The sequence below is a fragment of the Prenolepis imparis genome, unplaced genomic scaffold (genome assembly GCF_030444845.1).
Source record: "Prenolepis imparis isolate NDT839.2.m4 unplaced genomic scaffold, iyPreImpa1.0 SCAF_9, whole genome shotgun sequence".
NCBI classification, from domain to species: domain Eukaryota; kingdom Metazoa; phylum Arthropoda; class Insecta; order Hymenoptera; family Formicidae; genus Prenolepis; species Prenolepis imparis.
Genome location: NW_028141167.1, coordinates 17,882,432 through 17,954,520, shown reverse-complemented (window position 1 = coordinate 17,954,520; position 72,089 = coordinate 17,882,432). Strand labels below are relative to the sequence as shown.

The 72,089-nt window shown below is 42.3% G+C and overlaps 2 protein-coding genes and 1 pseudogene across 2 annotated transcripts; all 3 read right to left on the bottom strand.

Annotated features, from left to right (window-relative positions):
* Window positions 1–31,645: 31,645 nt before the first annotated feature.
* LOC145940244 (uncharacterized) lies at window positions 31,646–39,660 on the bottom strand (annotated as a pseudogene).
* Window positions 39,661–44,228: 4,568 nt separating this feature from the next.
* LOC145940243 (uncharacterized) lies at window positions 44,229–48,806 on the bottom strand. The gene is made up of 5 exons (XM_083045156.1): window positions 48,543–48,806; window positions 47,402–48,187; window positions 47,073–47,243; window positions 45,824–46,732; window positions 44,229–44,273 (listed from the first exon to the last, which is right to left on the bottom strand). Exons 1-5 carry the CDS (start codon window positions 48,804–48,806, stop codon window positions 44,229–44,231), a joined length of 2,175 nt encoding a protein of 724 aa, XP_082901282.1.
* A 19,243-nt stretch (window positions 48,807–68,049) lies between these two features.
* LOC145940242 (uncharacterized) lies at window positions 68,050–69,036 on the bottom strand. Its single transcript, XM_083045155.1, has 3 exons — window positions 68,834–69,036; window positions 68,547–68,722; window positions 68,050–68,441 (listed from the first exon to the last, which is right to left on the bottom strand). The coding sequence occupies exons 1-3, from the start codon at window positions 69,034–69,036 to the stop codon at window positions 68,050–68,052; spliced, it is 771 nt and encodes a 256-aa protein (XP_082901281.1).
* Between the last annotated feature and the right edge of the window lie 3,053 nt (window positions 69,037–72,089).

The following is a 72,089-nucleotide window of genomic DNA, read 5'->3' as shown; positions in this document are numbered from 1 at the left end:
GAACGTGTTTTTCTACGCGGTACGAGGGTGTGAGCGGAAGCCCCCATCGCCGAGCGATCCTTACGCGCCGGGATTTGGTGAGACTAAAGCTCTCGAGTCTTCGGATCGCCGCTTCTTATACTATGTCTCCCCACTACTGGGTCACCGGCCAATCCGTGTCCTCCGCGCTGGCAGTCGTTCAGCGCCAATCGCGCGTCAGGCGTCTCGTTATGGTCCGCGCTCGCCGCTTGGTAGTTACCTAGTTATCCCCACCACGCTCGCGCTAGCCAATCATATCATTTCCCTTTTCGCGTTCTTAGCGGACGCTTCGCGTATATTATAATGCTTAAAACTAACTGTACATATATATTTACATATATACACACTTCAATCATTTATTCCTTGAACATAATGCTGATAAATTAATATTATTAATTGACTACAAACCGTGATTATTTTTCACAACTAAAAATAACGTCAATTAATAATTCTAATAAAACTAAAAATAAATAGCATCTGTCTGCTTGCTTTAAATTATAAAATAATTTCCAATCAGTGTCTTTATTCTTCAACACCTGTTTATGATTGGTTTTGCATTACGTTAACTCAAAATAATTTCCTAACTGAATTAATGATTGGAATGTGTCTCAAATATTTATAGGGTTACGTAATTAGAGTTTTATAACGATTCGTCAACTTTCGTTTATTGACCTCGCACTGATCATACGGATCGTTCTCTAATTCTTTTCTTTTTATTTTGTTTTCATATTTTCCAATCTCTTCCAACGTTACAAACTTATTCTAATTATTAAAAGATTATTATTAATTATATTACGAACCTCTGTTCGTACGCTCTATCGTGCGTATATTATAATTAATGTTTCAACTCAAAATAACTCTAGGATTTATCTTTCCTTTTAATTCTAAATCAAAATTAATTATTCCTTTTGCGCTCTTATTATTTAAATCAACTTTTACTCTTGCGCATTCTATGATTAGAATCTTATCAAACCTAAAGTTTGCTAAACAAAATAAAAACAACTTATTCTTTTATTCAAAACTCTATCTTTAAATATTTATATTATTTTACATTTTAACTTTATTTAACTTTTTATTCCTTTTCCAATTATAATTTTAATTATAATTCTTTTTTCCTTTTAAACTTTATAATTATTATTTTAAATAAACTTATAACTAACTATATACATTTCTCTCTTTTTATTTACAGGTACCTTGGCTTCACTCCTTGGAAGATCCAGGTCTCGGCTCTGCTGCTGAAACGGGAATATTCGAGCTGTGAGCGCCTGTCGGTCGCATACCCCCTTCTTCGGATTCGTCAGATGCCTTGGAAGTTGACGCAGCCGATTTGGATAGCTCGGGTAAGTCCGTTTCATCGTCGTTTTTGTTAAACTTTTCGCCGATTTTACCGCCTTTACCTCTTCTCCAATGTTTTCTGCGTTTTTGGCTTTTAAATTTGCAGATGATGTCGTCTTCTTCATCGGATGGTTCCTCAATGTACGAAGTTCTTTTTGCGTGTTCGCTTCGTCTCCTCTTTCTTCTTTCGGTCAATCTCAAGAGATTCAAGTACTATTTTTAATTCTCTCGGAACTTCTTTGACCATTTGCATGTCTTTGAAAATTAGTTTGGATTTTAATGCGAATTTTTTCTTTTCGTCGCTTTTTCCGGTAATCGTTGTCTGTCTCGATGTATTCGAAACAGAGTCGCTGTCAGATCTGACTGTTTCCGAATTTGCGTCGATTTCGATCTCTGGTTCAGCTGTTGAAGTGGATGGAATTTCATTCTGCTGACTCACATTGATTTGATTTTCATCTTGTGATAATGTTCTCAGATCGATTATTCTTCTACCGCCTTCGACTTCCGTATTCGAGTTTTTCATCTCGCATACGATTAGCTTAGTCGCCCACGGTGCTTCGCATCTTGATGTTATTGTCGAATCTACGATATCTTTAGTGATTCGAATGTTCTTGTCTTTAATTTTTTCTTGATTTGCACTCGATCTTACCGTGGTGCTGGTCGTCACGGAGATTGTTGTGCCGTCATCCTCCTTTACAAAGATGAATTTGTCAATTGTAGTTTCGGTGCGATGTGAACTTCTATCGATCTTGTGTATTAGATCGGTTAAAGCCTCATCCCCGTCACTATCTTCAGGTACTACAGGTGCGTTTTCGAGCATCTCGACTAATTTTTCGAGTCTCTTTATTCGCTCCTTTTTTCGCGATTCGCTGTGAAACGCGTTCATTCGTGTTTCAGATAACTGATTTACACGATTTCGCAATTCTTTTTCGCGTTGATCAAGAATTTTTAGTCGTTCGTCCATTTCGGCAAGTTGTTTGGCCGCTTGACGAATGTATACTATGTCTGCCGCTCGGTCGTCCTCTTCGCCTCGATCGCTACCCCCACTCTCGCTTCCTGCGTGAGCAGTAGTGCTTTCGTCTTCGCTTGAACTTCCTGCGTTGACAATTCTTGTGTTTTTCGTTCTTGTATTAACAATTAGTGGAATTTTATTTATTATTGTTAATTTTTCTTCATTCTTTGTCAATTCGTAATCTTTTATTGTACGCTCGTTATTGACTAGAATTTTCTTTTTTCTTTCAGGTTCTCGATCGGAATTGATCTTCGCTGTTGCTGAAAGCTGTTTTACGCCCTCCTTCTTGGACAAATGTTCTTCTAAATTGAAAATTAGACTCGTCAAATTTTTGTTAAGTTTGACTCTTGAATTACGTTTATTATCCGTAGATGTTTGAAATTCTATTTGATTTATATCCCCTTTCTTTTTATTTTCAGGTATTGGGTTCTTCGTCGCCGCTCAGGATGGATTTTCGACTCAGGTAAGTATCTCTTGGATCTTGATTTTCCCAATTGTTTCTCTTGTTTTTCAGATGTGTCTCTGATAAGAAAGGATAGTTTCTTCGTTTCATTTAATTCCGGTAAGTTTTCAGGTTTCTCGGCGTTGTTATTTTTCTTGTTTACGACGCCCCCTTCTAAACTGGAATTTCTTCTTTTGTTTTGCAGTATTCCAGGTGTCTCCATTAACCTTTCGATCGGTATGACTGTGATGACATTTATCGCTGGTACATCCTCTTCGTCGATCGTTTTTAGTGTCGGATCCCTGTGTGGTCTCAACTGCCTTGTGTTGTACGTGCCTATGACGTTTCCGTCTAACGTTTCTATTAAATAGGCGTTGGTTCTGATTACTTGTCGTACTTTATACGGACCTTGATAAACCAGATGTATCTTCTTAGTGGTTTTTCGGCTTGCATCAGATCTGCGGTGAAGTTTCACCCAGACTTTGTCTTCCGGTTGGAATTCTTTTGCCGCCTCATGTTTATCGGTTTGTTTTTTTCTGTCACTTGCCTTTTTTTCGAGATATCGCTTGACTTTCTCGATTTGTTCGGCTGGATTTACGTTTTCACGTTCTTCAGGTTGTAACCTTGGATCGATTGTCAGACTGGGTTGCAGCTGTGGATATAGATCCGTCGGTACTTCTCCTGTGCTGAAGTGACTTGTGTTGTTGATCGTATCTTGGAACCTTTGAATTATCTCGTCCCAACGTGTATGTCGATCATGATAATACGCTCTAATCACGCGTCCTAGTTCACGCATTACGCGCTCTACTGGATTTGACTGCGGGTTGTATGGCGATGTGCGTCTTACCTGGAAACCGGCTTGTTCCGCGTATCGCGTCCACCGTTCGGTAAGAAATTGACCGCCGTTGTCTGTTACCACAGTCTCGGGTGTGTTCATTTCGCGTAAATAATTGTTCTCTATGTTCGCGATTATCGTTTCAATTTTTTGATTTGTCATCGGATAACATTTAACGAACTTCGAGAATTGGTCCATAGTAACCAATATATATCTATTTTGCGATTGTGTTCTCGGTAACGGTCCAAATATATCCATTGATATAATTTTATTTTTATCTCCCGGTAACTCGTAGTATTCCGGTCCTCGAGTAGGTCTGGTATAATACTTGGTCGCTAAACACGTCTCGCATGACGCTACTACGTCACGTACTAATCTGTCTAGATTTCCGATTTTAAAATATTTCTTTGTAAAAGCTAGCGTTTTGTCAGTTCCGAAGTGCAATAGGAACTTGTGGACTGAATCTATTAGATTCCACGCTATTTTGTCCGGTATTGCTATTCGCTCTTCCGGTCCATTTTCGATTCTAATTAAACCGTTTCTAATTTTGTATCTATCGTGTTGAGATACTAATTTTTGTTGCAATTCAATGTCATTTTGCTGTGCTTTTTTGATCATTTCGATCCATGCAATTGAATCGTGTCGCTGTTCGCGTGCTAACACCGGGTATATCTTGAATTCATTGTCATTAATCGCTGCGCTGCTATTTTCCGCGAATTGTCTCGATAACGTGTCTGCCGTTATATTTTCTTTTCCGGGAATGTGATTTATTTGCAAGTCGAACTCCATTAAGAACGACATCCATCTAGCTATCCGCTCGCTTGCGTTCGCGCACGAGCTCACAAACTGAATAGCTTTGTGGTCTGTATTAATTCTCACGCGTCTTCCCATTAATAAAACGTGCCATTTCTTAAGAGCGAATACTAATGTTAAGCATTCTAACTCTGTTATCGTGTAGTTTTTCTCTGCGGGTTTTAAGCTACGGCTCGCATATGCGATTGTTAACTTTTTTTCCGGTTCTAACTCATTGAATTGATAAAGTCTCGCGCCTAAACCAGTCTTTGACGCGTCTACGTTTACCCCGAAATTCATTTTGGATTTGATTAGGTATAGCGTCGGTGCTTCATCAAATGCTACCTTTATATTGTTAAACGCTTCCTGTTCCGTTTCGGTCCACGTAAACTTCGTGTCTTTTTTAAGAAGGTTTTCTAGCGGTTTCGTGAGTCTTGCGAGATTTTTTATAAATCGTCTAATCAATTAACTAGCCCTAGAAAAGCTTGAATTGCTTTTTTGTTTTTAGGTTTTGGGAAATTCTTAACGGAACTTCTCGTGTCCTCGTTAATACTCGCGGATATTTCGTCGAACGTGTGTCCGAGAAATTTAATCTCTTTATGTAGGAATTCGCATTTGTTTTTATTAATTTTGAATCCTACCTTGTTTAGTCTTTCTAACACGGTATCTATGTGTTGTAAATGTTCCTCGAGTGAGTTTGACGCGATAAGAATATCGTCTAAATATACGATTACAAAATCTAACGCATCGTCTTCTAATGCTCGATTCATCGCTCTCGTGAACGATGCCCCTGCCGTTTTCAGACCAAATGGTAATCTTTTAAAAACGTAGGTTTGGTTTTGAAACATAAAACCTGTGTATTTTCGACTTTCCTTCTCTAGCGGTATTTGCCAGAAGGCTTGTGTTATATCTAGCGTTGTGAAGAATTTTCGGTTCCCCATTTTACTAAACACTTCATCTATCGTTGGAGGTTGTGCGTGGTCTCCGATCATTTTACGATTTATTTCGCGCGCGTCTAGGCATACACGAATATCGCCTGATTTTTTTACCACTGTAACGAGAGGACTTATGTAAGGTGTTGCCGCTTTCGCGATTATCCCTTGTTTCTCCCACTCGTCTATTAACTCTTTCACTTTATCGCGATGCACTTCCGGTATCGGATAGGTCCTACGCTTCGGAGGTTTGTCATCTGACATTTCTATCCTGTGCTTGTAGTGATTGACTCTACCGATTTTTTGTTGGAATGCTTGCTTGTGCTTTTCGAGTATTTGCTTTAAAGTTATGTCCCCTTCTAAATTAGATTTTTCGATAGAAGCTATTTTAAATTTCTTCGCGTTTTTTGTATTGAATTTCAACGAGAATTCTCCCTCGATCCAAATTAGATTCGCGTCATATTTCCTTAGCATATCTCTGCCTATTACCATCGGGTAAGCTAGTTTTTCAATCACAAAGAATTCGCTAGTTAAAATATTTCCATTTATATTCACGAGTATTTGTATTTTACTCGCGATTGTAGATTCTTGTTCCCCGAACGCTCCTCTGAGTTTACATTTTCGTATCGGGATTTGATCTATTTTTGATTTTGACTCTTTCAAACGATCTAGAGTTTTGCGCGTCATAACCGAAACTTCAGCCCCCGTATCTATCAACGTATCGATTTTTATCTCGTTCACCGTGACTTTAATGATCGGTTCGTATGTCGGTTTTTTTCTTTCGCTTTCCTCTTCGTCTTCGAGGTCTTTAATGATTTCTCGCGTTCGCATTATCGTGATTTGCTTCTCTTCGATTTCCGAATCGCTATCATTATTATTTTCTTTCGCGCTTTCTCCCCCTTCGGGTGATTTTACTGTAGAATTTTTTACCCCTATCGCGTTGACTCCCTTCCTACCGGGTCCTTTCGATTCGCCTACATTTTTATTCGCGTTGTATTTCGCGTTTGCTTTGGCTTTAATCGAATTTTTATTACGGTTATCGGTTTCGCTTTCGCTATCTGGAAGTTCTAACTCGGATTTATTCTTTTTCGCGCTTTTACGACTTTCGTCTATATTATCGTGCCATGGTAATGCTTTCGGTTTGCTACCATCGTATTTCTGGAATTTATTCGCTTTCCAATAATTAGGTTTCGCGTATTCCGTTTTTTGCACTTTTTTATTAGTCACATTTGACTTCGCGTTTTGTTTTTCACGCGTTTTCATCTCGGTTTCATTCTCGCGTTCATCGTTTATTTCCTCTAGTAGGAACGTGAAATCTGCGATATTTTTTACCGATGCTAATTTGATTTCTCTCGCGATTTCTTTTTCAAAGTGTCGTTTAAGGCAACGAATTATTTCCGCGTCCCCCATTGGCGGTTCTAGCGTTTTTGCTTTCCGCGCTAGGTCTAATGCGTAATCGGCCATACGGAGATTTTTACTGGGCTTGTACCTACCGGTATATAGCCTCTCTCTGAATTTAGCCTGTTGATTTTCGCCCCAATAATAATTAACGAACTCTGTTTTCGCGTCATTTATGTTATCGAATTCATGGATCTCGAACCAAATTGACGCCTGATCGCGCATACATCTCCCAAAGAAATGAAGTTGATCTATTTCGTCGACGTTTTCGAATCTTGCCACATTATCGAATTTTTTCAAAAATCTCATTGGATTGAGATCATCCGTTTTTCCCGTAAACTTTAGATCATCAAAGGGATTTTTAATCCAGCCACCGCGTGGTAGTCTAATATTCTGATTTCTAACTACGTTACGTTTTGTTGGATACGGATTATACGACTCATCGCTCATCACAGTTTCGGGTGATGGATTTTTCGATCTCGCGTATGTTATTGCGCTTAACGCTTTCATTATTTCATCCATTTTATTTTCGATTTGATCGAGTCTATGGATGTTTTCGCCGTGTTCGCTTTGCGTTCCGATCGCTTCGTCCGTTCGCTTATTCGCTTTATCCGCCATATCGCGTATTTTTCCGGATCTTAACGGTAGATTTGGTGTGTGCTCTACTTTTCCGAAATTTGTCGGTCTTTGCTCGTCGTCGCTCATCTTGCTAAACGGTTTTGCAAAACTGAGGTTTATTCGCGTTCCACGTTCTATCCTACCTTACGAGATTTATTCGCTTTTTGCTATTCTTTTTCGAACCGTTTTCCTGCTTTTCGAGATTTATTTTATGCTATTCCCTTTCACCTTTTTTCGACAATATTTGTTTAAACTACTTATATTTCGTTTCTATTGCACTTAGGGTACTTGAAACGCTTTTTTCACTCTTTTCGCAGTACTTGATTGCTTTTAAGAATTTTTGTTAGCTTTTTTCGCGTCTCTTATCGCGTAGATGTACTAGTATTATGCTTTGCTTCCTCGTATTATTTCAGACCTTTTATTTTACTATTCGAAATTTCAAATCGAATGTAAATTTGTATATTGCGATTTTGTTTTGACGTGCTCGCTTTGATTTCGCTTCCGCGCTTTGGTAATGTTTATCCGATTACTTTCGCTGTGCCGCTACTTTGTCGGTTACCTATGTCGCGTACTTCGCTTTCACAAAGACTTTAACGGGCAATCGTTTTGATTTTTCGCGAATTTACGGTCTTATTTATTCGAAAATTATATTACTAATTCCGAATATAACGGTCATTAAAGCCGTTTTGACAGCTGTTACGATATTAATCATGCTGTATTTTGTATAACTTTTCACGGTTGTTACTAGGTTAATTATTCGAGAACATCTTTGTATCGACTGTTTCGAATTTTACGGTTTTTCCATCAAATTTTGATGTTGTAATTTACCGCGTGACTCTATTTAACACTTTTTACGGCTGTTAAGAGTTTACATTATTTTTAATCTTTCTGAAGATTACTAAGTCCGAATGTCACGGTTACCACTGAATTGTGGGATTGTGAGAGTGCATCTTTTCCGAAGATTTTTTAAGTCACGGTTGTCACGTAGTCACGGTTGTCAAGGAATTGACTGTGGCTACGGTTACCAATGTTGGTAATCTCTTTTGTCCAGCTTTTTTCAAAAGCTGGCTGTCACGGTCGCCACTGAATTTACTGCTATCCGCGATTAATGTCTCACGACTACATAAATTTCGTCTGACTCAAGACTCGCAAATGCAGAAGGCCGCGACAAAGACATACTAACGTCACCATTTTACTGTGACCGGTCTTTAGAGAGTAACGCGTGGTACGTATCACTCACCAGTCCCCAGGTTGCAACGCTTTCGCCAAGTTTCATCGGTCGCCAGGTATTTTAACCAATGGAAATACCAAGGTTTGGTTGTTTGGTAAGTAACGATGGACAACTTTGGCCAAAGATCCTTCTTCGAGCCAATTTCCCTATTTCCTCGATTTAGACTTCCTTCTTTTTCTGTTTCAGGTCGCCGTTGGACATCGATGCACCGCCCGTAGGATCCAGAATCATCGACAGGACAACCATTCACAAGGATGGTCAATTCAACCGATTAGGATTGGGTAAGTATCACAGGTAAGTAACACTTGATTTTTATTGTCACTAATACGTTATATATATTTAATGAAATTATGATTTGTTACAGGAAATCTCAATTAAATTAACTCGCGCTGTTTTACTATGGCAGGTAATAACGCGGTTACAATTCTCGCACTTATATCACGTCACGTTTCGTTACAAGTTATTTCGCGTTCGCGTCAACGAGCTTGAACGTGTTTTTCTACGCGGTACGAGAGTGTGAGCGGAAGCCCCCATCGCCGAGCGATCCTTACGCGTCGGGAGTTGTTGAGACTAAAGCTCGCATCGCCGAGCGATCTTTACGCGCCGGGATTTGGTGAGACTAAAGCTCTCGAGTCTTCGGATCGCCGCTTCTTATACTATGTCTCCCCACTACTGGGTCACCGGCCAATCCGTGTCCTCCGCGCTGGCAGTCGTTCAGCGCCAATCGCGCGTCAGGCGTCTCGTTATGGTCCGCGCTCGCCGCTTGGTAGTTACCTAGTTATCCCCACCACGCTCGCGCTAGCCAATCATATCATTTCCCTTTTCGCGTTCTTAGCGGACGCTTCGCGTATATTATAATGCTTAAAACTAACTGTACATATATATTTACATATATACACACTTCAATCATTTATTCCTTGAACATAATGCTGATAAATTAATATTATTAATTGACTACAAACCGTGATTATTTTTCACAACTAAAAATAACGTCAATTAATAATTCTAATAAAACTAAAAATAAATAGCATCTGTCTGCTTGCTTTAAATTATAAAATAATTTCCAATCAGTGTCTTTATTCTTCAACACCTGTTTATGATTGGTTTTGCATTACGTTAACTCAAAATAATTTCCTAACTGAATTAATGATTGGAATGTGTCTCAAATATTTATAGGGTTACGTAATTAGAGTTTTATAACGATTCGTCAACTTTCGTTTATTGACCTCGCACTGATCATACGGATCGTTCTCTAATTCTTTTCTTTTTATTTTGTTTTCATATTTTCCAATCTCTTCCAACGTTACAAACTTATTCTAATTATTAAAAGATTATTATTAATTATATTACGAACCTCTGTTCGTACGCTCTATCGTGCGTATATTATAATTAATGTTTCAACTCAAAATAACTCTAGGATTTATCTTTCCTTTTAATTCTAAATCAAAATTAATTATTCCTTTTGCGCTCTTATTATTTAAATCAACTTTTACTCTTGCGCATTCTATGATTAGAATCTTATCAAACCTAAAGTTTGCTAAACAAAATAAAAACAACTTATTCTTTTATTCAAAACTCTATCTTTAAATATTTATATTATTTTACATTTTAACTTTATTTAACTTTTTATTCCTTTTCCAATTATAATTTTAATTATAATTCTTTTTTCCTTTTAAACTTTATAATTATTATTTTAAATAAACTTATAACTAACTATATACATTTCTCTCTTTTTATTTACAGGTACCTTGGCTTCACTCCTTGGAAGATCCAGGTCTCGGCTCTGCTGCTGAAACGGGAATATTCGAGCTGTGAGCGCCTGTCGGTCGCAAGGTGAGAGAAAGGCACGAGGCGTGGAAAGTGCAGAGAGAGTAGAGGGTGTAGACGGGGTGGTGCGGAAGGTGAGAAGGCATAGAGTATAGGCAGTGGAGAAGGAAGAGTCGAGTGGGTGGGACGGAACGGTAGAGCACGGACAAAGAGTAGAGAAGATAGCCCGGGGAAAGAGAGAGTAGGACGCGGAGAAAAGAAGGGTGACGAGAAGAAAGAAAAGGCGGCAATGGAAGTAGAGGAATTGGTGAAGGTAGGAGACGGGGGAGAGGCCGTGGAGGCGGGAAAGAAAAAGGTGGGGAGCCCAAGGAGGATAGAGGAGTTAGGGAAGGAAAGGAGAGGGAGTACGGGGAGCACGGGGTGTATGGAGGATTTTTTCAAAAGGAAAAGGGATGTGTTAGGAGAGGAAGGAAAGGATAGTGAAGAGGGGGAATTGAGGAGATACAAAAAAAAACGGAGAAATTACAGGAGGAGGGGAAGGAAGATATAGGCAACTTGATTAGAGGAATGGAAGAAAGAATAACGAATAAGATTAGTGAAATGATCAGAGAGGAGATAGGGAAGTTGAGACTGGAAATATGGTAAAGGGAAAAAGAGTGGAAAAAGGAAAAAGAGGAGATGGGAAAAAGGATTCAAAACTTAGAAAAGAGGAGATGGAAAATGAAAAAGGCAAGGGGGTGGAAGGGGGAGGAGGAGTAATGAGTGAAAGGGGGATGGAGGGGGGTAGGGGATTGGAGGAGACAATGGTAGTTAAGATGATAGGATGGGATAGGAAGATGGAAATGAAGGAGAGGGAGGAAAGGAGGAATAATATTGTTATTCGTAGATTAGAAGGGGGAACGGGGGAGACGAGGGAAAAGGTGGAAAAAGTGTTAGAGGAGATCGGAGTGAAACCTGAGATAGAGTGGACTAGAAAGGTGGGAGGAAAGGATAGGGGGGAAATGGAAACGGTGGTGGTAAAGTTAGGAAGTATTGAGCAGAGGAGACAGGTAATGGAGAGGAAGAAAGGATTAAGAGGGAAGGCGGTAAGGATTGAGGACGATTTAACTTGGGAGGAGAGGAAAATAAAATGGAAGCTGGGGGAATTGCAGACGAGGAAAGGAAGAAGGGGAATAGAGTGTGGACAGGATGTGGGAAAATTAGAATAAATGAATGTTGGTGGAGATGGGATGAAGGGGAAGGTAGGCTTAGGAACTGGAAGGGTGAGGTAAGAGAGGGGAGTGAAGAGAAGGGGGAGGAAGAGGACCGGAAGAGAGAAAAGGAATAAGGAAGTGTAGAGAGGAGAGGAAGGGAATAAGATGGGAGGAAGGAGCAAGGGAGAGAAGAGAGGGGAGGGAGAGGTGGAGGGAAGGGAAAGCTGGAGGAAAAAGGAGATGAAGGTGGATGGAAGGTAGGATTTTGGAATGTGGCAGGGATAAAGAATAAGGGGAAGCAATTTTGGAGAGAAGTGGAAAAATTGGATGTGGTGGTGATGATTGAAACATGGGTAGATAGGAAGAGTTGGGAAGGGGTAAAAAGCAGGATGCCGAGAGGATATAGATGGGAGAAGCAGTGGGCGAAAAGAAGGAATAGAAAAGGGAGACCGATGGGAGGAATAATTATTGGGATAAGGAAGGAGAAGGGGGTAACAAAGATAATTGGGGTAGAGGAGAAGGAAGAAGGGGTGATGGCAGTAGAAGTAAGGATGGGGGAGGAAAGATGGAGGATAATTGGAGTATATGTGAACGGAGACATGGAGAAAAAGTTGGAAACAATGAGGGAATGGTTTGAAGAGCAGAGGGAGGACAGATGGACAATGATAGGAGGGGATTTCAATGCGAGGACAGGTAGCTTAGGGGGAAGAAAAGAGGGCGGAGAAGGGGAGGAGGATGAAAGAAAGTCGAAGGATAAAAAGAGGAATGCGGATGGAAGGAAATTAATAGAAGAGTTAGAGAAAGTAGGATGGGTGATACTAAATGGAAACACAAAGGGGGATGAGGAAGGAGAGTTTACTTATACGGGGGGGAAAGGAGAATCGGTGATCGATTATGTGATAGGGGAAGAGAAAATGAGAGATAGAGTGGTAAGGATGGAAGTAGGAGATAGCGTGGAGTCAGACCATCATCCGCTAATAGTGAAGATAGAGAGGAAAGGGGAAAGGACGGTGAGGGGAGAGCGGAGAAGGGAGGGAGAGAGAGGGGAAGATGGACATGAAGGGGAGGAGAGAGGATTAGGGACATGATAGAATGGAATGATAGGGAGGATAAAGAGATAAATGAGAAGATAAAGATAAAGGTGGAGAGAATTGACGAAGAGCTAAAGGAAGGGGCAAAGGAAAGAGAGGGAGGAAAAGGAGAGGCTGGTGGGATGAAGAGTGTGAGGGGAAAAGGAAAGAGGTGAGGAAAGTTCTAAGGGATTGGAGAAGGATAGGAGGGGGGGTAGAGAGGTATAGGAAAGAAAGAGCGGAATATAAATTGATATGTAGAAGGAAAAAGGAAGAGGAAAATGAAGAATGGATAAAGGAAGCGAAAGGAGCAAAGACAGAAAGGGAGGTGTGGAGAATAGTGAACAGGGAAAGGAAAAAGTGGAAGGGAATAAATGAGGAGATAGAGGAGAAGGAATGGAGGGAATATTTTATGAGTTTGTTGGGAGGTGTGGAAGATAGGGTATTAAAGGGGCGGAAGGGAGGGAGAAAGGAGGACGAAGAGGAGGAAATAGGGAGGGGTGAGATAAAGAAGGCGGTGGAGAAGCTGAAGAAGGGAAAAGCGGCAGGGGCAGATGGAGTGCCGAATGAGGTATGGAGGTTTGGTGGGGAAAGGATAGAGGAATGGATAGGGAGACTGGAATAGAATATGGAGGGGAGAAGGATGGCCGGACCAATGGAAGGAGGGAATTATAGTGCCATTGGTGAAAAAGGGAACGGGGGATAAGGTAGAGGAGTATAGGGGAGTGACGTTGATGCCGACACTGTATAAGGTGTATGTAGGAATTTTAACAGAAAGACTAAAAGAGGAGGTGGAGCAGAAGGGAATGATCCCACCGAGTCAAACGGGCTTTAGAAAGGGGATGGGGATTGTAGATAATATATATGTCTTGAACTATCTGATGAATAAGCAAATAGAGAGGAAAGGGGGATTAGTGGTGGCTACGTTTATAGACTTAAAGGCGGCGTTTGACCCCGGTGGATAGGGAGGTACTAATGGAGGCTATGAGGGAAAGAGGGGTTAGGGAAGGAGTGAGGAATAGGATTGAGGAGGTGTATAAAGAAACAAGGAGCAGAGTGAGGGTAGGGGAGACGATGGGAGAGCGTTTTTGGACGGCTAGAGGGGTGAGACAAGGGTGCCCTATGAGCCCTCATCTTTTTAATATGGTATTGGTGGACCTGGAGGAAGTGTTAAGGAAGGGGGGATGGGGGAGTGAAATTGGGGGAAGAAAAAGTGTATTGTCTGGCGTACGCGGATGATATGGTTCTGCTAGCGGAGAATGAGGAGGGAATGAGTCATATGTTAGGGAAGCTAGAGGGATATTTGGATAGGAAGAAGCTGGAAATAAATGTAGGAAAAACGAAGGTAATGAGGTTTAGAAAGGGAGGGGAGAGGATGAAAAGTGTGAAATGGAGATGGAAGGGGAAAAAGATGGAGGAGGTGAAAGAGTTTACGTATTTGGGATATATAATAAGTTAATGAGGAACGGAGGACAAAAGGCTCACGTAAGAGAAAGAGTTAGGAAGGCAGGGGCGGTGATAAGGCAGGTTTGGGGGATAGGGAAAAGGAGGTTTGCAGGAGATTGGGAAAGAAGAATTTGGTTGTGTGAAAGGCTGGTAGGGACGGTAATGGAGTTCGGGGCAGAAATATGGGGTTGGAAAGAAAGGAGGGAAGTGGAAGCGATGCAAGAAAGATGGATAAGGTGGACGTTAGGAGTGGATTGGTGTACGCCGGGATACATGGTGAGGGAGGAGATAGGGAAGAATAAGTTTAGAATAGGAGCAGGAAAGAGAGCAGTAGGGTACGAAAGGAAACTGGAAGAGGGGATGGGAGGAATTTTGGCGAAAAAATGCTTCGAAGAAATGAAAAAAAGGATATGCGAAGGAAGGGATTTATCAAAGTGGGAAGAAGAAAAGAAAGAGTTTTTTGAAAGCAGGGGAAAAGGAGTGAGGGAGATGGAGGAAAGGAGAGGGAGAGAAGAGGAGGTGTATGAAGGGTGGGAGCAAAGAGATAAGGAATTGCAAAGGGAGGAGAGATGGGAAAAGATTAGGGAGTCGAGTTATAATAGATGGTATAAGGAGATAAAGGAAGAGGGAGTGCCAGGGTACTTAAGGAAAGGATGGGGGGAAAGTAGATGGAGAAGGGTGACCAGGTTTAGGCTGAACAATGAGATGAGAGGAGCGAGATACTGGGAAGAAGAGGAAAAGAAGGTGTGTAGGATATGTGGGGGAGGAGAAGAGAAGTGGGAGTATGTGTTGGGGGAATGTATGGGGGGATGGGATAGGAAACTGGTGGGAGAAAATGTGGGAGATTTTAGAACAAGGGGGGAAAGGGGAATGGTGGATGAGGGAGCTTGTGGAGAAAAGGGAAGGAAGAGGGGAAGGGGAGGAAGAAGGGTAGAGGAGGAGGATGGAAGGATGGAAGGATGATTGGTGAATGAAGAGAATGTGTGTTGGAACTGGAAGTCGAAGCGAGGCGGTAGTCAGGAGGCAGAGCTCTCTTTCTCGATGGTTTAGTTAGGGTAGTTTATAAGTTAGGAAGATAAGTTAGTTAAGTTGATAAGTTAAGTATAGAATTAAGGACAATGTGAAAAGCGTTGCGACCGGCGATTGTAAATTTGTGTGAGAGGTTCGGGCACGCTCCTCGAAAAAGCGCCTTCAATCCCCAAGGGGAAGAATAAATATATACATAGATACATACAGTAAATGAAAATTTACTAGTAAATAAAAATTTATTTTTGTTTTCTATTTTATAAATCAACTATAATAAAAATAGACATTTAAATAGAATGAAAATATTATATAATATATTAATGTAATAGATATTTACGGAATACATATTTTAAATATGGAAAAATATATGTTTGTGTTTGCAGAATAAAAAAATATGTAATAATGGAATTTAAATAAACAGAACGGAATCTAAATAAACAGAACAGAATCTAAATAAAAGAATTTAATAAAAAAAATTGTGGAAAAGAAGAAAGAAGTTATTACTATTTTATTCAAATTGTTTATTGTTAAATGTTATTAAAAAAGTTAACTTTAATGTTATAAGTTTAATGTTATAACTTTAATGTTATTAGATTTGTTGTTTATTGTTTACTGTTTAATTTTTTTGTTTAATTTAAAATAATGTTAAATATTTATTTTATTTAATTTATATGTAGAATCTTAAGGCTCCTTGTTCCTCGCCGCGACCATGTTGAATTATGACATTAGAAGCGAGAAAATACACGCTGAAAATTTTTGCGTGCCATTTTTAGATAAAAAGATATTTTGATGAAATACAACTTTAGATGGTTTCAGCATACTTTTAAAATAGTCCGAAAACTATCCTTTTCCCTTCATAACCAATTAACAGCTGTAAATGACTGTAACATGAAGCTCAGTCCGTCTGGTCTTTGCACATGCGTTGTCATTCCGCAAGACAACGTCTGATGTTTCAATTATTTTACGGTAATTGATTGACTGTCAAGGGAAAAAAATAATTTTCGGACAATTTTAAAAGTGTGCTAAAACAATCTAAAGTTGTGTTGAAACACAATATCTTTTTATCAAAAAATGGCACGCAAAAATTTTCAGCGTGTATTTTCTCGGTTCTGACGTCATAATCCAACATGATCGCAGCAAGGACCAAAGAGCCTTAATAATTTAATAAATGTATAATAATTAAAAGTTACTATAATTATTGTGGTTCTTTGTATACGTATATCAGAATACAAATACACATACACGGTAGTGTCTCGCGCCAAGTTTAATAAGCGTAGCTTTGCGTAGCGACCGCGAGGCATGCCGTGTATCTATACGCGAGTCGGACAGTTGATGAGAGTATCATATATTTCAGATACGCAATAACGGCTGAAGCGATCGAGTTCTTACTACGCTCCATCGATAGATTGAGTTCAAATTATATAATAAAAGTGCCTTTATTTTTTCTCTATGTGCTTTATAAACGGAGATATTATAATGTAAAGTTTGTTTTTATAAAAAATTGATTCAAGTTTTGGTCGCCATCGACCTTCTCAATACGCATGTACCAGAAAATGTCCAGTTCGAACATTCATTGCAAGACAGCGTTGATGTCGCTCCATGAATGATGTCATTAGGTTATTAGTTTTGACACATAGGTTTAGTTTTAATGTAGGTTAATTCATTATTATGTTTGATTAATTCATTAATCAATTGATTGAAAGAAAGTAAAAGAAACTTGTAATTATGTATAAAAAAAAATAATTGTGTATAATACAAAAGTTAAACGTGAATAAAAATTAATACTGTAAAGAGGGGATATTTTTAGAGGATGGTCAGGATCTGAAAGGCAGAATGTGGAGAAGCTCGGTCTGAACGTGGGGATAACAAAAGAGACACGTGCTAAAATGGAAGACGTGTATTTAGAAAGCATCTAATAAAGCATCTAATAAAGAATCATACAGCACAAAGTGTGCTGTATGATTCTTGTACAAAGACTGACTCGAACATCCGCCTTCTTCACCATCTCTCGTGCTCACGTGATTGGGACAACCAGTCACGGCCGCGCGTAGTAATATCCGACATGCCCGGCGCGAGGTTACTTCCGCAAGGTTGGCGCGCGCTACTGACGAGCGCCCTTGCACGCATGCGCATATACCAATGCGCGAGTGTCGAGTCTTACAGTTCGACCATTCTGACTATTCATTCGTCTCGAATGATCATACAATAACAAACGAAACTTAACTTTATCATGACAAATAAAATAACAATTTCAATGACTTAGTTGTTAGGAAAACAAGTTAGTGACAAGTAAACACATTTGCTTGTGACTAGAAACTTTGAATCAGCTGACGCAAGGCTGATGTACAAAACAAAAAAAACGAGAATAGCTGTAAAAATAAACTTGTAACGAAAAACGCTTAGTAAGAATAAAATCTATCGCAATCTTTGGCACAGTAACTTATAATATATATAATTATCACACAGTAACTTATAATATACTCTTAATAATTAGCGCGGTATCACACAGAACGCTAGGAAACTATAACTAAATATTGGTAAATTATAAACCGAACACTAGAAGATTATAAACTAAACGCCAAACTTATAAATTAAACGCTAGAGAATTATAAGCAGAACAAAAGAGCACGTTGGACTAGGGCTTTGCAGTCTTACCATTAACGCAGAAAAACTAACGCGATAACTTAGTTAAATGTAAGAAACTATATACAAACATATATACACAACGCATCGATGGACTTTACGATTATGATAGACTCGCAAGTAATAAAAAGATTTAACCTAAACTATATGTACGCTTGATATATTAATTTTGTATAAAACGCGACTATGTACAACGTAAGTATATACTAATTCTTAGCATAAACATCGTCAAGGGATAATCGACTTAATCCAGGGTTTTAACCGATCTGGAGACAAAATCGAGTTATGGGGTTTAGCTGAGACATTGAAACCTGGTATGTCATGTATCACGTAACGATTTTTGTCGAGCGCTTTCGCAATCATGTAAGGCCCTTTATAGCTAGGTTTTAGCTTTTTACCTTCACCCGGTTTTGCAGAAGTATCTCGAATCATTACATAGTCACCTGATCTATATTTCGTTGGTTTCTTAAACACCAGTTTATCGTAATAAACTTTATTATGTTTCAATTTTTTCGGCAGCTTCAGAGGCTAATTTAATAGAGTCGCATCGAACGTTTTCAGCATTCAAATCGGTTTTAGCTAGTTTATCCAGAAACTGAACCAGTTTAGAGTCTGAATGGTTGCGTTGATCGTAACCCGAGAAAAGTTTTGCTGGGGTTGTTTTAAGAGAAGAATGGAATGTATTGTTAATCACGTATTGTGCCGTGTTTAACCAAGCATACCATGAAGAAGGGTTTTCTATCAGCTTCTTTAGAGAAGATTTGAGAAATCTGTTGATGCGCTCCACAATGCCATTAGCCCACGGGGCTGCGACGGCAATAAGTGTGTGTTTAATGCCTCTGGTTTTAACGAAATCGGCAAATTCTTGTGAGGAGAAAGATGTGCCCTTATCTGAGACTATCATTTCTGGATCACCGAAAGTAAAAAAAAGCTAAGTTAAATGCTTTACCGTTTCTTTAAATGTGGTTGTTTTACAAGGGAACAACCATATAAAGCGCGTAAAAACGTCTACAACTAGTAGAATATGTCTGCATCCATCGCCGGACTCTAACAATAAATCAAAATAATCTAAATGCAATTTACTAAACGGAGCCGATACTTCTTCTGTTAATTGTAGTTCGCCCTCGCTAGCGTTGGAGGATATATTATTAATTATACAATTCAAACAATTATCTATGTGGTCCTGCGTTCTCTTTCTAAGGGAAGGGAACCAATAATTGGATGAAATTCCTTGAATTGCTTTTTCTGCACCACAATGTGCCATTTCGTCGTGGTAAACCCTAATGATATTGGTTACCATCGACTCAGGTACTACGAAGCGAGGTTTATCGGGTCCTTTCTTGTATACAAGGCCCTCAATGAGTTTGAATTTTTCGTTGTCCGAAAACTCAAGATCTTCCGCGATGGCTTTAATTCTACAATAGTATCCTGTAATTGTTTGAATTGTAGCTCTCTCTCAAGCGGTATTGATTCATGATAAGCTACTATTCTACTTAACGCGTCAACGTGAGCCATACGTCTACCTTCCCGATGAACGACCTTAAAATAATAGTTTTGTAATCGCAATGTCCATCGAGCGATTCTTGGGTTTAAGTGAGCTTTATTTAGAGCGTATACCAACGCGTGACAGTCTGTTACGACCGTAAATTGGAGTCCATATAAATAAATGTGGGACCTTTCTATTATAGCCTTGACCATCGCCAGCATCTCGAGTTCGTAACTGTGGTATTGTGCTTCTGATCTGTTGGTAGATTGACTGTAATAAGAAATCGGAGCCCATTGACCCGAGTCTTGTTTCTGAAATAAGATGGCTGCTAGAGCTATTGCGCTCGCATCCGTGTAAAGTTCAGTTTCTACCTTTGGATTGTATAATTGAAGAACAGGTAAAGATGTTAAAGCTTTTTTCAAAGAAATAAAAGCATCTACACAGTTTTGATCAAAATTGAACTTTGCCGATTTTTGTAACAGGCTATGAAGTGGTCTGGCTATTCTCGCGTAGTCTCTAATAAATTTTCTAAAATAGTTGCTCAAACCCAAAAATCGTTGCACTTCTACTACCTTCTTAGGGAGCGGAAATTGAGATATTGCTTCAGTATGTCGCGCGCTAAGCGTAATCCCATCCGGAGATAAAATATATCCTAAATACTCGATCTTTCTTTTTAGAAAGTTACATTTTCTGTAATTGATCTCAAAATCGTATTGTTTTAGTAACAAGAGCACCTCCTTAAGGATATTCAAATTCTCTTGAATTGATGAGGATGGAATTAAGATGTCATCAATGTAAACTATTACCCTGTCATCTCTGATTAGTGGTTGGAAAATATGAATAAGCCGTTTTTGAAATTCGGCTGGAGCTTCACAAAAACCAAACGGCAGACGGGTGTATTCAAATTGCCCATCTGGCGTTGCGAATGCAAAAATTTAGTACAATCAGGATGCAGTTTGATCTGATGGAACCCATCCTTAAGATCCAAAAGAGTGAAAATGCTCCTGTTACTCAAACAAGCTAAACAATCTTCTATAATCGGGAATGGATATCTTTGTTTAACAACCCGATCATTGAGGGCACGTAAATCCACGCATAACTTGAGTGTGCCGTTTTTCTTCCGCACCGGCACCACGCGAGCGCAGTGTGGTGACGAGCTATATTTTATAATACCCCTTTCAAGAAGGTCATCCGTAATCTCTCTCATTTGTATTCGTTCTGTCCATGCAAAACGACGGGGAGCGTACGCGTAGACTGATTCGTCTTTAAGGGCTACTTTCACTAAATATGGTTCATTTACCGGTGGCACCTTAGTGTGTTCCACTTCCAGTATTGTTGAGATTAATTGATCTTTAGTGTTAGAATCAAAATCAGTCTCAATATTCGATAAAATCGTTTTCAAGTCATCCGACTGACCGACTGCTACCTCTGTCGAGACTATTTCTTGAAACAATAAAATTTTACTTTGTAAATCTCCATTGAAAGGATTATAAAGGACAGAAATAGAGTTATTCTTAATGAAGTCGCGACCAATTATCATATCAAGAGAAAACGAATTATCTTACAAAATACGTAAATTAATATCAGCTACCAAATTAGGCAGAACTTGTAAAACAATTTTCGTCGAAACCAATCCGATGATATTAATTGGAATGTTGTTAATGGCTTTATAACCTAAACTAGAAAAATCAGCTGAATTATACGAACTGAAAAATTTATGAAAAACCGACGGACGAATGAGAGAGATCAGACTACCTGTGTCCAACAGTGCCCAAATGTTACAAACGGTATTATTAATAAGTACGACCTTGAGCCGGGAGTCGTTGATCTCAATCTTTCTATCCACGTCCGTGGTGAGCACTGCCACTGTAGAAGATGCAGGGGTGTCCTCTAGAAGTTTGGCCTGTTGATCCACCGCAGAAACCGGTGAAGTGGCCTTGTGGGCGGGTTGGCTAGGCGTTTGTTTGTCCTTACTCCGGAGTTTGAAGCAGTTGTCCCTGGTGTGACCTTTGGCTCGACAGTAAACGCAAAACGAGTCTTTATTTTGGCTCGCCTGCTTGGCCAAAAACGGTGAAGTCGATTTTGCTGCTTCTTCCTTCACGTTGGGAACTGAGAATTTCCTACAAACTTCTCCAGAAGCTGAAGTGATACGATGTATCTCTTCAAGAAAATCATCAATCGATGAAGCTCTTAGAGCAGCAGCAAGCTCTCTCAATGACCTGCTTTCGATGTTTATTAGTAAATGGATTATGTCCCGTTCTGGCAGCCTTAGATTTTTCATCAGGACTAGTTTATCCATTGCGTAATCCTGGAAAGTCTTTTTTTGGTAATTCCATTTACGAGCCTCCACTTTTTGAAGTGCTACGTAGAACAGAACCGTGCGCTTAAAGCGCCTAATGATGGCATCCTTGAAGAAAATCCATGATTCTATTAGATTACTTATGTTAAGCTCAAACCACTTATGTGCAGTCTTTTTCAGCTTGCCAGTGGCGGCTAGTAACAGGATGTCAGTCGAGACTCCATGGATTTGAGCAACATGTTCCACAGTAAAAATCCATGATTCGACATCCTCTTCTTCCGTACCATTGAAATCAGGCAGGTGCGTAGATAGCAGCTTTACGCTGTCGACACTGTAGATAAAGTGGTACGCTGCTTCTGCGTAGAAGCAGAGAATGTGGTAGGACCTGTAACGATGTCCATTGGAGTTGAATTTTTATATTGTAGTTGAGAGACAGGGCTGCGAACAATTGCTGCATCAACATTGTATGTTGCTGACGCGATTGTTCCATCATCATTGCTTGTTGCTGGCGTGACTGTTCCAGCATCATTGAGCACATTTGTATCAGCGATCCTTCTGCTGAGGTAGACTGTGAACCTGCACCAGCATTGGAATTAATCTTAGTTACTGAGGCAACATGTACCATGTCTGAGGCTGTAGAAACTGCTGATGGCTCGGATGTGTGATCTCCAAGTAGGTCCAGCAGGGATCCATTTCTTTCCAAATGTGACATTATCAAATCGATGCACTCCCCCATATCATTAGGAGGTTGTAGGCCATAACTTTTAGCTTCGGCTTGTAACTCTGGCATAGACATGCCCTCGAGCCGCTGACAATCCATTTTCGTCTGACTAAAAGGACACTATCCAAGAGGAAGAACCAATTTCTTGATTCGTGCTTACTGTTCACTTTTGGCGCGCAAATTTTCCCGCGCGTTGAAACAAGAAAAGCGCCGCCCTGCACTTGATCACGTGTACCTTGCGTGCCATGCGGCAAAACGCGGGAACGACTGGAGAATGGCGGTAAAACGCGAGAACGACCGGAGAATGTCGTCATTTCCGTTCACGTGATCTCCGCGTGCCACTAGACGAATGCCCCGACGAACGACAAAAATGGCGGGCTCGAACACGTGCTTAGCGCGTGCTCTACAAAAAAGCTGGTTAGCTTACTGACACTGATGTCCTTTTATTAGAACGAGGCGTGTAATTATTTCCGGACAGACGCGCGCAGAAAGACGCGCACAAACAGTCAAGGAAAGTCCACAGAAATGACTTGTCGATTAATGGCGGCGACCTGGCTACAAACGATGCCAATATGCGGAACGAAACGAGAGGCAATTTAGGCTGAACGGAGTCGGAAAGTTCGCCAGTCACCGAGACGACACGAGAAACCGTATATGTTGATCACGACCGGTGAAAACTCGACAGTCTGTGACGACGCGAGACCCGAAACCGTAACTGTTCCTGAAGGACAAGCACTCATTGACTCGACCGTAAAACTTTTTTAATAACCACGTAGAGCAGAGCTATCATCCCACTTCTGAACTGTAAAGAAGGGATATTTTTAGAGGATGGTCAGGATCTGAAAGGGAGAATGTGGAGAAGTTCGCTCTGAACGTGGGGATAACAGAAGAAACACGTGCTAAAATGGAAGACGTGTATTTAGAAAGCACGTCTGTGCTGTATGACTCTTGTACAAAGACTGACTCGAACATCCGCCTTCTTCATCATCTCTCCTGCTCACGTGATCGGGACAACCAATCACGGCCGCGCGTAGTAATATCCGACATGCCCGGCGCGAGGTTACTTCCGTAAGGTTGGCGCGCGCTACTGACGAGCGCCCTTGCACGCATGCGCATATACCAATGAGTGCCGAGTCTTACAATACTAAATAAAAAATAACGTAAAAAAGGTCAGTAAGAATTTTATAATTCATAGCACAATTACAAATGCTATAAGCTATTCTCTTTATATTATTTATTATATTATTAGCTTTCATTCATTTTCTTATTTTATATCAACAACTATATGTACATGTACTTATGAAGAAATAATAGAGTAAAGATAGATATAAAAGAAATATAAATTGCTTTCTTGTCATGCTACCATCCTACTATTTCTTCACAAGTATATAATTGTTGATATAAAATAAGGAATTGAATAAAAGCTAATAATATAATAAATAACGTAAAGAGGAAAGTTAAATAATATGCATTTTTGATAGAGATTCAAGTTTTTATTTTATATCAACAATAACATACTTATGAAGAAGAATTAGGAAGATGGTAGCGCAATAAGAAAGTAATTATTATAAGAGCATGGTACGTAACAGAAAAATTATTATTATAAAAGAAATATAATTTATCACATATAATATGTAGTATTGCATATTACATGTATGTAGTATAGTATAGTAGTGTAAAATCCTGTTATTTCTTTTAAATCTACAGTTTGCAATACTATACTATATACATATGATATGCGATAACATATATATGTGATTTTCTTTTATAACAACCTTTCTTGTTACGCTTCTATCATACTATTTCTTCATAAGTTTATAATTATTGATATAAAATAAGGAAGTGAATAAAAGCTAATAATATATAATAAATAAAATGTAAATTAAAAAATTATAAATAATATATACATTTTTGATAGCTCAAAGCACTCATAATAGTGATATCCATAAAAAAGCTTACCTTTTTAAAAAAGGTAAAAAAAAAGATAAAAAATTTTTGAGCTACTGGCGAAAAGGGGATTCAAATATTTTCGACTTTTTAAGACTATTTTTCGATTTTTTTTCAATTTTTTTTTCAAAAATCGCATTTTTTGATGTTTTACACAACTCTGATTTAAAAAATGTCTTTACAAAATTAACGGGCACTTATTTTAAAGTTATAAGGGTTTTGAGGGTCAGGAAAAAAGAAAATTCCAATATTTTTTTATTTTCTATCATATTGGAATTTTCGTTTTTCTTGACCCTTTAATACTTCGAAATGAATGCCTATTAATTTTGTAAATACTCATTTTTTAAATCAGAGTGGTGTAAAACACCAAAAAGTGCGATTTTTGAAAAAAAATTGAAAAAAATTTCGAAAAATAGTTTTAAAAAATCTAAAATATTTGAATCCCCTCTTCTCCAGTAACTCAAAAATTTTGTTTTTAAGTCTAGAATAATATACATTTTCTTGAAAAAAATCGAAGGGGTCTCATTGAGGAAAAAAATATAAACATTAAGAATTTTTAAAGGCTCCTTCTATATTAAATATAAATTGAGTATTACATAGGCTATAGGAGCATGTACGCGGATTTCGGTGCGTTGATTCCAACGAAAATTAAGTTTTCGTTGGAATCAAATAATTGTGCACGGGGCACGAATATTGCTTGGTACACTGCCAAGACTTTTTTCGGAATAATCTTTACTAGAGATTTTTAATTCCGATTATCCCCTCTGACCCCCCTACAGAAATATAGGCGAGAAAAATATTGGTCCGAAAGTCGCTGAATCGGGAATCGAACCCGAGTCTTTCGCTTGCTGGGCGACTGCTCTTACCTCTAAGCTATTCAGACCCTTCGAAACAATACTTCTCTCCTTCGCCTTTGAATAACTATTTGTGAACGTCTTTTTTCAGCCGGCGTAAACTAAACATTAAGAATTTTTAAAGGTTCCTTCTATATTAAATATAAATTGAGTATTACATAGGCTATAGAAGCACGTACGCGGATTCCGGTGAGTTGATTCCAACGAAAATTAAGTTTTCGTTGGAATCAAATAATTGTGCACGGGGCACGAATATTGCTTGGTACACTGCCAAGACTTTTTTCGGAATAATCTCTACTAGAGATTTTTAATTCCGATTATCCCCTCTGATCCCCTCTAGTAGAGATTATTCTGAAAAAAGTCTTGGCAGTGTACCAAGCAATATTCGTGCCCCGTGCACCATTATTTAATTCCAACGAAAACTTAATTTTTGTTGGAATCAACGCACCGAAATCCGCGTACGTGCTCCTATAGCCTATGTAATACTCAATTTATAAAAAAATATAATTTTGATTAAAATTGATTAAAACATTATTACATTTTTTTAAAAATTTTTTAAATATTTTTTTCGAAAAGTACATTCAAAGTCAAAAAAATGACCACCTTATCAATGACAATATTTTTATTTTTCTTTAAGTTATAAATATTTAAAATTTTCGAAAATTGTTAAAATCAATAACTAAAATGTGATTCTTAAAATCGGCCACAGAGCCAAGCCCGAAAATTAATTCTAATTTTTCGGCACGGTATCTCAAATTGAGATTACAACGTTCCATCAAATTAATAATCCTCGACTTATTACAACGGGAACATAGGCGAGAAAAATATTGGTCCGAAAAGTCGCTGAAGCGGGAATTGAACCCGCGTCTTTCGCTTGCCGGGCGACTGCTCTTACTACTAAGCTATTCAGACCCTTTCGATCCTATATTTTGCCTTCTAATGGATGTTAGTAAATCAATTTTTTTTAAATGTGTAACTTTAAAAATCAATTTTTTTTAAATGTGTAACTTGGAAATCGATAAAGATAAAAATCTAAAAAAATTCATAGAAGCTACTTTCAATGGATACAAAAACATAAAAAAAAATGAAGCAAATAAAAAATGGTCGGGGAAAAAAATCGTTGATTTGGCGAATGCCCCATATATATCAGCAAAGCATTCTATATATAAACTCAATTTTTTAACGCATATTTTAAATTCTTAATTCGCAATAAATAAGAATATCTTATGAAATATAAAACATTTTTTATAAATATTAACTTTAAATTATACAATAAATTCTTTAAATATCGCTAGTAAATTAATCAAAGGATCAATATTGAAAATAATCGACCAAACTAGCACAAATTTTTTACACTTTATTAAAAGTTACGACGTTTCGACCATATGGTTGTGGTCCTTTTCAAGTATACACTAAAATAATACAATTGAAAATTAAACTTATAAATCTAAACGGTTTAAAGATAGTAATATGCATAGAATAAGTTGGATATAAAAAGAGTACATACGTTATAAATGTGAATCTTAGACAAGCATGTTCAAATAAAAGATTCGCTCACACATGTTGTCAATATTAAAGGCGAGAACGTTAAGTCAGTAAGAAACCTTGTCAATAACTAACAATATTAGAAAACTTATTACACGACCTTTATTATTTTATCATAAATATTATTTAAGCTCTCAGTGTCCTTTTGAAGATTAATTGTATTCTTAAATTTTTTGATGTAGAACATTTCCGCAATTTCTCTTTTACGCACATGTTTCTCATTATGTAATATATTGAGTAGTCCAATCAAATTCATGTCCATAATTTATTTTGTGTTTACTTATAACAGAGTGATTTGTTTCATGTAATTTAATATTTTTAAAATGTTCGTTCGAACGAGTCCTTAAATGTCTTTTAGTTTGTCCAATATATGATGCATTACAATCTTTACAATCTAATTTGTATACCACATTCGTTCGGTCATCTTTATGTAAATTGTCTTTGCCGCGTTTTATTAACATATTTAGTTATTTATTAATTTTATAAACGACGTTCAAACCAACTCCACGTAAAACTCGACATAAATCTTGACTCGTATCTTTAACATATGGGAGTGACAGAAAGGACGTCCTATCGAATTTCCCTTGGTTCAAATCTATATCGTTATTGTGATTGCGATTTTTTAAAAAATTAATTCTTTTTTGTATGTGTCGTTTAATAATGTGTTTGGGGAAACAATTGTTAAGTAAAATATCGTATAATAAATCAATATTACTATGGTGGAATCTATCAAAAGGACCACAACCATATGGTCGAAACGTCGTAACTTTTAATAAAGTGTAAAAAATTTGTGCTAGTTTGGTCGATTATTTTCAATATTGATCCTTTAAATTATACTTTTTTGACATATATTTCTTATTTCTTCCTACATCTATAGTCAATTAGAGTGGATAATGCGTTCTGGGAATGATAATTTTGCTGAGTTAAGTACAAAGCAACTTATAGAAAAACGTATTTGCTCAATTCATTTTTTACCAAGAGATAAAAACACTTTTACATCTGGTAAGATGATGCTTATAAGTACAGCAGTACCAATTGATGTAAATGAAAATAATAATGTTAATTCGGAGATTGATAATTTTGGAGATGAAATAGAGGAATTAATACTACAGACATCAGATTCTTTTAATCAAAATAAATCTTTAGCAACGTCTGAAAATGTAATTACAAAAGAAAATGTATTATTAACTCCGAAAAATATTACAACTCATTGTGTAAGGAGATTTACAATTCCTACAGTTACAGAGAAACATCTCAATAATCAAATAAGAAATTTACGTCGGCAATTAATTTTTAAAAATCGAAAAATTAGAAAAATTAATGCCATTAACCATAACAAAAAATATCTATAATGACGTTATGCATTATATTGCTAAATATTTAAATCAAGATCAATTATTATTTGTAAAAATGAAATTAAATCATCTTAAAAAACGAAAATGGATGCAGAATAAAAAAGAATTTGCTTAATCCTTATATTATACATCTCTTAAAACTTATATTTTCTTGAGAAATAAACAAAATTCGCATTACCTTGCATAACATTAATTCGTGAATGGATTAATGACCTTCAGCTCAAATCCGGTATAAACCCACAAATAATGCATAAAATAACTATGATGGCTGAAAATATGAGTAATTTTGAAAAGTAATGCGTTTTAATGTGGGACGAAATGAGTATAAAAGCTATTCTTCAATATAACTCAAGAGATATTTTGTAGAAGGATATCAAGATTTAGGAGGTCTTGGTAGAACGAATAATTTTGCAAAATATGCTCTTTGTTTTCTGCTTCGAGGTTTAAAAAGTTCGTGGAAACAACCTAGCTTGTTTTACTTTACATGGAAATGTTCATGGACGCGATTTAAGTATTATTTTAACTATTATAAAATAATAGAGTCAATATTAAAAACAGGACTTATATTGAAAAGTATGGTATGTGACTAAGGATCAACAAATCAAAAAGCTATTGGGTATTTAAATATTTCAGAAGAACACCCATATTTCGAATTAGAAGGCTATAAAATATTTTTTAATTATGATGTACCTCATCTTATTAAAAGTATTCGGAACAATCTTTTAAAACAAGATTTCATTATTAAAGGTAAAATTATTTCGTGGAATGTTATACGCGTGGAATGTTATTCGAGAAATTGAGCGAAATAATATATGTAGAGCAGCACCTAAATTAACTAATCGTCATGTAAATCCAAATAATTTTGAACGTATGTCTGTTAGTTTAGCTACGCAAATTTTTAGCGCAACAGTCTCGACCGCATTAACTATACAGTAAAATTACAGGTGATTTAAAACATCCTGCTTGTGAGGCAACAGCGAATTTTATAAAAAGATGAATGATCTTTTTGATTGTTTAAATAGCCGTCGAGCGTATGATTCGAATTCTTATAAATGTGCATTATCTGAGAAGCAGCCACAAATTGAAAGTTTTTTAAGATAATCGTATTCGTGGTTAAATGAATGGCATACAGTTTCGGGTAATTCACTTCCTTGCTTTGCGGGATTAATCATTAAGAGTATATTAATGTTTTGGGAATCTATGCGGGAATCTATAAAAAAAATTAATTATTACATGTCACTTAAATCAAAATCCTTTAGAAAATCTTTTTGCTATCCTTCGAAATCGTTCCGGACAAAATGATAATCCATCTGCAATGGAGTTTCGTAGAAATTTACAATATGCTATGACAGCTAATCTAATGAAACCTGTAGGCACTAATTGTGAAGTAGATGACACAGATTCATTGTTATTGGCTACTCCAAATTTTGAATGTCAAGATGGTTCATCTGTTAATAAAGATATTGAAATGTGGGTTGATAGCGAAGATACAATAAGATTTGAATCGGCAAATGTAAACTTGCAAGACAGCATTTCTATCGAAAATAATATTTTTTCTATTACAACTTTAGAAGATTGCTCTTTTAGATATGTGAGTGGTTACTTGGTACATAAATGTTTAATTAAATTTAATTGTTCCTTATGTCTTGCTTCTTTAATAAAAGGTAATAAAAAACTGGAAGTTATCAATTAATTATTAATATTTTGGAAAGCCTATCGTAATAGTAATGAAAGTGAATTTGGCAATCTTCAAGCACCATCTGATGAGTTTTATTCTGTAATAACATCCGCATATAAAATTTTTAATGAAGAATTTAAATTACATAGGGTGCTTTCAGAACACACACAGTTGAGCGACGTTACCAGATTAATCTATATTATATCGCCATATAATATATAAAATCTAGTAACGTTGCTCAACTGTTGTGTGTTCAGAACGCATCCATAGTCATAAAATAGGAATAGCAGCACATCTCCGTAAATCTATTAGTGATATGCTGATTAAAAACCATTTTGATTTGTGGGTTACTGATAGTAATTGTTATCATCACCTCGAATATATTATAGCTTGTTTTGTTCGGGTACACATTTTTTATAATCTAAAATGGATTTCGCGTGATTATAGAGATAAAAATAATAGAAAAAGAATCATTAATTCTGCAGTATATAAAACTCCGAGGAAACATGAAAAATTATCTAAAGTTTTACATCATTGATACTGTTTGTATTCTGTTTTAATATAATTAATATGCTTTATTTGCTACTAGGGGAAAAGCCTGAGTACGCCAGGCGTTATTTTTTCATGGGATATTAAAGAGCCCCTAGCTGCGCCCCTGAGTTTTCTGATTTTCCCCTTTGGTTTTTTTCATTGCTTTTACTCTAGCCCCTGGCAGAACACCAAATTTCATCTTCCTACGTAGGTCATGTAAAGTTTTCCGTGTAAACCCCTACGGCAGAATTAGGGGCCCCTGAATAAAAATTTTGGGTTTTCCGATTTTTCCCTTTTGTTTTACGTTAGCCCCTGTCGGGGTATACTTTATTTTTTTCCTCTTAGGCCAGATTGAAATTTTTCCATGTTAACTCTATGGCGCATTAAGGGGACCCTGGCTGCGCCCCTGATTGAAATTTTCTGTTTTGAGATTTTTCCCTTTGGTCTTATACACTCGTCAACAAAATTAACGCATATGTATTTTAAGTCAAAATTTCGCATAATTTCAAATAAGCATAACTCCGCTAAAAATGATCGGATTTGAAAATTTTTTTTACTGTCAAGCTTGAAGTCTCTACTTTAAAAACCATTCGTCAGATTTTTAATTTATCCTCCTCCCCCGTACGCTACTACTTCAAAAATAAGGACGTGTTTTGTCTCTAAAAAATTGCGTACTTTGACGCACTCCACGGGGTGGAATAAATTTTTTTCGCAAATCTTATCATAACTATCGTAAAATGTGGACTTTTTACTACAAATTTAAAAAAAAGCAAAGTTCGTACGATTTTTTTTCGCGGCGTTATTACATATGAAAGTTACCCATACATTTTTTCCATTTAATGACTCCAAACCTCTCTCTGCTGTGTGTATGTATGTGTATATATGTGTGCGTGCGTGCGTGCGTATGGTTAGGAGAGGGAAATGTAGGAATGTTCTCATTCAAAATTGTGTATTCCTGCCCTCGTCTTCAGATTACTTTTTCTATACGTTCACGCATATTAATGCATGTTCTAATTGCTGTTTGAGGAATTTGAGCTCAAATTTACACGCACGGACGCGTTGTATTGTACATATCGTTCTGCTTAATTAAATGTTATTTATTTATAAATATAAAGTCTAGTGATTTTATTGATAACGTGCCCACAAAACATTTTTGAGTGTCGCCATCTAACGGTGTGATTTGTACTTAATTTTCATGAACCCGTTTATGTACGGGATCCGTGCTTCTATACTCGTCTATTTTCTTTGCTATCGCCCCAGGTCGATATTGGGGCTCAATCCTGCGCGAAAGGGGACGCCCACCCAATTACCGCGTCGCGTGGCTTATCGCTACTGCACGGCCTACGCAAGGCCGTACTTAGGGCGACAGCGCCCTTATCGCAAATTCGCTATAAATTGGATAATCGCGAATTACATCATTTTTCTGGTAGCCGTTTTGGTCCCTGGGTCTCGGGGATTCAATGGGTGTGACTCAATGGGTGTGACCGAAATCAGTTTCCGGCTCCGCCGGACTGCAGCGTGATAATTCCTGCTCTCGGTGATCCGGGGTGAATTCCTCGCCCTCGCAGGGTGCGTTACTGTCTTGCCTCGAGGATCTGCGCGTTCCGCGCGGTAACGGCTGCGTCCTTGGATGGGCCGAATTCCGGCGTTCGGCAAATATTGTTGCTCCTGGCTGTTTTTGTGTGGCCCGCCAAGATTGTCGCCAAACGTTTTTTTGTGTCGCTACCTCTCTTTTGTTATTAAAGTACGTCCGCTTGATAAGGCTCCTATCCGATATAAAAAAAATAAAAAATAAAACGCGAATTAATATTTGTAAATTATATGCTATCGCAAACCGTCTCTCCGGGGAAAATCGGTACGGATCTCGTACTCTCTCTTGCGTGGCGCGGCCGCTCAGCCCTTGCCCCGCGATTACGGCGAAATGGACGCGCGTCGTGACGGCAACGTCACAGTATATTTAAACTTTGGCTTATACATCTTTTCATATGTGATCTATTTAAATAACAATTTCGGTCTCGAAGTTTTAAATATATTGTATGAGATCCGTCTCCAAAACATTTGCCGTCCTCATCCATATCTTTGAAAGTTTGCGGGTATTTATCGGCAAATTTTCCGCTATCTTGAATGCTTTAAATAGTATATATTCTTGTATATTTCTGAAACTGTACAATTTACAACCGCATTTATTGCATATTTCCTGCAACGTCCACTTTCTAGTTCTTTAATCACTGGTGGTTCTAAATGATTCCATGGTATTTGAAAATTTTTTCAAGTTTCATTATGCGATTGTATTTTATTATTCGATATTTGATTTGTTGGCGATGCAATGGATCGCGAACTTGGTGAGGAACTTGGAAAAAATGTTTCTTCATTTAAACTAGATGTGAGTGAAGCAGTAGTAGAAGTTGCTATGTTAGATTCAGTTTCATTTTGTATAGACCAAGATTTTTCAGGCTATAGCAACATGAAAGTTTCACCAGAACAAAATTTTAGAACATTGTAACGGTCGCTTTCGCGAGCTCGGACAGGTCAGTCGGGATCAGGGCTCGAGAAAGGGTGAGACACGAACGCGGTGTTTGTGTAACAAAACAAAGCCTTTATTGTATAATTGTGTGTATGCTATGTACAAGTGAGCGTGTGGGTGCGTGTATATTCGCATGTGTGTGTATGTGTATATATAGTGGATCGCTGTATGTGTAACGTACGTGGAACGCACGGTGCGTCGGGCGATGCGACGGGTCGGCGCGCGGTAGCACGGACGCGGCGCGACGCGGCGCGCGCAAGCGCGAGGCGCGAGAGAGCGGCTGCTCTCTTCGATATCTCGAAGAGAGCGTAATCGAACGGCGCGCGTAGCAAGCGGTCGCCTGGTCGGCGGGCGTACGCGGCCCGCGATTTATTTCGTGACGCGACGGTCGGCGTGTCACGGCCGTCCGTATGGGGTGCGGAGGGGGGAACGCACTGACGGTCGAGAACCCTCGACAGAGGCGGCGGAGCTCCACCCGCTGACGTCAGCGCGCGTTTTGCGGGGCGCGGTCGGAACCCCGGACTCCCGAGAATATCTCGGGGGAGACAGAGGACACTCTACCTCGAAGTCGGGGGGCGGGGGAAGCGGAAGCCGGAAGTTCGGAGCACGGAGATTATCTCCGCAGAGGCAGCGTACGCGTCTACCTCGGGCTCTTTATTTCGGGCGGAAGAGTCTCCGATACGACGGAGTCGGAATGGTATCTGAGAGAGCTCTTATCGTGAGCTCTCTTTTTATATGGATCGAGTAACGGGATCGGAGGCTGGATCGAAGGAGGGGAAGTAGGGGTGATACGACTCGGTTTATTTCGGCGCGCGTCGGGCGTTTTCGTGGAACCGTATTTAACGGTTGGATTAATTAATTGTGGCGCTCAGCGCCTGCTGCCCTGCCCGGCCGGTGTTCGCCGGGCGCAGCCTTCCGACGGGTGGACGGTCGGGAACGATACGGGGGGGCATCGTTACATCACCCCTCCCCTAGAAGTGCCTGAATTTTGAGGCACTAATTAGCGGATTCGGCGGTGGTAGCGAAGTTCGCCGCGTCGCGAGAACCGCAATATCCAATAGCCGTGTTCGGCTGACCGGAACTTGTAGCGGCGGGATACGTATACCGCGAAATGCGGTACCTCCACCACCACTCCGGTTGCGACCTGGTACGGAATCGGCGGAGGGGTTACGGGCCCGGTCGGCATCTGTAGTGTCGGTTGTATTGCCGTGGTCCTCTGCGGAGGGGCCGGCTGGCGTGCTGGTCGTTTCGGCAGCGGCGGTGGTTGCTGCATGAGCATTTCTCGTTTCTTCCGGTTCGTGTAGTCGGAGCGCTGGATCACGGTGCCTACTCGAGGCGGCCGTGGCGGTTCAGCAGGTTGTGGAGTCATGGCGGTCGACGTCTCCCTTTCGCTTTCGGAAGAGTCTCCCAGTAACTCGTTGATCGCGTCGATTATATCTTTCTCCATGTCTGTTCGATATGATATCTCGAGGGACAGTGAGCTCGTTATTGCTCCTCGTTGTCCTCGTCCTCTTCGTTCGTATCATTGTTATTGTTGTCGAATGCGGTGTCACCGTGATTGTTAGTGTTGTCGAGTTCGGTGTCCTCGGTCGCCGTTAGCGAGTTATCGTTATTTTTATTTTGAGCGGCAGGCTTCAAATCTTGTACGTGTACGTATATGCCGATACCATTTCCCGCGCGCGCTCTTTAAATCGAAAATGACGGGGGAGACGACTCTTTGTACGGTGAGTGGTCCGACATATCTTGGCGCCAATTTGGCATTGAAGGCATTCGCTTTGTTTGATAGCGGGTGCTGGCGTTTCCATACAATGTCGCCGACCGCAGGTTTCCACGGACGGCGTCGTAGATTGTAATAACGTTCCTGTCGTTGGAACGCTCGGGCCAAGTGTATCCGCACTAGTTGGTAGGCATCGGCGAGATTTTGCGCGACGGTATCGGGTGTATCGGTAACGAGGGGCCGGTGGTCGGCAGGTGCGGGCCTCACTAGTTCTCGCCCTAGATTGAGGTAGGCAGGCGTGTATCCCGTGGCGTCGTGGTAGGCGGTGTTATAAGCAAATTGTAGCTCCGGAATCCGAATGTCCCAATCGCGGTGGTCTTTCCCGACGTATTCGGCCCCCATTGTCTTGATGACGCGGTTCGTGCGCTCCACCGGGTTACAATGTGGAGCGCGTACGGGCGTCGTGCGGTGCGCGACGCCAAGTGCGTTGAGTCGAGCAGTCAATTGGGTGGAGATCAGTTGAGTCCCGTTGTCCGAGATGATCCGTTCGGGTCGTCCGTGGCGGAGAATGATGCGCATGGTTAGAGCGTCGGTAACGGCGCCGGCGGTTGCCCTGCGGAGTGGCGCCAGCTCTACCCACTTCGTGAAGCGATCCTGCATCACGAAGAGCCAGGTGTGACCGGATCGCGATCTGGGTAGCGGGCCCACAAGGTCGATGGTGACCTGCTCCCAAGGGCGATCGACATTCGTGGCGTGCATGCGCCCTGCCGGTTTTTGTTGGAAGGCCTTGTGGGCCATGCACGTTTTGCACTGGCGGACGTACGTCGCAATTTCGCGAAGCATCCCGGGCCAATAAAACTCGGCGGCGATCCGTGCCGTGGTTTTGGCTATCCCCAGGTGTCCGGCGGTCGGCGCGTCGTGAAGTTGTTGCAGTATCTCGGGCCGCTGGGCTTTCGGGACGCAGCGCTTCCATTGTCGGTCGGCGGGTTCGTCCTTGAAGTCCAATGAGTGGAGGATGTGGCGGTATAATGCCCCGTCGTCTATGCGGTAGTCGGGCATGGCGGTGGGGTTTTGGGCCACCGTGGCGTGAATACGGCGGTACCAGGCGCAACGCGTGGGTTGAATGACGCATACTTCAGGGCATCTGGAGAGCGCGTCAGCTACGCGATTCAGTTTTCCGCGACGGTATTTCACCTCGAACTCATACTGTTGGAGTTCGAAGACCCAACGGCCTAATCGTCCGGTCGGAGAGTCTAGTCGTTGTAGCCACTTGAGTGACTGATGATCGGTCACTACCGTAAACGCATACCCCTCCAGATACCCCTTCATACGCTGGATACCCCAGACAATCGCGAGGCATTCTAGTTCGGTGGCGCTATAATTACGCTCGGCGCTACTGAGGGTGCGACTTGCATACGCGATAACCCGTTCGCCTTCCTCAAAGAATTGAGTCAGAACGGCCCCAAGGCCGTTGCCACTGGCGTCCGTTTGCAGGTGGAATCGTCGGGAAAAGTCGGGGCACGCGAGCACGGGCGCGGCGATCAGTTTATCTTTCAACCCGCGAAACGCGGTTTCCTCCTCCTCCTCCTCCCATCGCCATCGGGCGTTTTTCCGCGTAAGGTGCGTCAGCGGTGCGGCGACGGTCGAGAAATCGTTCACAAAGCGCCGATACCACGAGACAATGCCTAAAAACTGTCGAACTTGGCGTACGGTTCGTGGAGCGGGCCAGTTGGCGATCGCGCTGACCTTCTCCGGATCGGTCCGGATACCCCGTCGGTCAACCACATGGCCGAGGTACTTGAGCTGATCGACACAGAATCGACACTTCTCGGGGTTCAGTCGCAATCGCGCCTCGCGTAGCCGACGAAAAACCTCGGTGAGCAGCGCGAGATGTTCCTCAAACGTACGACTGATGACTATAATGTCGTCGAGATACACGAACACGTAGGGCTCGAGCTCGGGACCCAAAACCGTGTCAAACAGGCGTTGAAAGGTGGCCGGCGCGGAGTGCAACCCGAAAGGCATCACTCGGAACTGCATTAGTCCTCGACCCGGGATAGTAAATGCGGTGATAGGCCGACTTTCGGGCGCGAGAGGTACTTGCCAGTACCCGTTTTTGAGGTCGAGCGTGGTGAGGTAGCGGGCACCTCGTAGTTTATCGAGCGTGGCGGTAATCTGTGGTAGCGGGTACGCGTCTTTTTCGGTGACCTCGTTGACCCGACGAAAATCGATGCAAAATCGATGGCTCTCGTCCTTTTTCCGAACGACGACGATGGGGGAGCTCCACGCGCTCTTCGCGGGCTCGATCACGCCCGCTTCTTCCATCTTGACTACTTCGGCGTCGATGACGGCCTGCATCGCGGGGTTACGCGGACGGTACCGTTGCTTAATCGGTGTCGCGTCTTTCAGCCGAATTTGATGTTGCGCGAGAGTGGTGGGTCCGCGTACGTTTTCAAATAGCGCGAGTTCGTGCAGTAAAAATTTCGCGAGGCGTTGGCCTTCGGCGGGGGTGCGCGGCGCGAGACCGCCGGTCGAGTCGCATTTCGGCACGTGCTGACATCGGATAGTGCGGGGCGGCGTGATGGTGATTCCGAATTTCCCCCATAAATCGACGCCAATGAGAATGGCGCTGTCCAGCGTCGGCAAGATGGTGAATTCATGTCGGTAGCTGCGGCCGCGAACTTTAAACGGGAAGGTCACGGATCCGGGCACCTCCGCGTGAGTTCCGTCGGCCAGTTGTACTTGGCCGGCATTCGGTCGTTCGGTATATCCTTCGGCGCGAACAGCATCGGCGGTGGCCGTATTTATGAAGGACACCTCAGCCCCGGAATCTAACAAGGCCGTGAATGGTCTCCCGTGTATGCGGACGGTGATGTGTGGTCGCGGCGCGAAAATCACGTCGCGGGGTTTGCCTCGGGGCGAGCGTCGGTCCGTGCGGCCTCGGCCCCCTGGCCGTTTCCCGTTTTCGGTGGGTGGCATTGGGCAGTGAGTACGCCGTCGCATCCGCATTGCGAACAGAACTTCTTCGCGGGGCGCTTGCAGTTAAACCGGGTGTGCCCTCGTTGTTTGCATCGCCAGCAACTTTCGTCGCGATTGTACACGGCGGCTACGGCGGGGTGCGCCGCGGCTTTTCCGTCCGTTCGGAAATTGTTCCGTTGGTGTTCAATATCCTCGTATTCCGCGGCGCGTTCGTGTAACTCGGACAAGGTCACTATGTCATCTATTCGTATGTAGAGTTTATAATCCGGATGCATGTTATCATATGTGCGCTCGAGCTGCTCATCGCGGGAAAATCCGCCGGCGCGGCGCATCAGCGTCATCATTACCGTGGCGTACGTCGCGAATTTCTCTCCCGGTTTTTGGCGCCGTTCCATAAGTTCCCGGCGGAGCGTGGCCTTGTATCGACGCGGTAAAAAATGAGCGGTGAAATCGCGCTCAAAGTCGCCCCAGTCACGCCATTCTTCGCGTGTATTTCGGTACCATAATAAAACGTCGCCTCGTAATAACTCGGGTAACGCCTTGAGTAATTGCCGCCCGGTGTAGCCGTATCCGGCGTTTAATTCGCTAACTCGCTCGAGGAATGCGACGGGGTCGCGCCCATCGAAGTGGCACCCCCACTTTCGAATTTGGTTGATGATTTTCGCGTCATCAGGCGGAGCGGGTCCCGTACGCCCACCCCCGGGGGGCGGCGTCGGCGGTATTATGTGCATCGCGGGCGGGAGTTCGCCCCCTTCGTCTTCAGGGTACGGGAACTCGTCGGGGTGGTCATCGATATGACGACTCATCCGTTTGCGTAACTCGTCTAGAGTACCGGTCGCGTCGAGACCGGCCGATGCAATAATAGCGCTAAGTTGCGCTTTCGGTACTATGTAGATCCACGATTTCGGCATCGTGCGTTTTCCGGTAGCGCGAAAGAGTTCGTGTCTCACAGCGGTCGGAACGGTCCCTGTTCGGGCGCCAATGTAACGGTCGCTTTCGCGAGCTCGGACAGGTCAGTCGGGATCAGGGCTCGAGAAAGGGTGAGACACGAACGCGGTGTTTGTGTAACAAAACAAAGCCTTTATTGTATAATTGTGTGTATGCTATGTACAAGTGAGCGTGTGGGTGCGTGTATATTCGCATGTGTGTGTATGTGTATATATAGTGGATCGCTGTATGTGTAACGTACGTGGAACGCACGGTGCGTCGGGCGATGCGACGGGTCGGCGTGCGGTAGCACGGACGCGGCGCGACGCGGCGCGCGCAAGCGCGAGGCGCGAGAGAGCGGCTGCTCTCTTCGATATCTCGAAGAGAGCGTAATCGAACGGCGCGCGTAGCAAGCGGTCGCCTGGTCGGCGGGCGTACGCGGCCCGCGATTTATTTCGTGACGCGACGGTCGGCGTGTCACGGCCGTCCGTATGGGGTGCGGAGGGGGGAACGCACTGACGGTCGAGAACCCTCGACAGAGGCGGCGGAGCTCCACCCGCTGACGTCAGCGCGCGTTTTGCGGGGCGCGGTCGGAACCCCGGACTCCCGAGAATATCTCGGGGGAGACAGAGGACACTCTACCTCGAAGTCGGGGGGCGGGGGAAGCGGAAGCCGGAAGTTCGGAGCACGGAGATTATCTCCGCAGAGGCAGCGTACGCGTCTACCTCGGGCTCTTTATTTCGGGCGGAAGAGTCTCCGATACGACGGAGTCGGAATGGTATCTGAGAGAGCTCTTATCGTGAGCTCTCTTTTTATATGGATCGAGTAACGGGATCGGAGGCTGGATCGAAGGAGGGGAAGTAGGGGTGATACGACTCGGTTTATTTCGGCGCGCGTCGGGCGTTTTCGTGGAACCGTATTTAACGGTTGGATTAATTAATTGTGGCGCTCAGCGCCTGCTGCCCTGCCCGGCCGGTGTTCGCCGGGCGCAGCCTTCCGACGGGTGGACGGTCGGGAACGATGCGGGGGGGCATCGTTACAACATCATTAACTATTGTGCCATCTTTTTCCATAACAAGAATAGAACCAACAATGCCAAGTTTGATATTACTTTTTACAATAAGATTCGATTGCATATTTTCTGATTCATTAATTATGAGTGATATCTTTTTTTTCTATTGGCAGACCAGACTTTATACAAATATGACATCTACAAAATAAAAAGAAACATATATGTATATAAATATATATGCATAATATAATAAAAATAAGTAATGCTGAAATATAAATTGCTTACATAATTTTAAAATCCAAACTTATAAATCAAGAGGTGTGTATTTGAAGACGTATATGGGAATGGAATTAAAATTAGTTTCAAGAATAGGATGTGGTGCAAGGAGGCAAGTGTATGGAAACAAAAAGATTTTCTTGACATTATAATTTTGATCTTTAATTTCAAATTGTTCATATACAGCAAAATCAGGATTGTATATAATTGTTGTTGTACTGCCCAAAAAATAAATATTTGTATAGCATTCATTTATTAAAATATATTTAATTTTGCAAATGATGAAATAATCATAGCAATCTTTACCTATGCAGATACACATTTTTTTAATACCTAATTCCTCTAAAAGTAACTTGAGGATATATACTTTACATTTTCGTTTTGTTTGTCATGAAAATAATCCGTTATGATATAAGAAATCTGATCATTGAAGTTTTCAGAAATATATTTTTGTGTATTATCTGCTATTGCTAAAGCATAGTATTTTCTTGAAATATTGACTTTATAAAAATTGATGTTTGTATGATAATAATTTTGTTATATTTTTAAAATTTTGAGAATATTTAACAATATTTTTAAAATACTTATGTTTGCTTTCAAATCGCAACGTCCATAAATGTTTCAGCGGACCAAAAGATATAGTTAAAGAGGGATAATAAGGGTATAATGATGTTTCGGTCTTAATTTGATATTTGGAAAACATTTTATTCTCAATGATAAATATTCATTTATCTTTTCTTGTAATAACGCAACTTGACCAAAGAATAGAGCAGAAGCACACATTAAAGAACATATTTCTCGAAGACGCAATACTAAAATCCAAACATTATTTTCAATATTTTTAACTGAGTCAAAGATAACTAAAGGAAATATTAATAGTATTCTTCTAATTTGATTTGCGGTGCCTGCAATTTTAAATAAATCTTTTATAATAGGAATGCTACTGCATACATTTTCGTTAAAAAATTTAATTTTTTGTAAGCGATAATTTATAAATTAATAAGTAAACCAACCTTCTTTTACAAAATATTTAATGCAGTATATAAGATCATAAGGAACAATCCCTTCAAACAGATCATGTGCTATACAAGGCGGTAATCCTGGATTGCAGACGTGAAAATAATTAAGTTTATTTAAAGGCGAATCATATTTTATACCCTTTACAATTTTCATACTATTTTTTGCTTGTGTAACGTACAAATTGTAATTATCTGAATTTCTGTTTATATTCGTGTATGTATATTTTGATTTAAATTCATTTTAAGTAATGTCACAAAAACGACAAAAGTGTTCTGAAGAATGAAAATTTTCTGTAAAACCACCAATTTGATGGCTTCCTAAATTATCGCCCGCCATAGCAACAACAGTGCCAACAAAATTAATTGTTTCATTACCAACAGAAATATCTACTCCTTCTTTTTCTAAACTTCTTAAATAATGTATTAAAATTTCCATTATTTTTTGCCAACCAACCTAACCAAAGAACATTATATATTTTTCGTAACATAACATTATAAGCTGTATATTATCAACTTTTGATCTGAGATAAACAGGTAAATTTTGTAGCATCAAATATATTACAAGTTAAAACTTTTTTTTATGCATCCAATGGATTACATATCTCAAATGCATCTTGATATAACAAAATTTTTAACACATTTTTATTATTATAAAAAAAATTATTGTTTTTTATTATACTGCCATTTTCTATATCAGAAAGCACATTACTATTATCATTATTATATGAATTTAAACAAAAATGTTGAACATCAGAATTTAGTAATAATGTTTCTATAGTTTTCAAAATTGGAATATAATGATAAGAACATTGCTTGTGATTATTATCAATTTCTAAATTAATTTGTACAGGTATCACAATATGAAAATTTTGTTGAAAATATGTATTTCTCGAATATATATTTCGAAGACAACCATTTATAGGATTATGAATATTTAAAAAAAAAGAACATCTACGTTGAAACATATCATTAATTTTTTCTTTTATATCATCTTGAAGATCACTTTCATTTAAAGTTGTAATAAAGTGTTCTTGAATAAGTGTAAATATAGATGACATACCATCTATTACAGCTTGTAAAGCAAATTCTGTTAGGAAATATTTTGTAGTCAAATTTAAATATAATTGTGCTATAGCTCTTTTACTATTGTTTATATTACAAAATCTTTATTTAAAGTTTTCTCTTGTAAAAAAAATTGCTATTATTATTGGTATCAAAATTATTGGTATCAAAATTATTGGTATCAAAATTGATCAATTCTTCGTTATTAGCAGTAAATTGCTTATCAAAATTATAATTTGAATGATGTCTACACATGTGTACTGCATAAGTGCTGAGTGTTTTGAAAATTTTATTAGTAGACCAAGCTGGGTATCCACAATAAATCCCAATTTTATTTTGTCTTAAGTGTTTATATAAATGTTTATTAAAATTTAATGTATTTTTAAAATAAGCATTGCAATTTTGTTCTTTGCAATAATAAGTTATGCATGTTTGTTTTATATTATCTGTTGAGTGCTGTCTAAAAATATATTTCTTAAAATTAAGATATTTATTAAATTGTTGCCCACAATTTTTAAACAGACAAATTATTTTTAAATAAGGCATGTTTTTATGAAGAATTTGGTGCTTGTTGTACAAAAGTATAGATGAAAATACACAGTTGCATATTTCACATTTGAACATTATTAATCAAAAAATTGTGTATTAAAGGAAAGAAAAAATTGAATTTAGGAAGGAAATTTTATGTATATTCCAAAAATAGTAACACTGTAAGATATTTAATGTAAAAAATTATTAAAACTAAAATAATTAAAAAAGAAAATAAAACTAAATATCAAATATAAATATTAAATATATGTTTATTGACTCATCATATTGTGAGAGGTAGTGATTTTCGTGTTGGAAATGTCAGGAGGAAACAGCGTGGTTGTGAAGGTTTCTCTAGGCAGGAGGTTGTAAAAGAGACGAAGTGTTTTATCTTTAACACTCTTTATTCCGCGAGACCATGTGCTCGCTGTCGGTCTCTTACAAAGACTGACTAAAGCACCTCTCCTTCTTCATCTCTAAGGCCTCTTAGCCAATCAGCAACGAGCGTAGTAATCTCGCGCGGAACTTCTTCCCAGCGAACCAATTACGATGAGCCATCTTGGCGCGCGCATCATACAAAGAGTGCGCTCTCATCCGTGTTACATATACATATACGTGAACGCATATCTTACAATATATAAAATATTTAATATATGTGTAATGCTTTTATATTTTTATATTCATTATTTTGTATTGAATTATATTCAATATATATATTATATAAAAATTATTCAAATTTTTTGTATAAATTAACAGTTTTTAGTAATATGTTCTAATTACAATAAAAAATAATACTATATTTACAATTATATTGAATATACATAATTAAATATGAAATATTAAATATAAAAATATAAAAGCATATGCATATATAAATATTTTATATATGAGTTGATAAATATATATATATATATAATATATATTAATATCTGCTTTATTCAATAAAAATCAATGATTTTATTTGCAACTTTTCCAATATATTGCCTAATCTTAAAATAAATAAATAAATAAACTATCGGGCTTACCTTTTTCTTTAAAACGTTAAGATTTTAGACACGGAGACTAACTATCATAAAAGAATTATCTCCGAAATGATCCATATAAAAGAACAGAAACAAGGAATTAATTTGAACACAGGCACCGAATTACTTGACGATAGTTATCTTGACATTTTACATAAATTGTCCAACAAATTATCACATTTGTTTGTTTCTAATTTTTTAATGCTCATAATTTCATCATTGTAAATACGAACAGTCATGACCTAGACACTGTAGAGATAGGAGGCCCTAGACAACTAAATATTTTTTTCTATACACTTGTAAGTAGTTTTAATAATTTTTTACTCACAGATAATGTATCACATTAATTATTTTTAATATTAGTATACCATTCGAAATAACCCACACACGGTGGACGTTGTCATTTCGGACTTGCTACTTTTCGCTTCCCAACGATGAAGTGTCTAACAAACCGAGTGATAAACGTCATACAGTGTTACCCATCACCATTTCAACAACGATGCTTTATAGTGTTACGTCCGGGGCGCAGTCGCGGCGTGAAATTCGTGAGAAATAATTATCGCGGTCCACGTGCTCGGACTATCGCGCTGAACAACGTCGTATTTCGGAAAACTTTTCCGGGGATACCCCACGACGAAGGGTGTTCCGCCCAGGTACACGCAACGGTTCAATGTCCTGCGGAGGGGAGGGTGTCGCCTTAGGATTCGCACGAGGAAGTTGCAAATGTTACACAGGAGTATGGGGTATTATCGAATATAATCCTGAAAACGTTCGAGGGAATCATCGACGGAGTGGAAAATTGTAATCACGATGTTACCATCGATACGAAAGGTTTCTTCGCCGTTGATGTTGTACCATAGGTAAGCTATTTGACAACGGTAACAGTGGAGTTGAGGGTCGCGAGTTACCGACAGTCGATGGAAGTTACACACCGAGCAAATTATTCCGGTCGGTAAGTTACCGATTACGAGTAAATGTTTAGCAATGTTCAACCATTCGTTTCGAGCAGTACCGCGTAAGCGCATATGGCAGTCTACGCAAAGAGCGGCATTTGTTTCTTTATTAATAAACCCGACTGATATTTGGCAGTAAGGGGTTTTTTATTCAATAGGCTCTTCTTCCTCTTCGGGAAGAGGCAAGATGTGCGGGGCGGTAAGGTACCGACGCCTTATTGGGCACATGGGTGAATTATTTAATAAATGGAATTAAATAAATGAATAAAACGTTCACGTTATTTTATTCGGAATTCTAGAGTATTCATTGAGTGTGCTACGTTAGCTAAGTTTGCAAAAGAGAAATCGTCGAGACCCCTTTTTTTATCAAGGATCTAAGGGTCAGTTTTATGACCTTTTTTTTTTTTTTTTGCGCTGTGGAAACCTCATGGTACCCTCATCCCCCGGGTAGAGGATGAGAGTTATGTGGGACTCCTTGTTCCCCTTGACCGATCCACGAATGGATCGATCAGGGGGCCCAAGACCTACCTCACTAAAACCACAGCGGGTGCCTACGCTGGCTCTTACGAAGATGGCAGGGAACTACCGAGCATTGCTTCCTGCCATCCTCTGGCCCGACCTTCCCGGAAGAGCATCTTCCCCGAGAGGAAGATACTCTCCCCCGCGCATCGTGCGGTCCTATCCCGGTTGCGGCGCAGAGGGGCACCGCCCCCACGCCGCGCTCTCCCGAAAAGTTTGGGGGCGGGGTCACGGCTCGAGTGTTCCCGCTCGAGCCGCCACCCCCCGCTCCCGGAACGAGGCTCCCTCTCCCTCCCAAAAGGGACGTGAGATTCGGCCAACGCTCCGGGAGCCCTACTCCTGGGAACTCCCCCCCAGAAGGGGAGGGAGCACCCCCGCAGGCAGTGGTGCCCTCCCATCGGCGCTCTAGGCACCGGTGAGAGGGCCGCCCCTGCCGCGTCCCTTCCCGGGGGGGATCACGTGCAATGGGGCTCGGTAGTAACTGAGCCCCTGTGATCGCCCCCGTATCCCCAGGCCGTGGTTCCCTCCTTTAACGGGATTCGACCGTCGGCCCGGGGGCATCGCCGAGACCCTCCCCTGGGGAAGGATCTCGGCAGGGGCGGGGGCGGATGCCGCCCGACTCCCGGTCGCAAGGCTTTCGCCGTGCGGCCGCCCGCCGGGCGACACCCGCCCCCGCCCACCTCCTCGGACTACAACTCCACCCCCGGAGGGGGCCTATTTCTTATTGCCGGGCGGGGGGGCACAGCGCCCCCCGCCCAGCCTTAGCGCCCCAAAAAGTGGCCTTCCTCCTCCCCCTCTTCTCCTGTGTTTGGGTCTTAGGGAGGCGGCCCTTTCCCGGTGACGTTTAGGGGAACTTGAGTTCCCCCTCAGTGTCACCGGGCCTGCCTTTGTTGGCGACGGGGTCTCCTCACTCTTCCTCTCGTTACCCCGCCGCCATCTCCCGGCTCGTCACGGGCTCTCTTCCCCCCCGGCCCCCATCACGGCGGTTTCCTCGCCTAGGCAGCCAGGAGGGGTCGTCCCTCTCCTCCCGGGATTCAGGGGCGAGAGGGAGTCTCCTCCCTCTTGCCCGCCTCTCCCGCTCTCTTTCCGCCTCCTCCTTCTGCGTCATTACTTTGACGCAAAAGGAGGAGACCGCCTCCCATATTTCCTCGCTCCCGGCCATCTTTGCAACGATGGCCGGGAGCGATAGATCCTCGCCAGTCTTCTGGACGAGGACACGGCGCTCTTCTGCCCACGCTGGGCAGATCTCCAGCGTGTGCTGCGCCGTGTCCTCGTCCTCCTCACAGTGGTGACATTGCGTGGTGCGCTCCTTTCCTATTCTACACAGGTACTCGCCGAAGCATCCGTGCCCGGTGAATACCTGTGTAGCGTGGTACGACATCTTGCCGTGAGACCTGTTCACCCATTCCTCCAACACAGGTCTCACGGTCCCGACGACTCTCCTGCCCGATCTGGATGGGGGGATGTTTCCCAAACTTTCCCTCCATTCCTCGATCATGAGCCGTCGGGCTTGTGTCCTGACGACCCCTCGGACCCTCTCAGTTATCTTAACACCCCACCCACGGAGCTCCTTAATTCTCTCGTACACTCTCTTGTGAGTACGAGCTTGGAGCTCCATGAGAGGCATTCCCGCGAGGGCCGAGGCCGCCGCATGCGAGACCGTGCGATATCCGCGGACGACGCGGATGGCCATTCTCCGTTGTAGACGTCGGAGGACGTCTCTGATTCGTCTCCTGGCCACCGCCTCGTCCGCCCATACCGGTAACCCATATAGGGTCACCGAATTTAGCACGGCCGCATACAGCCTTCTCACTCGGCCGTCTGGCCCGCCGAGATTGGGCAGCAGGCGGCTGAGTGCCGCCGCTACCCCATCGGCTTTTTCAGCCAGACGGCCGAAATGGTCGTCAAAACTCCAAGTCCCATCCAGCCAGAGGCCAAGATACTTGAGATTTTGCCCCAGCTGGACGGGGATGCCGTCCACGATAACCTGGGCCTTCGGTGGCTTCCCCCGGGAGCCACCCTAAGGCCCAATCCCTTTATGGAGCGCACCACGCACGCTATAGCCAAATCGGCCTTTCCCTTTGCGTCCCCCCAGTCATTCCCCCCGGCCAGGATTATGGTGTCGTCTGCATAGCAGACGACCCTGCAGCCGGGGGGAGGGCAGAACGGAGCACGCTGTCATATGTGATGTCCCACAGCAGGGGGCCCAAAACTGACCCCTGCGGGACACCACACGACACAGCCCTTCCGCGCAGAGTACCGGTTTTATCCCAGTACTCTAGGCTCCTATATCTGAAGTAGGCCTTCACTATCTCCACGAGGTATTGGGGGGCGCCGTGTTCTAATAGGGCGCCCCTCACCTTTCCCCAGGGCAGGGTGTTGAATGCATTGGTAATGTCCAATCCAGTTGCAACCACCACCCTGCCTTCTGCAGTCTCGGATTCCGCGAGAGAACGGACGCGTAGTATTGTCGATCGATTCTCGCGGAATCCGTACTGCTCCTCGTGGAGATTTGGGCCCACCTCATTCATCTGCCTGACGAGTCGGTCGGCGATGATTCTTTCAAAAATCTTGCCGACCTCGTCGAGCAGGCAGATGGGCCTATACGCGGAGGGCTCTGCTCCATTTGTTCTGCCCCCTTTTGGGATAAGGACCAGCTTGGCCTTACCCCAGACTGGGGGGAACTCACCTTCCCGCAAACAGCTCTTCGAATGGGCTCCGACAGATGGACTAAGGCATATTGCCAGACCCTTCCGGGGATGCCGTCGAGCCCGGGGGCTTTGTTGCCCCGAGCCCTGAGTCTCTTCGCAATCCCGGCCAACTCAGCGTTGGACACCTCGTACGCCTCTTCCCACTCGACAGATTCCCTTTCATAGAGATCGGGAACTCTGTCACACTGTGGGAAGAGGGTCGACAATATATTTTCGAGTACTTCGGTGTCCAACGCCTCCGTCACGGGGGGCATCCATCCCCACAGCTTTTTCATTACTGCTTTGTAGGGACGCCCCCAAGGGTCCGCATTGAGGTTCCTGAGCTGCTCTTCCCAGGACCTCGCCTTAGCCTTCCTAATGGCAGCGCCCAGAGTGTTACGTGCTTCTCTGTAACCCTCGAGCGCTTCTGCCATGCCCTCGTCTTCATTGCCGAGGCCCCTCCTTCTTATTCTCTTCAGGCGGCGCCTGGCCTGGACGGAGGCGCGTCTGAGATCCGCGATCTCCTCCGTCCACCAGTACGCCGCCCTCATGGGCCTCGGCTTGGTTCGGGACATAGAGATGTTACAGGCATCTCTCATTGTCTCCCCAAGCCATGCCACCTGGTCCTCAATTCCCATCGGTGCATTATCTGCACCGGGCCAGGCGGCCGAGAGCATGGCTGCCACCAGTCTGTCGGAGTCTAGCTTTGCTAGAGCCCACCTTCCGGGCGGATTCCCCCCTGGGCGCGGCTCAGCACCCCCCGGCGGGCGATATCGATCCTCATCCTAATATAGAGATGGTCGGAGAGGGTCTCTTCTTCCATCACCCGCCAGTCCTGGATCCTGTCCGCCGCAGAGGGAGACGCCCATGTCAAGTCGACAATGGACTCCCCCTGCGAACTGACCAGGGTGCTGCTCGACCCCTGATTGATTATACAGAGGCCGAGAACCGCTGCCCAATCCTCTAAGACCCTGCCTCTGCGGTCAGTGTGCCGGGAACCCCAATGCCGTGACTTGACATTAAAGTCCCCGGCGACCACAATGGGTTCGGGGAGTCTCCTTTGCACCACGAGTGCAATTTCGTCTAGGATATCCCCGAACGTGGCAGGGTCAATGCTGGGGGGATGTAACACCCTATCACCCACAGTTGGCCCCATTCTACGACTGCATATGAGCGCCCGCCTCCGATTCTGGAACACGGAGGTGAGCCCATCTCCTTTCTCCACGTGATCGCGACCGAGTCCGCATCGCCGCTTGCCCAACACGGACTGTTCGGTGGGACGCGATACGGCTCGGCCGCGATCTCTAAACCGCATTTCCACTGCGCCAGGGTGTGCACGAATAAATCTTGAGCCCTGGCGCAGTGGTTCAAGTTCGCCTGGAGGAGGCCGATTTTGTTCGCCATAATGGGCGAACTTTATGCCTCCTCCATGGCAACCTCCATCGGCTCACCCTGAGCCGAGGGAGTGTCGACTCCCGTCTCCTCTTGCTTCTTGGAGGCGCCCTTTCTCCTACTTCTTCGTTGGGGTTTGGGCGCCTCCGTTGTCTGGCTGTGGGTGAGCCCGGGGGAGGCTAGGCCATCCCCAGGGCTCTCTCCAGCTCCTCCTCTCTTCTTTTCCTTTACGCCTTGGGAAGGCCCGGGGGAGGCAGAGCCATCCCCGGAGCCCCCCTTGGCTCCTCCCTTCCTTTCCGCCTGGCCACTACTCTTCTTCGCGGCCCTCCTTCCCTTCCTCGCCTGGCAGCCCTCGCTGCCGACGCGGTGTCCTGCCGGCAAGCCGACCTCAACACATATGACGCAGCGCGTCTTGTTTTACAGTCCGTGGCTTTGTGGCCAGGGGAGCCGCAATTTTAGCAGCAGCCACTACGATCTATAGGGCTGCTGCACATTTCTTTTACGTGTCCCCTTTCTAGGCAGCGGAAACACTGCAGGGGGCGCGTGTTGAGCGGCTCCACTCTGGCCACAATCCACCCTACCTTGATTTTTCCGGCCGCGGCCACTTTGATCGTGTTCGCAACCGGGCATTGCATCCAGAGGGTGCCCATGGCCCCCTTGGCGAACCGGATCTAGCCCGTTTTCACCTCGGAGGCCTGGCACCCTCCAACCGCCGCAATCGCCGCCTTCACCTCCTCCACGGAAGCGGAATCATCTAGTCCGAGGACCCTTAGGTCGCCCCTCTTGCAGGGGCGGGTCACCCGGACTCCTTCCTTCTCGTCTAAAGCTTCCCTAAGCTTGTCGGCGAAGAGATCGGCCTTCTTCGCCTTTTCTTCACCGGGGATTTCATACAGTATAGCCCCGGTGGCTGTTCGGCGGGCCCGTACATCCCGGATGTCCAGTGCTTCAATATCTACCTTCCGTCGGGCCAGGGCGATAGTCTCGCCGTATTGGCCCTCGGGACAAGTTATTGTCACTGCCGCCGTTCGAAGGATCCTCCCTGACCTCCTAGCTGCAGCCTTTGGGGCAGCCTTGCCCTCAGCCCTCTCCTTACTGAGAGGGGGAGAGGCCTTCTTAGCCCCGCTGCTGCCTGTCGTGGAGGCCTTTACGAGCGCTGGTGGCGGCGCCCGGTTTCTCCTCCCTTCCTTCCTCCCGATGACCTTCACCCACTCATCTTGGGCTCCCGAAGGTCGCGGGATCTGGGGAGGATTTTTTAGAGGAGGATCCTTAGTTTGGACCTTCGCCTTAACAGGCTTTGGTCCATCTTTCTTGGGGTCTCCCTTGGGTTTGTTTCCCTTTTGGGAGTTGCCCCTGTTCTTCCCCTTCCCGGTATCGGCCTTAGCAGGGACCGGTCCCCGCGGGGTCACGGCGTACTGCCGGTCGACACAGGAGGGGGCTATTCCACCCGGGGGAGGTCTTACTGGGAGACCCTTCCCTTACTAAGATTTGGCCTCCTGTCCAACAACCCCTGTATCTGGGCTGAGATCTCATCGTACTTGTACCTATCCTCCTGCCTAATGCCAGGAGGATAGTCCTTGAGCTCTTTAACAACCCCCTTTACAGGGGGTCTGTTAACCGGTGGCGGTGCTGTTACCTCCACCGCCACGTCCACCTCCATAGCCTCCGCCGGCGGGGCCCGCAAGGGACGTGGGGTACTCTCCCTCACCCCTGCTGGGTCTTCCCCATCTTGTGCTCCCACTGGGGGCATAGCTTGGGGCTTCTTCCCCTTTTTGCCATTTCTTTCTTCGCTAAGACGCTTCGCCTTGCTTTCTAAGGCAAGCACCTTAGCCATGAGCATTTTATTTTGGCGTCTGAGCGCCTCCATTTCGCTTTCCCCTTCCTGGCTGTTATTTAACGCGGCCATCGCACTTGGCGCGGCCATAGCAGCAAATGCAGCCTGCAAATAACACGCCGCGTCCGCCATCTCATCTTTCACGGTGCCCTTCATGTTTCTACTTTTGATCAGTTTTATGACCCTAGGCAAAAACAGAGTTTCACTTTTATGGCCCTTGGAAAACTGACTTTTCCAAGAGTCTTTACGAATATTCTAGAGACCACGTGTAAAGTTATATTTCATAATTCGTAGAAAATATTAATTTAAAACATGTTTAAACAATAATTATACACGCACGTATGTGTTTGAAATTATTTCGATAATTTGGCTATTTGTGACGGCAAATAATCTTATCCTTTAGTACTAGAATCTTAACGTTGAGTTTTTTTATTTATTCCAATTGTTTATAATAACTGAGACTTACCTTAGTTGATCTCTAGGGGGTGAACAGTGGTTCCCCAATGCTCTGGAGTAGGCGCGTCGTAGTGGATGTGCAGGATGTCCGCCCTGATTTGCAAGTACCGGGTGCGACGAGAATCGTTGTCCGGGATGTTGTGTCTCGGAATACGAAGGTTCTCGATTTCGATTGGAGTCAATTGCGCTGGCCACTTCCTCAGTTTAACGTCTTTATTATTAACAGCGAACAGCGCGGTTCCGTCAAATAGTTTATCGTATTCTGAGTCGTTATGATAGTAGGTGCCGATAAGATTTGAATATTCACTTGATGGTGCCGGATAGTAGAGTCGCGCGATTAAACGGCGAAGTTGGTTTTTCCTGCCTGCACGGCGTGTCTTAGGCATAATGATTTATAATATAAAACATTCTGAATATTGCGTCACTTTTACAATAAGTCGACGTGCGGCGGTCCTCACTGTCGGTTATTGTTCCAGTGCGTAACTACGAGCGGCTCGTCCTCTCAAAGTAGTTACAACAGAATTCAGAAATTATAAGAAAAGTAAAATCGTGCGGCAGCGACGAGCGGTTCGTCCTCTCTAAGTCGCAGCTTGGATTCCACTAAGAAAATTATTCATATAATAGATTTTCACTAGACGTGTAGATTGGAAGAACTCGTTTTAGGAATATTTTAGAAATACTAAAATCGTAATATTAGAATAGTAATAATAATAGAGCAAAATATTATATTAGAAACGCGTGAAATTGGAATTGGAATTGTTTAAAATAAATGTGGAGAATTATTATAAATGAAACACACTTTTATTCTAAATTAACACTACACGATACATATGTTAACTAAAGTTAAAGTTTTAATGCTATAGTTAGGACTTATAATATTAGAGTTAGAATGTTAGAATTGAATTAGATTTAAAATTAGGAGAGCGTTCTAGGTATGACTGCTCTAGTTGAAGTCGCGAAGTGATCTGCCGGATTTTGGGACCGCTCTGAGGCCCTTCGTTTTCGGCGGCTCGGGCGCTGCGGCGGCCCGAAAGTGGGTGACGCTCGGTGTGGCGGGGGCGTTTCCCCGTAGTAGGAAGTTCCTAGACGTTACGCAGCGCCTCTCTTAGTCACTAGGCTGAGTTAGGCATCATGGCCGGCACTGGCGCGCTTTTCAAACAGCGCTTAGAGAACTTAGAATTTATTATATTTCATGTGAAAGTAAAAATTTTATGTAACCGGACGTGACATTATACATCTAAATATGTTCTTTATAATGGGAGATTTTTAACAAGAAACAGTTGACGTGTTACACTGTTTTCTATGTTTTTTGCTGGAAAACACCCAACTTTGACGCTCTTATAATATATAAATTAAAAAACATTAATGTATAAAAAATTAGATCAATATTATAATTGTATAATTAAATCTATGTTTAAATTGTATTGAAATAGTAATAATAGTAATTTTATTTTTAGAGCCGCAATGTACTGAAAATTTGTTTAACTCAGAAGAGGATGATGATGATCATGATGATAAGAATAACAACAATAACGATGATGTTAACCCTCCAATCATATTAGCAAATAACGTCAGGTCCAAACTTGAATGAACAAAGTTAGTATGCAAATAGTTTCTATTTTACTTATGATATTTTGTCATAATGTTATTTATTTGGAAACAATTTTGCGTTATATTTTTTATTTTTATTTCCAATTTTTTCATATTTTTAATCGCTAAAACTTTTTAAAAATTTTGTCTTTTGTTTTCGTACATGAATTAACTTTTTTCAATATTTTATATTTTATAGGAATGGAAAATTTTCAAAAATTTGTAATTAGAAAATTAACAAATTTGGAATTAAAAATCAACAATATAAGCCAAAAAGTGAAAGTAATAAATACAAATCAAAAGCTCATATTGGAGAAACTTTTAGTCAGCTCAACTTTGGATATGGAACAAAGAGAAATTGATGTTTTTGAAGATTTACCGCTCAAAGATGAGAACAGTCTTCAACTCGTGGAAGAAAAATTAAAAAATGACTCATCTTATCGAAATCAAATGGTAAGTCGAAGATCTATATTTCAATATTAAAAATAATTCAATATTATATTTCTTTAAAAAAAAAGGACAACAGCTTAGGATCTAATTAGGACAATTCTGAAAAGAGTAGCAGGGCCACTTCGACCAACTTCGATCAACTTTAATCGTTGATTAAACTATATCTTTGTCTCTTTTCAGATACGTTCTTAAAAAGAGACAAAGATATAGTTTAATCGTCGATTAAAGTTAATGGAGTTGATCGAAGTGGCCCTCAATAGAAGTCGTTAAAAAAGTTTTACGTATTTCTTGCATGATAAAATCATATTTATTACCTCCTGCATTGTATAATATGTATTTGATTCATGCAACATACATAAATTTCTCAGATAGCGGACGCATATGTATATAAATTATATATTTATATGAAACAAGTTTTTTAATAGCAATTTTAAAAAAGCATTTACAAACATGTAAATGAATTTACTGGAATATTTTTATTCAGAGTTGCAAATCCTAAGATTATACCCTTCTCATTTTCATATGTTTTATGCAAAGAATATTATTTAAAAAATAATATAAAATTTCGATTATATATATTTCGAAAATAATTATTAATAATGCTAGTTTTATAAAATAATTTCAGATTAAACAATTGACACGTGTTGTAACCGTAAACACTATGACACAACCACGACCTAAAAACCCACAAAAGAGAACGCAGAATCAGCATTTCGAAAGATATAGCGCGCGCCTCGAAATCAAAAACGCAACCGATTGCATACACGCGTTAAGACATCGCGACACATTCGAGATCGCAAAACGCAGACGATCCAAAACCGATTGCATACATGCGACACATTAACCGAAAAACAAAACCTACTTTCGAGTAATATAAGCGCGCCTGATTAACTCCTCGGGGCCGTATTCCGAACCGAAGAAGACAAGTAATTACATATAATCTACTGCGAGGACGCGCTGCGATTCGACATACCAAAGAATTGTACACGTGAGTTGGAATAAACTCTTCTCTTGTGACCAAAGTGTTCTGTTCACCACCCTCGACACTCGGATTCCCAACTCCTAAGACGAACGGACCCCTCACAGTATCCTACAAATCCCGTTGTACCCTGAGAGGCACAACAAAATGGTGGCAGCGGTGGGATACTGATACTGAGCAATAAAGGATATCTGACAATACAAGATTCCTGACAACAAGAGAGATCTGCCAAGTACGGATCTGCCAACATCGTCAGTGCTCGAGGACCTCAAACAGAAAACCGAGAGAAGCTGCAGCGGACCAGGACAGGAGTACGCAACCACAAAAAGCGCAAGAGAACGACCCCAGTAATTCGGGAACGCCGCGGAGTGCGACAGAAGACTCTCCGGCGCCGACCAACAGCTGACCGTGCGGAAACAACGAGCGAGCGAAAGAAGAATGCGTACCATCATTATACTGTAAGTCAGCATAGTGTATAATAACATAGCCTGAATGTCGGCACCGTCAAAAAAGAAGGTTACATTTCAACGACCCCGTTTTTTAAGCGCACCGGCGAAATTAGCAAATAGATTCGGCTTCGTAACGCCCGTGCAAGTAGTAGAAGAAGCGGCCCGCGATATTCGCGATAGCGTACGAAAGAATCTCGAATCCGAATACCCAGGCGTAAATCCGCGTGAACCGGAAACCCAAGGCGTAACGGACAACCAGTCCTCGCCGCATAATAATAATGAAGCAGGACCGAGCAATATCGATCGAACAACGGTTGATCGCGTTTCGGTAAGACGAAACTACTCCCCCGTGTCGTACGATAGTAGTATTTTTGAGATACCTGGCGGAAACACTATGACACACCCCACGGTCCCGTCCGACGACATAGATAGAGAAATCGAGCGTATGCGAACGCAGACTAGGCATGGCGCCGCCGCCCATTACGAGGATGCCGGACGTCCTAGCGAAGGACGTAAATAAAAGTAATCTATCTTTTTTATTAATAAATTTGATAATTGCTTACAAATTGAAAGACATTTTCTAAATTTTTGTTATTATAATTATTAAAACATGTCCACAAAATATTAATATTTTTTAATTATCTCATACAGGATATCTGATAAAGATTGTGCCAACGCTCATGAACAGTTAGAACATATTGTAACTGAACAAAAATTCCTTTTTACTATTTTATTTTTGCAATAATTAATAAAGTATTAATTAAAAAGTATGGCCAGTCGACGATTGTTTCACGGCGCGAAAAGTTTAATTGCGCGACGAAATTTGGCCCTTGCGACACTCGCTGACTCACTGCTGGCATACTTAGAGAGCATACATCCTAAATGCGCACTTATTCGCCATTTTTATAAAATTATTATTTCAATAATTATTGCGAAAATTGCAAAACGGTGAAAACTTTCGTTGGCATAATTTATCAGACACCCTGTATATATTAGAAATAAAAATATATTAGAAATAAACATATATGTATATATATATTAGAAATAAACGTATACTAATTTGTTGATTTAAATTAAATACTTGATTGAAATAAATTATAGATCTATTTGTTCTTATTTCTTGAGAAATAATTAAGTTATAAAAATATATTACTTTTCCAGGTGTAATACGAAAATCGCATGTAAATGTAACAGATGAGCAGATTGCTGCACCTATAAAAATATGGCTAGCTCATGCTAAAGAGCGCATGAAGCGTTCTCGAAATCTGCAGCAAGAATGAAGGCCCTTGCATAATGCCTGGCAACAGGCAATATAAGAACAGGGAATAGAAAATATCTACCAATAGAAGCAGGGAATAATATTTATTCCCTTTTGTTATTGGTGAATATTTTCTATTCCCTGTTCTTATTGACTGTTGCCAGGCATTGTGCCTTGAATCTTATGGATTCACCTTATCTTGGCCCCCAGAGTAGCAAATAATTCAAAATATATTATTAAAAAAGACAAATTGCGGTGTTTATCAAAGTATTCGAAAAAGTATAATTCAACGTGACATATATTGTAGGACGTAATTCTGGTAGCTGTACGTATCTTCTAAATATAGTCAGAGAAGATGTAGCAAGATGCTGTTGACTCTGCTAGTCAAACTCTTGAAAAATATAAGATAATGTATATATGTAGATAATATTAGATATATATGTAGTAGATGTAGATAATGTATATATAGATATATATATGTATATATAGATAGATAAATGTATATATAGAATAAGTGTATATATAAAAATGTAAAACAATATTTTGAATTTATTGAAATACATATTTTTAATAAATTCACCAAATATTAACTACTATTTAATATAACCTTTTTTTTTTTTTTTTTTAACGTGTGGGAAATGCTTTATGCATACCCGTGCCCCTCGGGAAAGGGAACACGGGTTATGTGGGACTTCCCTCCACCCCGCACTTGATTGTTGTGCGGGGCTTCATCAGAGTACCCACTAAAACCCACACGACGACCTTCTCGGGCGTTGCAGGGAGCCCCCGGGAATCTGGCAATTGCACTACTTCCGGAGGCCCCCCGCCCTGTCCTGCCCGCGGGAGCCTCCGCTTGGTCTGCGGAGACTCCCGGCCCCTCGCCGTTTTGGCTCGGCGAGGGGGGGTCCAACCCTTGTAGTTGTGGCGCAAAGGGGTCGCACCTTCACGCCACGCCCTCCCGGGGGAAGTTGTGTTCCCCGGGGGGCGGGATCGGGTCTCGAGTTTCCCGCTCGAGGCCCGATCCCCATCTCCCTATCCGGCAGACTTGCGGGATAGGGAGGTATCATCTTCCTCTTCTATTTTGTGAGGGGGAGTTTTCTTCCCTCTTTCGTCCCGTGAGGCCATTTGAGTGGGGAATTTATCTTCCCCCTCTACGGCCTCCTCCCCCGGGTCTCGGGGGATGTGCGGGGCCGTCTCCTTCTTCTTCTCCTCGGCGGTCCGCCGGCGTCATCCCCGCTGCTGCCTTCTCTCGGAGCTCTTTCTCGCTCCCTTTCGGCCTCCTCCTTCTGCTTCATTACGTCGCTGCAGAAGGAGGAGACCGCCCTCCAGGACCCCTCGCTCTCCAGCATTCTCTCCACAACTGTTGGGAGCGAGAGGTCCCACCAATAGCTTCTTCCAGGACACCGCGCTCCCTGGCCCACGCTGAGCAGTAGGCCAGGGTGTGTTGCGCGGTGTCCATGCCGTCCTCGCAATGGTGGCACTGCGTCGTTTCTTCCCGTTGTATCTTGCACAGGTATTCCCCGAAACAACCATGTCCGGAGAACACCTGCGCAAGGTGGAAGGTCACCTCGCCGTGCGTCCTTAACGTCCACTCTTCTAGTCTAGGACGCACGGCTCTATTTAATATAACCTAACCTAACCTATAATCCTAATGGATATACCAATAACATACTGACGACGTTCTATAGATATACTATAAATATACCTATACATACAAGCAATGTTCTATCGATATACTACAGATATATCTATAATATACCGGCAACGTTCTATCGATATACTACAGATATTCCTAAATTATACCGGCAACGTTCTATCGATATACTACAGATATACCTATAATATACTGGCAACGTTCTATCGATATACTACAGATATACTGCAAGATATTCACAGTATATACTACGAACTGAAAAAAGTGGGACATAGGAACTTTCATAGTATGTACTCAATATATCGTAGTACGTATATCGAATGTTCTGAGAATGTACGCAATATACTTTTGTGATATTCTCCGAGTATTCTCAGAATCTACATGTGCTGTTAGGGAGTAGACGAGTCGCGCCGTAAGATTTTCGAGATTATCGAAATCTTGAGGCTGGCGACGCGCGACGCTTGTCTAGCTAGAGATACTCTAGTAAAGGATCGGACAACGCGCCGGTTATGCCGCCATTTGAGGGTCAGGAGCAATTGCCGCGCGATATTTCAAATTGTGTTCTAATGCAAAAGTAAATGTTACATTCAAATATTTATAAATGTTTAATCTTAAATAATATATTGTTGTGCCCCCGTATTTGCCGACTGCCGGATATATATTTTTTCTGGCGAGAAGTTTGACAAGGAACGAAAGTCATCTCCGAGCGCGTCACTAAGAGGTTGTTGATAGAAACAAAAAAAGGGGTTGGGGAGTTTTGGGTCGGCCGTTATCACGCGCGGACGTGTTTGTTACGGTTTGATGCATATATTGTTGTTCTGTTATCTTGTATTACTTTATGTGTTACTATTATTAAAGTTATTTCGTGTTTTACGTGAGCGTCTTTATTTCGCAGCGCGAGTGTGAGAGAGTGCGTGTTACGTGGTGCGACCTTCGAGAATTCACGCAGTCGGCCCGTGAGCGCAACATTTTGGGGGCTCGTCCGGGATCGAACGAGCAACGAGTCAGCGAGGAAATTTAAAAAAAAATTGAAATGGCGACGCTTCATTCCCCGAGAGTAACCCGTTCTCAAGCTCCGCTTCGAGCAGCTACGAGCGGAGAAACAGCGGACGAGATGGACACGCTGCAAGCTGCGTTACGAGAGATTCGACAGCTGCGAGAGGAGCGTCTCCAACAACAGGCACATTTCGAGGCGTTATTGCAGCAGCGGGATGAGGAATTACGTCGATTGGAGGAGAGAATCTCCACGCGAGAGAACCAGCTAAGTCTTAGACAAAACAGAGATGTAGAAAGTAGAATGGTAGAAAATTTCGTGAGAAATAATGATCTAGGATATAAACTTAAACCAGATAATTTTGACGGAAGTGTCCCATTGCGGGAATTTTTGACACAATATAATTTGAGTGATAATATTTGGGCAAATAATTGGAGTGATAAGATGAAAACTATTGTACTGGCATCTTGTTTACGCGGAAAAGCACGTTCTGTATTAGATGGAATTGTAGAGATCGTGAAATTTGAATTCGCGGATTTGATATCAAAATTAGAGTTATGGTTTGGAGACGGACATCTCTCTAAGTCATACTATACTCAATTTACCAATCGGAAACAGAAATTTTCTGAGGATTTAGCTTTATTAGGCGCGGACATAGAACGTTTATCGCGACTGGCTTACCCGAAATGTAATCAGAATATTCGAGACAAAATAGCTTGTGCGCAATTTATTGTTGCGCTATCAGATGGATTTGTTAAACGAACTCTACAATTAGAAGGAATTGTTTCTTTGAAATTAGCTGTGGAAAGAGCAATGGCGGTCAAGTCAATACAAGAAAGTTGCTTTGCAAAAAAAATGAGCATGAAAGTAATAATTCAAAATTTAATAAATTTAATAAATTTAATATAAAGGAAATAGTCATTCTAAGAAAAATTTAGATCAACAAAAAAGGAGAGGATAAAGAGAAAGAAAATATAAAACGAAATGTTTTTAATAATAGGAATAAGGAATGTTGGAAATGCGGGGCATTATAGGGCACTTTCGTCATGAATGCCCCTCTGAGACTGCGGGAAACGCGGTTTAGTCAAGCTTTCTGGGGCAGGCTCGACGAAGAAAAATCGGGCCCCGGTTAAGAAAGAAAATTTGTTTAAAATAAATAGAGTTGAACATGCATTAAATAATTGTTGTTACTATGGAACTATAGATAATAAGTCTTGCATTTTTAAACTAGACACGGGCTCCGATATATCAATTTTAAATCCTAGAATGGTAAATTTGTTAAGAAAGAAGATTCCGGTAATTAATTGTAAATTAGGATATCCTACGGGAGAAGAATTTGTTGTCAAATATAAAGTTATTGTTTGGATTGAGATTGGTAAATTTTCTATGGAGTTTCCGATAGTAGTTGCGGATATTAATGATGATTGTTTGTTAGGGGTAGATTTCTTTAAAAAATTAAAGGACCCCGCACCGGTCATAGGGGGAAAATGTCTTTCTGTGGATTTGGCTAATTTTTGGGTATGTTGTAGTTCTCGTCATTCTGAATAAATGTCTCAATGGGCAGAATGATCTAATGAGCCGTTTCCGTGCTACAAGCCCTGAAAGGTCCAGATTTAACATGTAAAAATATAAGTTTTTCGACTGGAAATAAAGAAGGATGGATTTTTCTTCTTCAATTCTTAACTGTACTGATGATAATTATTGTTAAGAGTTGTATAAAGACAACGGATGTTATAAACTATATATATAATATCAATAAATATATATTCAACTTATACACACATTATATGTCCATTTTTATAATTGACATACATTATAAATCCACATAGATTGGACTGTACTACATACATCCGTTGTCTTTATACGACTCTAAACAATAATTGTCATCAATACAGTGGATTAAGAATTGAAGAATTGTCATCAATACAGTGGATTAAGAATTGAAGAAAAAAATCCATCCTTCCTTATTTCGAGTCGAAAAACTTATACTTTTGCATGTTAAATCTGGACCTTTCAGGGCTTGTAGCACGGAAACGGCTCATTAGATCATTCTGCCCGCTGAGACATTTGTTCAGAATGACGAGAACTACAACATATCGAAAAATTAGCCAAATCCGCAGAAAGACATTTTCTCCCTATGACCGGTGCGGGGTCCTTTAGAAGCAGTTTTTGATTCTGTATTAGGGATTCCTCGACAGAAAGAATTTCAGATCTTTTCTTGTTCGCGTTTAGAGAATGTTGAGGAAAATGTTCCTCAAATTAAGGAACTTTTTAAGAAGAATTCTAAAAATTTTAATTCTTCACAGAAGAAAATTTTTGCTGCATTTCTTTCAGAGTTTCAGGATATTTTCTCTGAAGATGTTGTTGCAGGAAGTTGTGGGTTAGTGGAGCATGAGCTCAATCTTAGTGATTCACGTGCTATCAAACAAACGCCTAGACGGATTCCAATTTCTATGAGGGAGGAAGTTGATAAGATTATAGAGGAGATGAAGGAAAAAGGTGTAATAGAAGAATCGCAAAGTCCTTGAACTTCTCCGGCGGTTTTAGTGAAGAAAAATGATGGTTCAATTAGATTATGTGTCAACTATCGTAAGTTGAATGCTATGAAACATTCGTATCCATTGCCTAGAATAGATGGGATTTTGGATCAATTATCAGGTAACTCGTGGTTCTCTACTTTAGACTTAAAAAGTGGTTATTGGCAAGTAAAGATTTGCCAAAAAGATAAAGCGAAAACTGCATTTTCGATTGGTAACGGGTTATGGCAATTTAACGTTATGCCATTTGAATTATGTAATGCTCCTTCTACTTTTGAAAGGTTTATGGAGCGAGTTTTATATAAATTATCAAAAATTTGTCTTGTTTACCTCGATGATGTAATAATTTTTGGAAAGAGTTTTGAGGAAGTGATTTAAAATATAAGAAAGGTTTTTCTTCGGATACGGGTAGCTAATTTAAAAATAAATCCAAAGAAATGTAATTTATTTGGAAGAGAGGTGAAATATTTAGATCATGTCGTATCGGAGAAAGGAATTAGTACGGATCCGGAGAAGATTTCTGCAGTAAAAGAGTGGTCGGCTCCTCGAAATAAGAAACAGGTCCGCAGTTTTCTTGGATTTTGCTCGTATTACAGGAAATTTGTTAGAGGATTTTCTTCAATTGCGAAACCCTTATATATTTTGACGGAAAATCTGCCCAAGTTTGAATGGACAACGCAATGTCAAGAAGCATTTGAGATTTTGAAAAAGGCTTTGATATCTTTGCCTATTCTTTCTTTTCCTAAAGAGGATGGAAAATTTATCCTAGACACGGACGCTTCTAATTCAGGAATTGGTGCGGTATTATCTCAGGAACAAGATGGAATCGAGAAAATCATCGCTTATTTTAGTCGGTCGTTTAGTAAGACTGAAAGAAATTATTGTGTGACTCGAAGGGAATTGTTAGCAGTGGTGGACTCAATCAAGTCTTTCCATCATTATTTATATGGACGACAATTCTTGGTACGAACAGATCACATTTATCTCAAATGGTTAATGTCTTTCAGGAATTTAGAAGGACAATTAGTTCGCTGGATAGAGAGGCTTTAACAATATGATTTTGAAGTAGCTCATCGGAAAGGTCTTTCTCATAAAAACGCAGATGGATTATCTCGTCGTCTCTGTGCTAAGGTTGAATGCAAATACTGCTCCAAGGTGGAAATATTAGAGGAAGCAGTGAAGGAGAAGAGAATTGCTCGAATCACTTTGGAAGGAACTAATTTGGAAATTTGGCAAAAAGAACAATTAGAGGATCCTTGTATTGCTATTTTTATTAAAGGAAAAGAAGAAGGAAGGCGTCCACTTTGGTCCGAGATTGTTGCTAGGGAGAATTCAACTAAGGTGTATTGGTCATATTGGGATGCTCTTGTTTTGAAGGACGCTGTACTTTATAAAAGGTGGAAAGCACCTAATTTAAAATTAAGTGTTCTTCAAGTAATCGTTCCTCGAAGAAAAATTTCTCAGATTATAGAGGAAGCTCATGATTCCCCTTCAGGAGGGCATTTTGGTGTTAACAAAACACTAGCCAAGATTCGAAAACGTTTTTATTAGGCTTCTAGTAAATCTGATGTGGAGGAATGGTGTAGGACTTGCAAAAATTGTATTACAAGGAAGGGTCCTTCTGGTAAAGGAAAATCTTCTCTTCAAAGTTTCAATGTAGGAGCTCCATTTGAAAGATTAGAGTTGGATATTCTTGGTCCGTTACTGGAAACTTGTGCAAAAAATAAATATTTAATAGTTATTACCGATTGTTTTTCGAAATGGGTGGAAGCTTTTCCAATGAAGAGTGTTAGAGCAAAGAAAAGAGCTGAGATTTTTGTTATGCAAGTGATTTCTAGGCATGGTGTTCCTTTGGAGATACATGCGGATCAGAGAAGGAATTTTGAATCAAGACTTTTCCAGGAATTAATGCAGTTGCTTGGGATAAGGAAGACGAGAACTACTCCTTTTCATCCACAATCCAATGGACAAGTTGAACGTCAGCATCGTACAATTAGTAATTATTTAGCGAAATTTATCGCTGAGAACCAAAGGGACTGGGATCGTTAATTCCGTTGTATTTGCTCGCTTATAGGACTTCTAAACATGAAACTTCTGGGATTACTCCTTCTGAATCTTATTTCGGTAGAGACTTGAGGTTACCTTTAGATTTGTTACGAGGTTGTCCTCCACAATTTAGAACTGTAGATTCGGGTGAAAGTTATATTGGAGAATTGAGGAATAGGTTAGAGGGAATTCATTATGAGGTTAGACGACGTTTAGAAATCAAATCTTCTTGTGCAAAATCCTATTATAATCGGAAGGCTAGGAGAATTTCTTTTTCTATTGGGCAAAAAGTCTGGTTATTTACTCCACGTAAGGAAAAGGGAAAGACTCCTAAATTACAAAACTATTGGGAAAACAATTAGGAAATCGAATAAACAGGGTAGGAATAAAATTGTTCATTCTAATAGATTGGCTTCTTATGTTAAAAGACGAGAATTTTCTTGAATTATAAAATCGGAGCCCGCAACTTATTACTAATGTTGGAATAATTTTGAATTTTTAATAATGTTTAATGATCGTTTTATTTGGTATAATTCTTTCGCGAGAAAATTTTTGTTTAGAGAGAAGAAGGAATATTTCTTCTGAAAATTGAAGATTGAAATCTTCGCACATTGACATACTTTGTTGGATGAAGATTGCCTCACCCACGGTTTTTCATCCGTGGTTTTCCCGTGGGTCGTAGGGCGAATGCCAAGGCAGAGACTTGAGGAGTTCCTTTGGGAACGTTGGGTCCACGGAGGATATCCCCCTTTTGTCTGAAGAAAATCGAAGGACAATCGGAGGATGGAAATGTTTTTACGTCGATGGAGTATGGAACGTAGTGCGGCCCGGTAACCTGTAGCAGCAGCTCAGGATAGGGCAAGAAGTCACTTCAAGTACTCCGAGAACGACCAAGGACAGGATTGTCGGGACGACAATCTGAGAAGAAAGGGGGCAGTGTTGTGTCCCCGTATTTGCCGGCTGCCGGATATATATATTTTCTGGCGAGAAGTTTGGCAAGGAAAGAAAGTTATCTCCGAGCGCGTCACTAAAGGGGTGTTGATAGAAACAAAAAAGGGGTTGGGGAGTTTTAGATCGGTCGTTATCACGCGCGGACGTGTTTGTTACGGTCTGATGCATGTTGTTCTGTTATCTTGTATTACTTTATGTGTTACTATTATTAAAGTTCTTTCGTGTTTCACGTGAGCGTCTTTCGAGAATTCACGCAGTCAGCCCGTAAGCGCAACAATATGTATATTATATATTCGGAAATAATGTAAATGATTTTAATAATTGATATTATTTATGTAAAATGTTTATCATTACTAAATCACATTAATATTATACAATATCCATTTATATATTTACGTATAATAAAAATAATAGGGTTTTTTTATTTCAAACTCAAATAAAATATATTTTTTACAAATAATAATATATGAAAATAATAACTTTATTCAAAATAAATAAAAAGTGAAAATACTTTGTCTGCGAATGATTTAATTTATTATATACAACTTTATTGACGAAAGATTGATTTAATTTGTTATATAAACAATTATAAAATATAAGTCAGTATCAGTATTTATTATTATTAATAATTCATATTAATATAATTTAAAATACATTAACATTATAATATATAACACCATTTGCACCTATTTTTAAGGCGATTAGTTTTTATCAAATTTCATATAATGCAAAGTGGCGAGATGATGTTACCTGAAATGAGAATTGATAAGTAATCTGTATCATACATATGTTTTATGCATTATAGTTATATACATTAAAATAACAATTTTCGATGTCGATTTGCGATAATTTCGCGGGCCACTCTCTCAGTAGCACGTGTTTGGTGAATAATGCTTCGTATTCAGGATCGTTGTGATAATCTGTGCCAATAATAGCTGAATATTCGTTTGGTTTTGCCGGGTGGTAATAACGCGCGATTATTCGACGAAGCTGATTCTTCCTTCCTGCACGGCGTGTCTTAGGCATTATAAATCATATAGAACATTCTGGAGACTGCGTTACTTTCACAATAAGTCGACGTGCGGCGGTCCTCACTGTCGGTTATTGTTTCGGTATATAACTGTGAGCGGGTTGTCCTCTCGAAACAGTCACTACAGGTTCCAGAATTTAATAGAAGAAGTGAATTGTTTAGCGACGATGAGCGGTTCGTCCTCTCTAAATCGCAGCCTAGAATTCGTAATCGATAATAGTTTATTTAATAAGAAACTGTACGACACGTGCACGCTGGAGAAACAACTGAATTTAGAGATTTTGAGAATAAGTGTAAGATGTAGAACTAGAAACGCGTGAGGTTAAAGATGAGGTTGTGTTTTCAAATAAATATTAGGATTGTTAATATAAAACACACAATTTATTTAAAGTTAACACTAGACGCACTTAATACAAGAAATCAAATCTTAGAGTTAGAGCTTATTATTAGATTTAGAATTAGAGTTAGAATTCGAACTAGGATTTAGAGTTAGAGAGCGTTTGGAGTAGAACTGCTCTGGTTGGAGTCGCGATTAGAACTGACTAAGTTTGGGACTGATCTGAGATCCTTCGTTTCGGCGGCTCGGCGTTGCGGCGGCCCGAGGTGGGGGACGCTTGCCGTAGTGGGAGCGCTCGCCGTGGTGGGAAAGTTCCTAGGCGCTACGCAGCGCCACGTTTAGGCACTAGGCGGAGTTAGGCATCATGACCGTCGCTGGCGCGCTTTTCAAATAGCGATTAAGGGACTTAGAATTATTTTTATGAGAAACATAAGAAAATAAAAAATGTTTAGCGGCCGGACGTGACACTCTTTCTAACTCAGTCATTACTAACATATCAGAATAATATAATTTAACAAAAATAATACAAAATAGAAAGAAATAAAAATTATTATATGTACGTTAAAAAATAAATAAAAATTTCTAAAGCGTATCATTAATAAATAATATGAGACGTGTGTAATGTTAAAATAGACAAAGGCAAAAAAAAGAAAATATAATATATAAAAATTATTAACTATATACATTGTTATAAAAAAATCATAGTATTATTAATTATATGTATCAAAATAATAAAATTATATATTATACAAAAATTTAATTGCACGCTATAAATAAGTGACAAAGAAAAATAATAAAATGCAATATTTTTATAAAATAAAATTAATTTATTAAATATATATTTTTATATAATAATGTTAATATGAAGTATATAAATAAAATTTATGAAAAAAAATATAATCACATATAAAATATTTATTACAAATCACAAAATATTTATTACAAATTTTATTAATAAATAAAATTAAAAGTATTTTAGTTTTCCTAAAAATAACATGTTGATTTAATGTAGATATACTAAAAATTACATTACATAATATATATTTATGATATTTAAATGTGTTAAGGCATTTAAATGAGACAGAGAGACCGAAACAAGTAAGAGTGAGTGAGAGAGAAGTTCAGATGGCACTACTGGGCAACTCGCTTACTTCGCGCATGCGCACTCCATTTTAGCTAACACAAAATCGAGAGAGTTGCGCTACTGTATATGCTGTGGTTGCGGCGCGGAGGGACTACACCTCCACGCCGCGCCCTCTCGGGAGGGAGTTATGTATCCCTCCCGGGGGCGGGACGAGGGTTCGAGTCTCCCGCTCGAACCTCCGGTACTATCTTCCCCCTTTCTATGTAAGGGGGGAGCTAGTTTCCTCTATGTGTTGGGCGGGACCCGACTTCTCCCCGACCCCCGCCCCGGCGAGAGCCCCTTCCCCGCCAAGGCGATCAGGTGGGGTCGTCCCTCTCCTCTCGGGACTCGGGGGTATGATCCCTTCTTCCCCGCCTCCCCCGTCTCTCCCGTTCTCTCTCGGCCGTCTCCTTCCGCACCATAACTCTGTTGCAGAAGGAGACGACCGCCCTCCAAGCATCGTCGCTCTCGACCATCTTGTTAGTGAAACTCTTGTCAAAATCTTGTTAGTGGTCGGGACCGACAGGTCTAGACCGACTATGTCGGTGAGGGCACGGCGCTCTTCCACCCACGCTGGGCAAAACTCCAGCGTGTGCTGCGCCGTGTCCCTCTCATGTTCGCAATGACGGCACTGCGTTGAGGGCTCTTTCCCAATCTTGTGCAGGTACTCGCCGAAACAGCCATGTCCGGTGAGCACCTGCGTCAGGTGGAACGACATTTTGCCGTGAGGCCTGTCCATCCACTCCTCCAGTACAGGCCTCACGGCCCCGACGACTCTACTCCCCGAATTAGTTGGAGGAATGGTTAAGAGATACTTTTTCCACTCCTCCGTCATCCGTCGCCGGGCTTGGAGCCCAGAGATTCCCCGTACCCTGTTCGTGATGATCTCCCCCATACTTTGGAGCTCTTTAAGCTGCCGGTACACTCCGGCGTGTGCACCGGCAACGAGCTCCATTGGGGGTAATCTCGCCAGGGTCGAGGCCGCCGCGTGCGGTACCGTCCGGTATCCGCGGACTACATGGATGGCCACTCTGCGTTGCACTCTACGCAGTGCGTCGCGTATGTGCCGAGTGGCCACCGCTTCGTCCGCCCAGACCGGTGCCCCGTAAAGGGCTACCGAGTTGATAATATTCGCGTACAGGCGGCGTACCCGATCGTCCGGTCCTCCAATATTGGGCAGCAGGCGGCTAAGAGCCCCGTCGACCTTCCCAACCAGACGATCAAAGTGATCTATAAATCTCCACCTCCCGTCCAGCCAGAGTCCAAGGTACTTCATGGATTTACCCAGCAGGACGGGGGTGTCGTCCACCGTGACGTGGGTCTGAGGTGGCTCTCTCTGAGAGCCATCGTGAAAGAAGATGGCTTCAGTTTTTCTGGGGGCCACCTTCAGACCCATACTCCTTATAGCCCTAACAACGCAGGCCACCGCGAGATTGGCAATTGCCCTTGCCTCCCCCCAGTCTCCACCCCCAGCTAGTAGTAGGGTGTCGTCTGCTACGCAGACGACGTTGCCGACGGGGGGAGGGCAGTCCGCAGGATGCTATCGTATGCGATGCCCATAGTAGGGGTCTCAAAACTGACCCCTGCGGGACCAGACCCGACCGGGGATACCGTAAGGGCCGGGGGCTTTATTCCCTCGTGCCCTTAACCTTTTGACTACTCCGGTTATTTCATCCCTGGACACCTCATATTCCTCTTCCCAGCTTACGGGTTCCCTAACAAAGAGTTCGGGAACCCTGTCTGCTACCGGGAAAAGGGTAGATAGAGTTTCCTCTAGGACTTGAGGCTCCAGGGAGGCCCATGGGTCTGAGTCTAGGGTGAGCAATTGCTTATCCCATGCTCTTGCCTTGGTCCGTCTGAAGGCGGCGCTTAGAGCATTTCGCGCGTTGCGGTATTGCTCCAGCGCCGCCTCCGTGTCTTCGGCAAGACCACGCCACCTCGCTCTAGTGAACCGGCGTCTGGCTTGAACCGAGGCGCGTCTAAGATCCGCGATCTCCTCGGTTCACCAGTCGGTTCACCACGCCGCTCTGAGTGGTCTGGGCTTGGCTCGGGGCATGGCGAAGTCACACGCCCTCTCCATAGTTTCCCCGAGCCATTCCACCTGGCTATTGATGTCCTGAGATGCTTGTGCATCTGGCCAGGTCGCCGAGAGCACGGTTGCTTCCAGCCTGTCCTTGTCCAACTTTTTAAGGGCCCACCGCTTTGGCGGTTCGCAATCCCCCCTTGGGCGCAGTCCGGGCACCCTATGGCAGGCGATGTCCACCCCCATTCAGATATATAAATGGTCCGAAAGGGTTTCTTGGTCCATTACCCGCCAGTTACTGACTCTGTCAGCCGCAGAGGGCGAAGCCCACATCAGATCGACGATGAACGCCCCCTGCGGCCTGACTAGGGTGCTGCTTGTGCCTGTATTTAAGATGCACAGGCCGAGTACCGCTGCCCGATCTTCCATGACTCTGCCCTTGTGATTGGTGCGTCGGGAACCCCAATGTTGCGAATGGGCGTTGGAGTCCCCGGCGACCACGATTGGTTCTGGGAGCCTTCTCTGGACGAGCATGGCTATCTCGTCCAATATGTCCCCGAACCGGACAGAGTCCACGCTGGGGGGGATATAACATCCCACCAGCCAAAGCGGGCCCCACTCGACGGCTACATGGCATCTTTCTCCTCCCACTTTGTTGCTGGGGGGGAGCCAATCTCGCGGCTCCAGATGATCGCGACCGAGCCCCTATCGTCCGCCGCCCAACAGGGGTGGTTTGGCGGAACTCTATAGGGCTCAGCCGCGATCCCGATCCCACACTTATTTTCCGCCAGGACGTGGACAAATAGGTCCTGCGCCCTAGCACAATGGTTGAGATTGGTCTGGAGGAGGCCGATCTTCATAGTTAAAGCTATATATTTAGGCCTCCTCCATGACCACTTCCTTTAGTTCCTCCGGTTTCTTGGCCGGAGAATTTACGGTATTGGTCTCCTCCTTGTTACTTTTGGAGGCTTCCTTACCCCGGGTTTTTCTCCGGGGTTTGGGTGCCTCCATTTGTTTTTCTAGGGGGGGGGGGTGTTCTGGAGGCCGTAACCTCCTTCTTTCCCTCCCATGACTTCTTCTGTTGAGTCTTTTTGGCCCCTTTGCCGCCTTTTCTTTTAGGATGGCAGTTTGCGCTGCCGATCCTATGATTGGCCAGCCTCTACGCACGCCATGCAACGTGCCTTTGCGTTGCACACGTTGGCCTTGTTGCCGAGCGCACCGCAATTGTAACAACAGCCACCACGGTCAACGTTGCTGGTGCACAACTCCTGGACGTGGCCCCTCTGTAAGCACTTGTGGCACTGTAGGGGCCTCGCCTTAAGTAGTTCTACGCTGGCAGTTATCCAGCCAATTTTTATCTTGCCCGCGGCGGCTGCTTTCTTCGCCGCCGCCATTGGACATTGGGCCCATTGCCCGCGGGAAAAAGCGGACTTTGCCCGTTTTTATTTGCGACACATCGCAACCTCCAATTTTGGCTAGTTCCACCGCCACCTCCTGTGGAGTGGCGGACTCGTCCAGCCCTCTGACCCTTAGGTCACCCTTCTTAATAGGGCGGGCCGCTCGGACCCCCTCTTTACCGTCTAGTGCCTCGACCAGTTTGGCCGCGAAGAGGTCCGCCTTCTCGGTCCTCCCCTTACCGGGAATTTCATAGACCAGGGCTCCGGTTATCGCACGTCTAACCTTCACCCTGTCTATATCTAATTTAGCCAGATCTATTTTCTGGCGAGCCAGTTGTATTATCTCACCATATTTCCCTTCGGGACAGGTGAGGGTAACAGCTGCCGATTTTGGGGTTTTCCTCGGCTTCCCCTCGCCGACGTTAGGGTCAGCCTTGCCCCTGTTATCCCTCTTCTAAGTGAGAGGGGGGGGAGGCTTTGTTGGCACCGTCGGTCTTTTTGAGGGAAGTATGGGGACAGGCTGGGATGTTGTTTGTCTCTCCCTCCTCGCCTCTTTCCTCCTCATCACTTTCGACTAGGGAACCTCCTGGTTACCCGAAGGCTGCGGGAGTGAGGGAGGGGAAGACCCTTTTGACTAGGTTTTAGTGGGCACGTCTCTTCCCTTCCCCTTGTCTTTCGGGGCATTGTTTTCCTTGGAGGTAGAGCCCTCCTTGGACTATGTCTTCGCTTTCTTGGATTTGCCCTTCCCCTTGGAGCCCGAGACCACAGGGACCGAATTTGTCGGGACTTCAGCAGGTCGCGGGTTTCCAATTGGAGAGGCCGTATTCTCAAAGGGAGAAGCCGTTTGTGAAGGGGTCTTTAGTTCCCCCCTCATTAGTTTCTCCCTTTTGCTGAGGAGGCGCTCGATACTTGTCGTAATGGCGTCGTATATCTTGCGATCCTCCTCAGCTTTTATCTGTGGGGGGTAATCCCCCAGTTTGCTCGAGACTCCCTCAATCGGGAGTCTCATGGTTGGCGGTGGTGAAAGGAGATTAGTATCTCTCTCCACGTCCACCTCCATTTCTTCCTCCGGAGGTGGAGAGGAGGCTTTGTCCCTCTTTTTATCCTCTTCCTTGTTGAGCGCTTTGAAGCCCGAAGGGTCCTTTGGCGCCTTGGCCCCTCTTTCCTTCACAAAGAGGCTCTTTTTAGTCTCATTGTGAAGACGGAGGTTCTCCGATCGCAGGATTCGTATCTGCCTCTGGAGAATCTCCACTTCACTTTCCTCCGTTGTTGCCGCCTTCTCCGGTACCCTGACGGCGAGAGTAGCGATTGCCGTCTGCAGGAAGCAGGTTGCCTCTGTCAGCTCCTTCTATGTTGTGCCTTTGAGATTCTTCCTCAAGGCCACTTTTTTCAGGATCATCGCGTGGGCGAGGCACTGCGTGGAGACGTCCATAATGGGCGCCTCATCTCCTCGGCGTAGTCCGTGACCTTCTCCTCCATCCTTCTCCACGCTTGGCTATCGCCAACCGGGAGCTTAAAGTCCAGCATTTCGGACTCCTCTTTCTCCTTTACGAACAGCTGTTCGGCCCTCCTGGCCTTGAGCCTCTCGTAGTCCCCTGTTATTACGGGGCGCCCCTGCTTCCTTTTTTTGGGGAGGGACTCGTCGGCTACCTCAGGGATGTAGTCGTTCCCCCCTTGCTGCTAACAGTGGATCCGCAATCCGACGCCTGTGACGACGTGGATGCAATAGCAGCATCCTCCCGACGAAGAAGGATCGACACCTGCTGAATCTCCTTCGTTGTAATCTTCGAAGACCTCGGGCCCGGTTTCGAGCCCTTAGCCTCCTTACCTCCCTCCCACTCTATGGTGTTATTCTTATTTGCGCTACTCATTTCTATTGATCCCACTACCTGACGAGGCTCCGCTGACCGGCGTATCTCCCATCCAGCCGAGAATGCTCCGAAACATGACCGGCCGCATCTCCGGCCGGGGCCCCCGGTACTCCGGGGGGGTCAGCATACACCCATGGGGTGAAGCCCATAAGACTCTCTCCCAGGGTCCCAGCCCCTTACCTCTAGCTCAGGGGTCCCCCGCCTCCGACAGCGGGGATACCTCGCCAGGCGGCGCCACCCGGGAGGCCCCACGGACGGTTGGGACGGGGTCGCCGCTCCCCGGCCCCGCCTTGCCCGCCGTGGCGACCAGCCGCCCCCC

Bases quoted from the DNA above. Each gene is read 5' to 3' on its own strand.
- LOC145940243 (XM_083045156.1), bottom strand. From the start codon at position 48,806: ATGGCGAACAAAATCGGCCTCCTCCAGGCGAACTTGAACCACTGCGCC. The intron at 48,188-48,542 runs GTGATAGGGTGT...TCTCTATATTAG, and splicing joins TAGAATGGGGCCAACTGTGG to GATGAGGATCGATATCGCCC. The intron at 46,733-47,072 runs GTGAGGGGCGCC...ATTGGGCCTTAG, and splicing joins ACACCCTGCCCTGGGGAAAG to GGTGGCTCCCGGGGGAAGCC.
- LOC145940242 (XM_083045155.1), bottom strand. From the start codon at position 69,036: ATGCTCGTCCAGAGAAGGCTCCCAGAACCAATCGTGGTCGCCGGGGAC. The intron at 68,723-68,833 runs GTGGGCTTCGCC...CGCCTGCCATAG, and splicing joins GCGTTCATCGTCGATCTGAT to GGTGCCCGGACTGCGCCCAA. The intron at 68,442-68,546 runs GTGACTTCGCCA...CCTCGGTTCAAG, and splicing joins GGAAACTATGGAGAGGGCGT to CCAGACGCCGGTTCACTAGA.